The 72,089-nt window shown below is 38.0% G+C and overlaps 2 protein-coding genes across 2 annotated transcripts; both read left to right on the top strand.

The window, feature by feature from the left end:
• The first annotated feature begins 12,432 nt into the window (after positions 1-12,432).
• LOC145107142 (uncharacterized) lies at positions 12,433-13,224 on the top strand. Its single transcript, XM_079044003.1, has one exon. The coding sequence runs from the start codon at positions 12,433-12,435 to the stop codon at positions 13,222-13,224; it is 792 nt and encodes a 263-aa protein (XP_078900129.1).
• A 33,498-nt stretch (positions 13,225-46,722) lies between these two features.
• Positions 46,723-47,532, top strand: LOC145107141 (uncharacterized). Its single transcript, XM_079044002.1, has one exon. The coding sequence runs from the start codon at positions 46,723-46,725 to the stop codon at positions 47,530-47,532; it is 810 nt and encodes a 269-aa protein (XP_078900128.1).
• Positions 47,533-72,089: the final 24,557 nt, after the last annotated feature.

Below are 72,089 nucleotides of genomic sequence, written 5' to 3'. Positions count from 1 at the left end.
AAGTTATATTTTTTAAAAGACCGGGACAGGAAAGTCCTTTAAAAATTCATAATTCCTTCATCCGACGTCCGTTTTCATCTGTCTTTTTACCGTTGCGCTACTATTAACGAGACCTTCAATTTTCGTTTAGGTTGTGTCGGCCAGAAATCGTTCGATCTAATATTCAAACTCCGAGCTGCATACTGCTAAGCCAAAACTTAGAAAAATCATAACTTCCTCATACAAAGTCATATTTGGGCGTTCTCTTTATGCACGCTCTCAGTTTAACGAACACTACGACTTTCGTTTAGATCACTAAGGCTAAAAAGTCCTATATCATAAATTCACTATTTACGTCACGCAGTGTCGTGCCGCTTCTGTCGCGAAACTTCGACATGCCATAAGTTCTTCGTAATAACTCGGATTTCGGCGTTCTTTATATCTCCGGAATCCTTGTCACGACCACTAAAACTTTCTTTATCGATATCGGGCTTATCTAACATTTTATTTTGATGTTTATTTTTATCATTTATTTATTATATTATTATAAACAAGTAATAAGCACACAAAAGCACATAATTCACATAATATTCAAGTAATTAATCTTTATTACTTTAAAACGAGTTACAATGGTTGACCTAGATTATTACATCATCATCAATGCTTATCCCAAAAACACGGGCGTTACATTGTTGGTGTCGTTCAAGGTCATCATGTCCCTTCTCCGTTTCGCCGCTCGATAACCCTACAGTCATTGGTGTCGTCCGTTGGCGCTGCCATTGTCGTGGTGAAGTTCTGCCGCCCATTCGTCGTCACTCTGCCGTCGCCCACCTCCATGAATCAAATGCAGCAGCTCGGTGTGTGTTCTCACTCGTGTGTATGCGTGTTTTGGTGTTGTTGTACGAGTGTGGATGTGCTCCTTGGCCGGAAACCATGGAAAACCACCATGGTTGCCAACCATGGTGGCAGCCGTCACTTTTTTCTGTTCTGGTATCCCTTCTTTCTTCTTAAAGATCCATTTGCATCCCACTGGCTTTTCTCCCTTTGGTAATGGAACAAGATCCCATGTTTCATTCTTCTCTAAAGATTGCTTTTCTTCATTTATGGCCATCAACCAATCATTTGCTTCTTTACTCGCCACATCCTCTTTATATGATTGAGGCTCCTCTGTGTCAATGTCTTCTCCAGTTGCTAAAGCAAAAGCAATGGAGTCAAGTTCACATGAATTCACACATCCTACATATTTATCAGTTTGTCGGATGACCCTCTTTGGTCTTCTCTTTGCTATAGATTTAGACATATCATCCTTCCCGATATCACCACCATTGGATGAAGATCTCATGGGTTGCTATTGGGTTTCATCTTGTCCAGGTTGTTTACTGCCGCCTTGCTCTTTGGCACATATCACAACTCTGTCTAGAGTTTGAGTTGTAAACTCCACCTTCTGGCTAGCACCCTGATATTTGTTCCCTTCTTGACTTGTATCACCTCCTCCCTCGTTACCCATGGCAGATTCATCAAAGGTCACATCTATGTTCATGATAAATTTAGGAATTCTTCCTTCTTCTGTACACCACAGTCGATAACCTTTTACTCTTGTCGCATATCCTAGAAATATGCACTTCATTGCCCTTGGCTCAAGTTTACCATCATTCACATGAGCATATGCGGGGCGTCCAAATATACGTAAACCAGAATAGTCAGAGGGTTTCTCGGACCATACCTCTTGATGAATCTTCAAGTCTATTGCAGTTGATGGTGATCTATTCACCAGATAGAAAGCAGTGTTAACTGCTTCTGCCCATAATTGCTTGGATAAGTTAGCAAATATCCGCATGCACCTTACACATTGCATGAGAGTTTGGTTCATCCATTCTGCCACTCCATTTTGTTGTGGTGTGTGTCGTACAGTGTGATTCCTCACTATACCTTTTTCCTTGCAAAAATTGTCAAATGAAGCATTACAGAACTCCAACCCATTGTCAGTCCTCAGATTCTTGAACTGTTTTCCAGTCCTTTTCTCAACCATGGTCTTCCACTCCTTGAACTTCCCAAACACCTCATCTTTGGTATTCAGAAAGTACAACCAAACCTTCCTTGAATAGTCATCAATGAATGTCACAAAGTATGAGCATCCTCCTTGAGACTTCACTAGTGCAGGACCCCACAGATATGAGTGAACATACTCCATGATTTCCTTTCTAGTGTGTTGACCGGTACCGAACTTCACTTTGCGATGCTTTCCCTTAACGCAAGCTTCACAAAACTTTATATTTCTAGTAGCCTCTCTACCAAGCAGTCCTTGCTTACTTAGAACTGACATGCCCTTCTCACTCATGTGCCCCAACCTACGATGCCACAACTCTGTCTTGTCATCACCTTCATTCAAGTATTGGGAGATAACCACCATTCCCATAACCATACTACCTTCTAGGATATAGATCCCACCACGTTTCATCTTCCCTTTCATTATAACCAGAGAGCCTTTGGTCCCTTTGACCCAATCACCTTCACCAGCGTACCTCATCCCATTCTTAGCCATTGTGCCAAGAGAAATTAGCTTCTTCCGAAGTTCTAGAACGTACCAACAATCTAACTTCTTGACCATGCCATCATGCATCTTGATCTGCACCGTGCCACTACATTTGATACTACTCACCAAATCATCACCCATATTGACTGTGCCATCCCACTCTTTGAAGGAGTCGAACCAGTCACGATTATACGTCATGTGATAAGATGCTCCAGAATCCAACAGAACTTGATGTACATATAGTCGGTACATCACCATCGTCCCCTTCATCAGAACTTTACTGAACCACAACAGAAGTGTTTATGATGCTTGATTCACTCCAGGACTTCCCATTCTTCAGCTGTGGACCATTTCGCTTGAAGTGCCCCTTCTCCTTACAGTTATAACACTTGGCATTCGATGAAACTTTAGACTTCGATTTAGAAAGTGATCTCCCTCTATTTCCCACTTTCCTTTCTCCTATCCTTCCTCTCCTTGCAAACAAACCGGAACTGTACACTTCCTCTCCAACTCAAACTTTTCTTTTCAGTTCCTTGGACATCGGAGAGTCCTTCACATCATTCACATTGATCGTTGTCCTACCATAGAGCATGGTATCAACAAAATTCTCATATGATTTAGGAAGAGAACATAAGAGAATAAGTGCCAGATCTTCATCTTCAATCTTCATGTCAACACCTTGTAGATCCAAGATGATGTGATTGAAGTTATCCAGATGATCTTTCACTTGGGTACTTTCAAACATTTTAAAAGTGTACAACCTTTGCTTCTGATACAACCTGTTCGTCATAGAGTTGTTCTGGTACTTGTCAAAAAGTTTATCCCAGAGCCCAGAAGCAATTGTTTGATCCACGACCTCCCTCAGTACTTCATCTGTCAAGCTCAATAGAATGGTACTATGTGTCTTCGTTAGAATGTCCACCTTCTTCTCATCCGCCATGTCCTTTGGCAGTTTTGCCTCTCCTTCCAGTGCCGATGCACACCTTTGTTGAACCAAATGAGCCTTCATTTTCACCTTCTACAAGGTGAAGTCATTTGAACCATTGAATGTATCCAAATCAAACTTGTGAGTAGACATCTTCAATCACAGGAATACAAACCGCAACTCTGATACCATTTGTTAGGAAGTAAAGCGGATAACTAGCAAAACAATAAGCACAGAAGACACAATATTTTATGTGTTTCGGTCAAGGTGACCTACGTCCACGGAAAGGAGGGGAGTATTCTTTTATTTCGGAGCTCTCAAACATAGGTTACAAGTACAATTACACAGTGATTTGCCTATCACTCTAGAATTCAAGATACAAAATGACCTATCATGCATCCCTATTTATACTTGAGGGATCAGACCTAAAACCCTAATGGGCCAAGCCCATTGGCCCATAGGCCCATGAATGCAGGCAACCAATCATATTGTAACATTCGAGATTTACCAGGCATTATTATTAATTATCTTATTGAATAATGGGTTGCTTTGGTTTGGGCCAGGATAGTTGGGCTTCAAAAATTGGGCTGAAAAGGGCGTTACGCGGGGCGTACCATGCCAGGTACGCTCAACGTACTCAAAGGATTTGAACGCGGAAGCCATGCACGTACGCCCAATGTACCAAAGGGTACGCGCAGCGTATGCAGGCAAATTCTAAAACCCTAAATTTTAGGGTTTGATCCCTATATAAAGGACATTATGCCTTTGATCCAGCCTCCCTATCACCCTTAAGCAGCCACCTCGAAAACCCTAACCCACTCTTGTGTATTTTTGCCATTTGAGAGCTTCTTTGTGTGATTTTGGTGTTCTTAGAAGAAAAGAAGGTTGAGGAAGAGGCAAGGATTCAAGAGGAGCTTGTAGATCCAGGAGATTGGCATCATTTCTGACTCTTTTGAGGTATCAAGTTCCAAACTTGACCATTGCATGCTTAGATTTGATTTTGGGATGTTTTATGTCACTTTTGGACTCCATTGTTGGGGTTGCTTGCATCTTGTTAGTTTCAGACCAAAAGAGCTGTCCTTTTGAGCTCTTAGAGGCATTTTGAGTCATAAAAATCGGACCTTGATGGTTAAGCCACAACCATGCAAGTGTTTGATGGTCTTAAAGCTTGTTAAAGGACTAAAATCATGTTTTGACCCTCAACCATACATGCAAGCACATAAAGTTTGTGACTTTATGGATTAAGAGGTCTTAAAGGACCTGGATCTACATTTTGGACGTGAAGACTTAATGGATTAAGTCACAAACGAAGTCCTAAGGAAGCTGGCCAGTACGCTAAGCGTACACCCTGGTACGCTGCGCGTACTGTGTCAACTTCCCGTTGCGGTCAAGGCCAGCGTACGCTGGGTGTACGTGCCAGGTACGCCACGCGTACACATGCATAGTGGCTATCTTGGGCTTTTTGGGCCTTAGATGGCTGGGCATGGACTATTGGGCCCCGTAGCCCACTATGGAGTATAGTTTTGGGTCTGGGAATTTGGAATTAGAAGTATTGGGCCTTTTGGGCCATATTGGGCCACTCGAGATTATTCATTTTGGGCTAAGGATTTATTGGACTTGTGAAAAGGCCCATTTGAAGAGTTGGGCCCAATTTAGAAAATTAGGCCATTAGTGGGCCTTAGGGAGCCTTTGATGGGCCATGGGTGCACTGGGTATAATAAGTTAGAATTGGGCCTTAGGAATGGTTCAGGTTAGGCCAAGGGGGTAAAATGGTCATTTTACCCTAAGTAGTGTTATAGATTCTGAGTGAGTGTTATTATGATTATGATAGTCGGGAGTCATCGGAGCAGCTGTTAGAGATTACTTCCCGTAAGATTCGACACTCAGCTTTACGAGGTGAGTTACCTTCCAGTAGCGGTGGGTCTACGGCCACAATGTCGGCCCACTAGTAGGAGTTGTCTGATTAGATGATTGTCTTTGTGATAATTATCTAGATTTGCTACTACTTGATATATTTTATGTGTTATCATGATATGATGATATATGATAGTAGCAGTAGGGGGAATAGTCACCGTGACACAGTCGTAAGGACCTGAGGGTAAGTCGGGCACCCCAGAATTGCCTGACAGGGTAGGTCAAGCACCCCAGAACCTCTTGACATGGGTAGGTTGGGCACCCCAGAAATGCCTGGCAGGGTAGGTCGGGCACCCCAGAATTGCCCGACAGTATGTATGTTGTATAGTATGTGGTATGATGGGGGAACTCACTAAGCTTCGTGCTTACATTTTTCACTTTTGTTTCAGGTACCTCTTCAGTGAAGGGGAAGGACCCGACACGGTAGCAGCGCATCGCACACATATGATTTCCGTATTTTGAGATCCATGGGATTGTACTCTGACACTATTACTATTTTGATGATATAATTTGAGACACGTGACTATGTTTTAAAAATGGATATGAATCAATGATGTTTTTCAGTAAATTGTTTTACAAGTCACTTAATTAAAAATGAAATTTTTGGTCTAGAAAATTAGGATGTTACACATATTCCTCCATACAACATCTTCTGGAACATTCTTGAGCATCATAGAGGACTTCATATCATATTTGGCTCATCAAATACCAATATGGTCCAAAATGTACCATGATGGCGCAACAAGTGTATGGATGGCGCAACAGGCTTAAAGTGTGGCACAAGAACATCAAGATTGGAGCAACAACACCACCTTGGCACAACAGGAACATACATTGCACAACAAGGCCTTGCATGGCGTAAGAGCATACTTCATGGCTCAACAGGAGTACCCCATGGCGCAAGAGGGATCATAATGGCGCAAGAAGGAATGCCCTTGGCGCAACATCCTTCTTGGCCCATCCCTTCAACATATGGTGCAACAAGGTTCCCTTGTTGCTCCATATCACTCCCAAGTGCTCCAAACCACTTCTAGATGCTCCAAACCCCCTTCTGTACGATCCGTTCCTTTGACACTTGATTTGTTCCTTGGCACTTGATCCGTTCCTTTATCAGACGATCCATTCCTTTCTCAGATGATCCATTCCTTTGTCACGTGCTCCATGAACCCCAAGTGCTCCATTGAGTTCCAAGTGCTCCAAATGCTCCATGAATATGATCCAAATGCTCGAGTCACATTTAACAATATATATATATATATATATATATATATATATATATATATATATATATATATATATATACACACTCTATTAAATCAAAATCAATTTGCCACATGTCATTTTCTCATTACTTTTAACAGTTGTAATTTTGTGTATGTTTTTTAGATTAATAAAATTCACATGTCAAATTCTGAGCTTTTATATTAGGTTAGAGACCCGTGGGAACCACGAGTTTATAGGATAGACAATGAAAATAGATTGAGAAAATATATTTTTTTTAAATTCAATACTAAACTATATTGAAATATGATTGTCAATGTAAGATTATATATATATATATATATATATATATATATATATATATATATATATATATATATATATATATATATATATATATATCAACAATTTAAAACGCTTACTATATTGATTGATGAGAAGTCTATAAAGTTTGTTGGCATCTAAATTTGTTATTTTACTATCAATGAATATTGTAATTGATATGGACAATTTCCATAAAACAACTGTAGTTTGGAATTTTTTTTCAGATTAATCACTGTTATATAAGCCCGTGGAAATCACGGGTTTATAAGACAAAAATCAAAGTAGATTAATAAAATAAGAAAATTTTAAAAATTCAATACAATATACTATAATGAAGTATGATTGTCAATATAAGATGATATTGTAGTTTAATAAATCAGATTTCAAAGTATTGCAATAAAATAGTACAAAAGTGAAGTATAATGTTGAAAAAAGTTTTTATTTTGTAGGTAAAATGATGTATAAAATATTTAATAAGAAAAACATTCGATACTTAATAATGAAGACTAAGAAAGGATAAACGAATATGGTCATATAGTATATGGTGTAGTTTGCAAAAGAGAATTCGTAAAGTTATACAGTTCACTCATTGCATGGTGTAACTTTGGTTGAGATATATACATATTGATTTTGTTTTCATTATCAACAAACCTAGTTTTGTTTCGATTAAGGTCAAGTTGTGGATTTTGGATGTAGTAACAACCATCCTTATGAAGAAAACTTTCAAAACTTTCAACCCATCTGTTAGTAACCTTTGCCTCGATCTTCCTTCCCTAAATACACAAGAAACCAGTTTATATATTATTATATGTGGTTAGAATGAAATTGTAAGAAATTTATAAACAAAAGGAAATTTGTTAATACCTGTTCATCAATGAAAATCATATCAATTTTGTAAGTCTTAGTTGAAGACCCATAAACAAGTTGTTTCATGAGACAGATCATTGTTACTCTAATGGTAAATTGACGTTTTGAAACATCAAGTTGGTTGATGCAGATAATGTTGCTTTGAGCCATTTTTCTGTATGTATAAAAAAACTAATGATTGTTAAACACATAAGATTATATAATAAAATAATAATTTATTTAATCATAATAGAAAACAAAAATTTATATATAATAATTAATGTATATTGATAATTTTGTGTAGACTTTTATATATATATATATATATATATATATATATATATATATATATATATATATATATATATAGCAGTTGCGAGACCTGTGTATTACACAGATTGATTAAAACAAAAGTTAAATATAACAGTGTAAGTATCAAAACATCAACAAAGTGGTTTAACTCAAGATTAATTATAAAATTATCATGTTTTACAATGAAATATAAACTTTAATAATCATACATAGTAATACCATTATTTTATTTAAAGTATTTATTGTGAAATAATTTAGTTTGCTAATAACTTCGATTATTTTATTATTCTCAAAAATATGTTTAAACAAATTTTATTTGGAAAATAAGAAAACAACACATAAAAATTTAAGATAACTAACAAGAAAAAAAGTATCTTTAGTTTATTTAGCCAACAACCATAAACTTGTGTAACAAATAGGAATACAAGTTAGATGAGCATAATGTTGGTATCATTATCAAAAGTTTTCATAAAATATATTTTGATGATTTTTAAGATATATTTAAATTATTTTTTAATCTTACAAACTACATAATATAGATTTGAATTGAAATTCATTTTATAAATAGGTTTACTTTGTTATTGATGCGATTTTTTTATTAAATTATAATGTTTAGTTGATAATATATAATTTTAATAAACTAATAATTTTAAAATTTTACAACATTACAAAGATTAAAAATTACATTTTATTTGTTAGATGTTTAAATGGATAAACTAATAGCTTAAAAAAATACAATAGTACACAAATTTAAAATTAAAATTACTGTCGTCATCATAAATTTTAATTCTTTTTTGTTTGTCATTCTGAAAAATAAAGCTAATAACTATTTAATAAAGGTTAATGATTAAATAACACGTTTAAATAAAATTAGCAAAATAATAAAATAAATAAGACCCCCTTTTAAATTAAGTCATATTTTACAAAATGAAATCTTACTTAAATCTAAATGACCATCTTGTCCCTTTACTCATTGCAATACAAAATAAAAAATAATAATAAATAAATAAAAATATCCAAGTCGTATTCATCAACTACATTTTTAGATGACAGTTCCATTAACCTCCTATTATTTTTCTTTTATTCATTATTAAAATATAAAAATCATAATATGGATTGTAACATGAATCTTATCTTATTACATCATTGTATTCCAAAAAAATCCAACCAATTATAAAAATATAAGAAAATAATATTACTTGCCACTAAATTCAATCACTATGTACAGAATTGAGGACCTAGAATAAAGAAAGAAGAAATCGTATTAATTGGAATTGACCATATTTAAAACATTTAATACATTACATATTGAAATAGAAGTATTATGTTGGTTTTTAATTTTAAAAATTATAGAAACCCATAATTTGATATATGGATTGTATTAATCTTAAAAACATACATAAAATTAGAAGTGTCAAAAGTAATGAGAAAATGACATATCGCAAATTGATTTTGATCTATTAGAGTATAAATATAATGAAATATCATTTCTCATATTTTCATGTTTTAATTATCCGTAAAAACAAACAAGTCACATTTGGAATTTCTAACACAATTCTCTTGATAATATTCTTTTTTAAACATGTGATACTAAAAGAAATTATTAACACAAGGTTAATCAACATGGCTTTAAAAAGGAATTACTTACAGAAACGAGGGCCACAACTTCAACTCATGTTCACGTTTAGGACTTTAGGTTAATGAATCCAATTTTGAATTTTCACGGTTTCACTTCTCGCCCTCTCGTTCCCACTTCTTGAAACAATATATATATATATATATATATATATATATATATATATATATATATATATATATATATATATATATATATATATATATAGGGCTAGATTATAATGTGGATGAACAATTAATGTGCAGACGTGTGGACAGTGCTATTCTATGAGAATTACTAAGAAAAAAAGTTATTTAGTAATGTGAATACGTTCAACCTCACACAACTATCGTCATTTTCATGCATTCTCACGAATTCTTATTCATTTTTGTTCTCACGCATCGTTTTTCACTCATTTTCATTGTTACAGAATACGACTCAATAAACATCCTGTCAACATTCTGACAGAATGAGAATAATAAAAAAAGTTTATAATAACTTTATAGACGATTTAATTAGTGAGAATGTGTGATAATTACAATAGTTATGTAAGATTGAACGTATTCATATTATCAAACAACATATTTTTTTGTCATTCTCACAGAATAGCATTGTCCACACGTCCGCACAATAGATGTCAATCCACATTTGAACCTATATATATATATATATATATATATATATATATATATATATATATATATATATAGGTTCAAATGTGGATTGACATCTATTGTGCGGACGTGTGGACAATGTTATTCTATGAGAATGACAAAGTAAATATATTGTTTGATAATGTGAATACGTTCAATCTTACATAATTATTGTCATTATCACATATTTTCACTAATTAAATCGTCTATAAGGTTATTGTAGATTTTTTTTTATTCTTATTCTGTCATAATTTTTATTGAGTCGTATTCTGTAAGAATGAAAATGAGTGAAAAACGATGCATGAGAACAATAATGAATAAGAATTAGTGAGAAAACATGAAAATGACGATAGTTGTGTGAGGTTGAACGTATTCACATTACTAAACAACCTATTCTCTTAGTAATTCTCGTAGAATAACATTGTCCACACGTCCGCACAATAGTTGTTCATCCACATTATAACCTAGCCTTATATATATATATATATATATATATATATATATATATATATATATAATTTAAAGTTTTTGATATATACCAATACCAATATGTACCAAACAAATTTGTTGGTACCAAATATACTTGGTATGATACTTGCATTTAAATTCATCTGCCAACTATAGTTGGTACGGTACGGGATTTGAAAAAAAAAAACTTGATATCTTACTAATTTCACCCCTAACATAACCGGTAGAATCCCATAACCTACTGAAGTTCAAGAGTTTGCACACCAGTTCCATAGAGTTTTGATTTATGAATCAAGACACATCGACAATATTCTTGATAATCTTCTGAGACAATAATCCAGAATCAAGGCATCATCAAAAAGTAAATGAGAGTTAGACATACCATCATTATCATTTATCGACCTCTACCCCTCGAATAAGACCAACCAAGACCCCATATTGAAAGGCAATATGCATTCCCTCCATAATCAAAAGAAACAAAAATGGATATAATGGGTCTCCTTCCCTCAAACCATTTTCCAACATAAAATTCTCATTCAAACTCCTATTTATCAAAACTGACGCAATATAAGCATCCTTTAATCCATTTGATCTAATATTGACCAAAACCCATGAATTTCTTTTTTTGAAACAAGTAATTTGAAGACACCATGCCATAAGCTTTTTCAAAATCAAATTTAAAAATTACCATACTCTTTTTCTCTTTTGTATATCAAGTAACCACCTCAACCACCTTCAATTGGTCATCCAAAATTTGACGACCTTTTATATAGTCGACTGTTCGATCCATCACCTTCACAAGTTTCACATATAGTTAACAATATAGCTATGATCTTAAGACCGGTGGGTCTTAAGGATGTGCCAAAAATAGGGTCATCCATTTAGGGGATAAGAGTGATTAAAAGAAGAATTGCAACCGACTCACAATCTCGTCTCTTCGAATTCTATACAAACCGAACTACATATTCTTTAACAAAATCTCACAATTTTTTAATAAATGCGGAAGTAAAACCATCTAGGCTCCTTTCAAGCATATTCGTATTAATCTTTCTTTTGAAGATGACGGATGACATTCAATTTAACATTTAGTTAATTTAAACTTAGATTATATTTGTTGGACCGGTCTCAATGGTGTTGCTCTCCGAATATAACTGTTTTTTGTTATTTTAATTGTTCTAACCGCTTGCTAGTTTTATCTACTAATAATATTCCGCGTTAAAAAAATCTCTTAGTTAGTAGTCAGTTGACATTGCAAATGGTAGCAATTTTTTTTTCTTGTTTTTTTTCTCTGACTATGTGTTAATATGTTTATTATTGAGACTGCATTGGCTGCATATTTTACATAATCAGTAATTGAATACGCCATGTGTGAGCACTTAATACATTGACTGCATATTAGATTATGAGTTAACACACCTACTAATTGCATTTGACGTAAACGATTACGTTCGTAGCGTGTGACAAGCACGTGTTGTTCCACCATCCATAATCAAACTCACGCGCCAAGCAAAGCCGCCCATACCACTCCTCCCTATCAAAGCAAAGCCGCCCATACTACTCCTCCCTATAAATACCTCCTGCTACCAAATTTACCCCAATTTCAACATCAAACCCTTTTTACATCTTCCAAATCACAGACAAAATGCAACTTCAAGAAGAAATCAGCGATTTAATGTCTTCTCCTAGCTTTAACTATTACTACTCAGATAGTTTGACAGCCATGGCAGCCGCGAAAGTCAGCCGCGAGTTCAAGCAGGAACAGGCGGCTCAATTTCATGAACTTAGTTATGTTGATGAAGAGGATTTTGAGTTCTCGATGGAGCTCTCCGACGAAGAACTTAATTCAGGCAAACCGATCGATCTCGAAGATCGTCAATTCGTTTTTCCAATTTTCGACAACGAGAAACTCACCAAGGACTATGCGGTTGAAGAAATCGATAATGCTTCTTCTTTTAGAATTCAGGTACAGAAGTTGTTTGTTGATGATGTTGAAGAATCATCGTCTTCTTCTTCAGTAGAAGCTTACGAATTGGAAGCTCGACATTCTGGAATTTTCTGTATGTGGAGGTCAAAACCTGACGTTGCGTACTCGCCTCTTACAAAAAGTAAAAAGAGCAGCTCTACTGGATCCGGATTGAGAAGGTGGAGAATCTGGAATTTACTCCGGCGGAACCGCAGCGAAGGTAAGGCGTCGGCATTCTTATTGTGGCATAAGAAAGTGGAGACCTCGAAGCAAAAATGGAATGTAAAGTCCGATGAGATTACCAGAGTCGCCGGAAAACTGAAAACTCCGTCGTCTCCGTCGTTTCACGAGCTATTTTACGTGCAGAAAAGAGCAGAACAGAAAGGCGATAAGATGAAGACGTTTCTACCTTACAGGCAAGATCTCCTTGGGTTCTTTGTTAAAATCAACAGAATTGGGGTATCATTCTAAATTATGAATGTCAATCTTGTTTGATCTAAGAATCTACTGCTCATTCTGTAACGTGGTGTTTTCAAATTCAGTTGAGATGTAAATACAAATATTTTTCCACTTCAATATTGGTTCAAAAAATATAATTAAAAGAATCTATACTAATCTTCACAATTAAAGCCTTGGCTACGAAGAAACGTAACCAAACCATGCATGCTAGTTGACATTATCCTACCATATATTTAAGTTTTATTCAGTCCAAATTACAATAAACTAAATAATAATGTTTTGAGTTTATTTGTAATAAGCTATTCAATAAAATGATCTTGTGAAAAAATGTCACTTGGAAACCATTTTTATACGAAATTTAACAAAATGACCAACTAAATTGTGAAATGTACATGGTGCATTCGCGAAATTACTACTATTCTCTAAAGCAAAGCCGTTAAACGTTTTTGATAACCTTATCATTCGTATGCAATTTTTTTTTAATAACAGATACAACACTTACTAAAATATCATTTAGTTAAATTGAGCTTAACTACAATGATGAAAAGTTCACAATATAAATGTACCACAACTACGATGATTAATGAAGTACATATTTTGATAACATACATTGCTAGATCTTTGTGATTCTATATAATTTAACAAGTGTTAATGGCGAGCTTTACCTAAAAACGGTGAAATTATGTGCACAAGACGGTGATCTACATTACTACATATGATGAAGATGATAATTTATAAATTCATTAGTGACATGAACATACAAAACTTTCCAAAATGGTTTATTAAAACTTATTTTTATTGATAAACGAGTTATTGATGCTCACAAACAAAACAAATACTATTATGCACAATATGAATAGCAAAAATGCAATGACTAAAACAACCCGGATTAAATACTTGTAAACATATGTTCTTCCCACTACAAACTACTACTCCATCAACTCTAACTACATATCCCTCAAATTTTATGTTTATTTCTATTTTATAAAAGATGAGTATGTATATTTAAAATGTATTAATTATTAATTATATTATTATGTTACATATTGAATTGATATTGAATAATCTTAAATAGAATAATTAATCTTTGTTTTCAACTTTAAATAAAAGTGGTGTATGTATATTTTTATCTAATAAATGTCCCTTCAATAAAATAACAAGTCATTTGAATCTCTCTATGCTGATAAAAGAATAAGTTTATTTTCCATTTTAAATTTCTCACTCTAATTACATTAAATTAATAACATTAGAATAAAAATTAAAATAAAATTAATACAGATTATAAGATGATATAATTTCACGTATTTATTTAAATCAATGATTATAATTTTATATAACTAAAAAAATATCTCTTAATAAATAATTTATTTAAAATAATTGATTAACAATTTTGAGTTTTTACTATAAAAGTTTAATAAATTTTATAACTATGGTTCTCACGAGTTATAAACTAGTTAGTAATATACAAATAATTTATTTGGTTATAGTTTTGTAATAATAGATTTTATAAATTATATCAAAAAAATATAAATAAATTTATAAAACATAATAAATTGAAAAGTGTTTCTGATAGTCGATATAAGTTTAATAAAAATTATACTATAAAATTAACTGTTTAATGATCTTATAACCATTAATTTTCACCATAAAAAACATACTTTTATAAATTGTGTACAAATAATGATATAATGATCTTGAATATTATGTAACTTACTCATTTGAATTTAAGTTTTAACTATTCATTCACATGTTTTGATCATTATATTATAGAAAAAAAATTATAGTCTCACCTTTTGACCGGAGATACTTGCTTCACACACAACACTACTCTACATGTCATGGCTGTGCTGTCGTAGGCTCCCTTCTAGAAAGTAAATATTCTCTTTCTTAATAAGTGCAATTTAGTAATTTACATGTAAAAATTTACATTTTTTGATCATTTTTTATTTTGAAAAACTAATCATTAAATTAGTATTTGAGTACTTATATTAACATTTTCTCATCAAATCAAAACTTGATTATTTATAATTTAATTTAATTTATGATATTTTGTTTTGAACGGTAAATTTATTTTATTCATAAACTATATTTAATTCCATCTTATATCTGAGATGTGATTTACTTCAAAAAAAAATAACACACATGATACCATTAAACTATAAACTGTTTATACTTTTTTTTGAATGATAGCAAAATATGAAACTCGAAACAAAATAAAAAGTAGCAAGAAGTTGTTTGCTAATTTAACTTATAATTTTAATATTTTATTTAATTATGAATTTATAGCGTATACCATTAAATTATAGAGTAAATTACACGATTCGTTCCTCGTCCAAGTGTCAAATTGCTCGTTTAGTCCCTATTTTCAAAAATTAACTCGAACCGTCTCTTATATCATTAAAAATTGCACGTTTCGTCCCTTAAATCACTTACCAAACATAAAATGCATATTTTGCTCTTATTCTTTTATTTTTTATTTATTTTTAGATTGTTATTATTATTAATTATAATTTTAAACAAATCATTAAATAATTGGGCCCCACCTTCTTATATCATTCTTCTTCTTTTCTTTCATAAACCACCACCCCACCACTCACTTGCATCACCGCTGGTGCTCCACCACCACTACATCACTGCCGGTGCTCCACCACCACCACATCACCGCTGTTCTGCAGCCAATAAAGACACCATCTGGCGTTGTCTCCCTCTTTCTCACCCACTCCCGACAGGAATCCAAAACCTTAGCCAACCAACGACGTCGCCGACCTTCCTTTCCTGCCTCCTTCACCCCAGAACGCCAACGATACCACCTCCGACCTCCTTTACTTATATCATCACTAAACACTGCCTCAGATCTGCAAGTAATCGTCACCTCCAAGCCTTTGTACGCTAGGGTTTCGTCACATTTGCGCCGCCATCTCCGTCGACTAGGGTTTGGATCTCACCAGTAATGGATCTGTTGAAACCACGTGAAATAACCATCCATCTCCACCAGATCTGTTTGGTTACCACCGGATACGTTGGGTTGTACATTAGTGAAGATGGATTTAGGTGAAGAAGATGAAGCCACCTCCGACAACCACCACCTGGAGTCTGGATTTGCGAACAGGTGACGATGGCGAGGTGGCGATGGCGGCTCTATTTCCGTCTCTCTTGCTCTCTATTTATCTGTATTGCATCAGTAAACATAAAAAATGTGTGTTTGTGTTCCTCTGCTCCACCTGGTGGTCGACGGTGGTGGCTTAAGGACTAACCGGGAAGAAGAACGAGGGAAGAAAGAGTAGTCGACGGTGTTTCTGAGATAAAAAGAGGCGGTGGTCCGGTGGTGTTGCGCGGTGGTCCGACGATGTTGCACTGTGGCCCGATGGTGTTGTGCGGTGGTCTGGCGGTAGAAGATGAACTCATGAAGATAAACTGTTGATAAATGGTTGAAGGGTGTGAGTGTAGTTAGTGTAGATGATAAGTGTTTGTAGTGGTGGGCCATTTTTTTGTTTTTCTTTATTTTTTATTTTTCTTTTAAATTTTTAATAACAAACAAATCAAAAATATATCAAAGAGAGCTTGGCTTGGCTAGATCTTAATGGTTTGGATTTGTTATTTTTTGATCCGACCTTGAGTTTGGGTTGTTAGGTCCGTCCAAGAGAGCTTGGCTTGGTTTAGCATCGAGCTCGGCCAAGAGCCTTGCTTGGTTCCACCATCTCCCTCGTTATATTTACCAATAAATTCTTAACTAATTTGTATATTCTTTTATCAAAAACTTATTTCACTAGTAGATATACAATTCAAATAGAAATATTAGAAAGAAGTTTGTAGTTGCTAAAGTAACATGATGCACTTTGTATATTTACGCAGGGCTTCTTTGTCAACAAGCGTTTGAGAGCTTCTAGCTTTCAAATTTTAACAAAAATCTCAATTTAAACAAAAAGCTTCGTTTGACAACTATTTTTGTATTTATCTTTTTTAAACAATTGTCATTTATATAATTTTATACATTTCAAAAGTTTCGAGCTACTGCCACCCTTAAGCCCATATTAGATACAATACTTAAAGCTATTGTCACCCCAATCTCTTTAATTGTCTTACTCTTTTTAAATAACCATATCGGATACTTAAAGCTACTGTCACTCCAATATCTTCAATTGTTCTACTCTTTGTAAATAACCATATCGGATACAATACTTAAAGCTACTATCACCCCGACCTCTTTAATTGTCCTACTCTTTTTAAATAAATCCGTTTTTTTTAATTAAGAAGCTTGAAAAGCCAACTACATGCTACAATATACCTCATAGGAAATATTTAATTCTTATCTCTCACACACACACACACACCCACACACACACACACACACACACACATATATATATATATATATATATATATATATATATATATATATATCAATGTTGTAAAAATCGGTCTAGGCGGTCGATTAATCGAGGATTAATCGTCAGGCGGACTTCAACCGAACAAGATTAAGGCTAATCTTTCAGCGTAATCGGTTTTGGTCAAAGGGGGTCAAAGTCGGAGCTAGACGGTTCTAATCGGTCCTAGGCGGCCTAATCGGCCAAATTTTCAAATTTTCAAACTTTTAAATATTCAACCAAAATTTTCAAAATTTCATAGTATTTCAATGTTCAACTAATATATAAAAAAAAAATTAAAAAAAAAATTAAATTTTAAAGTTTTTCTCCAAAATTTTCAAAATTTCTATGTTTTCAAATATACAAATACCCAAATTTACTTCTTTTCTTAAGATATATTAAAATTTGAATAATTTTTCTTATTAATTGGATGATAAATTGTTGTGCTTGTTAAACTTATTATTAAACTTCTATGCTTATTTATTATATTCTTACGATTAAAGTTAATTTTTTGAATAAATTTCTTAATAATTAATGGTCCCCGATTAATTCCCGCCTAGCCGATTAATCCCTAGATCCCAGTCCACCAACTAGCTAACGTCTAACGTTTTCTGCAACCTTGATTGATATATATATATATATATATATATATATATATATATATATATATATATATATATATATATATATATATATATATTGTAGTGTGTAGTTAATAATATAATGATAGGTTGGTAATTTGGTTTAATAAATCATGAAATAGAAAAATAACCATTCCCATCCCACACATCCTAAACTCCAAAAGCAAAAATACAAAGCTAGTATTAATAATATTTTGATAATTAATTAAAATTAATATAAGAATATGAAAAATATTATAAAATTATAAAGCAAGTAACTAAAATAATATTTCATTAATAAAAATTTATAAGACTAAAATACATAAAAAGTTGTGGGTCTTTGCAATATGCTCCATGAGATTCGATCGAAAGTTGTTGTGGGTCAACACAATTCCCTAAGAGTATCTTCAGTTAGTTCTTGGTTGGTTGGAAAATCATTTTCGTGAACATGACATATCACTACACATTAATCTTTTAAAATCATATTATGTAATATAAATACAAACATATATTATATTTCTGTTTTTGTTTGGATGCATTGTCCGTATATGAAGTCGAACTATAGCCCACCGAGCTTTTAGGATACCAAAAGCTTGTTCAACATCTTTTTCTTGTTGCGTCTTACGTTGCCTTAAACTTTTTCCGTTTGTCATCGTGTTGAAAGATAAATGTTTTCACAAAAAGTAGCTTAATTTTGGTAAATTTCATAACTAATATAATATTCATGTTTGTATTATACTTAGTTAAACTCAAATCAACACTTAGAGTGTGATTCCATCAACAATGTCGTTGAATAATGACGACTGATTGTGTACGTTGATGTCGTTTGGAACTAGCTGTAACATCCCAAAATCGAGGCCAAAATTTTCATTTTTAAAACCATTCTAATAATCCATAAGTTTTAGAAAACACGTTCTCCAAAAGCCGTTATCATGAATAAGAGTATCCCAAAATCGTAAACCACATGAAATCCAGGATGATGTGCACGATCAAACCTTTGCCTTGCCTATGTCCTCTGAAATACCTGAAATCATAACAATCAAACTGTAAGCCAAAGCTTACTGAGTTCCCTTAAAATACCACCACATAACAAAACATATACAAACATGCATGCTGGGTCCACAGTCATTTGACTAGATTACCCTCGGGTCCACAACCATCAGACTAGATTACCCCCGACCCAATCAGTCATCGGACTGGAATGCCTCGACCCAATTAGTCACCTAACTAGGATGTCAATATGTGTCACAACTGGCATTTTAGCTAGAAAATTCTATTCCTGTGTAACATTTCAACTATTGTCAAGATTATATTTTAAGTAAATCTCACTCAATGCTCAGTTAGATTCATCAATTATATTCATCAAAGAGTCTGAAGCCCTAAGATTCATGGTTTAAGTCCATTTTGAACTAGGAGTTCCTTATTGGGCCTAATGGACCAATAAGCACCCAATTCAACTTTATTGGACTTAGAAGCCCTAATTGGATCCTAATTGGACCCAATTCATAAATCTAAAACATTTTGGACCATTTGGGCCTAGAATGATTCATTCTAACCCTAATGGGCCTTATTGGGCCATAACTAATCCAATTAACCTTAGTGAGCCATAAAACCCACTTTCTATGCCATTTGGGCCGTGGACCACCCTAAAGGCCCAATGGGCCGAAAACTTCCCTATGGACTTCATAATTTCGAACCAAGGAAAGAATTGGGCCAAACTAGTTCAACGTCTTTCCTCCTAGCCCAAATATCGGCCCAAGTATAAAACAAAAAAAAAGGAAAAAAAAGAAAAGAAGTATTATGGGGAGGGTTGACTTTGGGAGGTGCCACCTCCATATTACACACCATATATCCATGCATGGACCAACATGCATCCATAATAGTCACTTCACTTCTCTCTCTCTCCCCTCTCTTCTTCTTCTCGGCCGAGAGCCACCAAACACACACACATTACACAAATTCTCTCCATTACTCTCAAAGATCATCCTCTTCCTTCCTTCAAAGAAGTCTCGAAAATTTAGCTTGGATTCAAGGATCTTCATCAAGTGTTGTCAATCTTTGGTAAGTGCTATCAAACACAAACATCTTCTTTCATTTCAACATCTAAAACTCTTTCTTACAAAGCTTTACTCTATGAACACCTTAGAAGCTTCTTAAGTTCGAAATCAACTCAAGGAGGCTTGCTAGGACCAAAAATCTTCTTCATTTCTCTTCAAAAACCGAAACATCAAAGCAAAGGTGAGTTCATACCCCCTTGTTTTCGGTTTTACATGATTTTTGGGGGAGAATACAAGTAAAATGTGTAGATCTATGTGTTATATGCATGTTTTGTGTGAATCCTTAGTTTATTTGGTAAAAATGTGTTAGATCTTAGTGAATCTCAAAATTTTAAGTGTATGTAACAAAGATCTAAGAACTACAACACTATATACAACATATTATCAAGCCAAAAGTGAACATATGTTTAAGATGCAAAAGAACTCAACAAAAATCTTGTTAAAGGTTAAAAATTGTCAAGAAAACAAAATATAAGGGTAAAAAGTAAAAATTCTGTTTTTAAAAGGGCCAAACTGGTCCCACATGTATAAAAAGGTATTTTTATGCTAAACATGTTTTCATAGGGATCAAAAATGCAAATTTAAGCTTATTGGGCCAAACTTTTGGGCCTCACGACCTATGGGCCCAATTTGCGAAAAGTTGAAGTTTTGAGGTTTAAAAATGTTATTTGGCCAAAGTTTGAGTCATAAATGTAAATAAACCAAGTTTAAAGGTGAAAATGTCATTTATTTTCAAATTGGACCAAAAATGTAAAGTTTTCCAAAATTGGGCCGAAAATGTAAATTTTTACAAACAAGGGGCTGAAAATGTATTTTTCTGCAAAACAGGGTTCTAAATGTGAAAACATAATATTTTGGGTTAAAACTATAAGTTTCTAGTCATTTGGGGACAAAATTTCAAACTTTTATAAATTATGGACTAAAGCGTCATTTTTACAAAACTTTGGGCCTTAATTAAAGATTCGAGTATTAATGGCCAAAAACGTCATTTTTACAAAATGAAAGCTTTTTATCATCAATCTATTAAGCCTCGAACTAAAACAAACAATCGAATCAAACGAACGAACGAAATACGTTAAAAACTATTTATTGGGCCCAATATTCACATTTCTTGGCCATTGGGCCCAATGGCCAAGAAATGTGAATATTGGGCCCAATAAATAGTTTTTGTGGCCCAATTGAGTGTGAAATGAGCCCAATGTGTTCCATGATATGTTTGTTGGGTCTTGTGGCCCACTTACATGTTAGTTTGGGCCTAAGTTATGGATTACATGTTTATTGGGCTTTTGTGGCCCATTTACATGCCTATTGGGCCTAAATTACCCTTATGCATGTGATTGGGCCTTTGTGACCCAATTTCATACTAATAGGGCTTGGAATGGAAAATTCATGTGTTAGTAAGTTGTAACGATACCCTTATGAAATCATAAAACTCAGTAAATTTATCCAAGTACCTTTCGAATACAAAACATCTCACAAATACATAAACATTAAACATAATACAAAAGAGGTTAAGAATCTAGTGAGACTTATCGGTTGGCACATCTGAGTGTACAATCGTAGCCTGTAGTTATAATCAGAGTTTCCTGGTAGGAAATCGGGAGTTTGTGTATAGATCTATACGGGGTGACCCCCATGCCTTAGCTGCTCGCTACAGCTAGACTAGGCCAGTCTAGGGCGACAACATCCTTAGTCAAGACCGGCATTTGGAAAAATACCAAGACGGGCGACCTAGTCATTATTATGCATGGTTATAACGGCTCATATAGGGATTCTATACCAAAAGATAACCTTTTGAAGATAAACTCTTTAATGGTGTTAATACAAAACGATTTATTTAACGATACAAGAATTTAGACGTTGTTATAAAACAGAAAATATCGGATTTTCTGGGGAAATTATTCATATACAATTATCATTTATTCAAAATACAATGAACCTAAACTACACTCTTACAAGTTTTATCTATTAAATTCACACATGCATTTATACTCGACCTTCACATCATTTTCAAAAATATATTACAGAAAATATCGGATTTTCTGGGTTTTTATGAAAGATACAAAGACTTTTACTCAAATATACTTATGAACTCACCAACATTATATATGTTGACCGTTTTCAAAATAACTTGTATTCTCAGGTAATCGTTAAGCTGGAAGATAAGCAAGTGTATGGTTTTGTTTATGTAACATCACTTATCTTACTTTGAACAAATAGAACTTATGTATATTAACAATGTACTTGATGTAAACAATGCCAGTTGTATTATGTAATGTTGGTGATGAATGTGTTATGCTTCATGTATATTCATTGTGATGCTTATTCAATTGTTAGTCACACGAGCCCCCGGACGTTTTCGCCGTCTGGTTCGGGGGTGTGACAATATGCAACGGGTCCAATCAGTCATCGGACTGGAATACCATGGCTCAATCAGTCATTGGGCTGGAATGCCCCGGTTTGTTGGCTTAAACACATAGCAGTAAAGCCTCAACCCAAAACCCCACTATTTCTACATATGCAACAAATAAACATAAACATATAACCAACAAGTACATGTAATCATGCATATCTACCAATCTAACATATCACTACCACATAACAACATCATACACGTAAGGATACATAGCACAATCCAGTGGGCCGACATTGGTGCCTTCGACCCACAAGTAAAGTTAGGAGACTCACCTGAAAAGAAGAACCCTAAAACACTGAGATACGCATCCCTTTCTGCACTGCTTGCTCCCACGAATCCACTAATCACCAAAACTAGGTAAAATCTTAATCAACAGTTCAAAAACCCTCATGTTTGACCCAAGGTAAAACTTGGTCAAAAACTCAACGGTCAAAGGAAGTTAAAGTCCAATGCAGGCTGAGTACGCCCATCCTGCTCCATCCCTACGCTCAACGTACATAACTCATGTAACACCGTAAATTTTCAGACAAAATTTTCATTTTCAAAATCACAAAATTCTCAATATCACATTTCAAAAACCCCAATTGTCAAATTGTCAAAAACACAAATTCATAAATTGTTTGATAAAATCCAGAATCCTCAAAACATAAAATCCATCTCATGTGTACAGTCAAGCCGACGCCTTCCCGCTATCCTGAGAAGTACCTGAAACACATATCACATAACACAGTAAGCACAAAGCTTAGTGAGTTCCCCAAAAATACCACACACATCTCATTAGCCTCTCATGGCTATATCTCGATAAAGACCCTCCGGTCAATGTGTCTCAGTGGAGACCCTCTAGTCCCACAACTCGGGTTGGACCCTCCGGTCCTAACTCAATAAAGCTCGGGATAATACACAACATAAATCACAGATACATAATGCAGGATATCACATAACTCAAAATAAGCATACAAGACCCTCCGGTCACACAATGTTATCACTCAGGTAAGAATAGTGAGAAAACTCACCTCGTAAGTAAGCAAGTAAGCCTCGTACCCCTCGAACAGTCTAATCTCCGCCTACATGCCATAATCATCTCTAATTAACACTTATAACCACAACTCTGAATAAATTAAGCTAACCCCTCACTCTAACTCTTGCAATGGGTAAAAGAGCATTCTACCCTTCCATGGTCTCCATAATCCATGTCTTGACCAACCCTAAAGTCAACAGAAGTCAACACTCAAGTCAACAACCCATGTTGACCCAACTCGTCGAGTGCATCTATGCGACTCATCGAGTTCCCTCGTTTACTCAGAACTGTCGTGAAATCCAACTTAACTCGTCGAGTTGTCTCGTCAACTCGTCGAGTTACAATGCGTCCAGACTCATCGGGGAAAACCCTAACAGACTCGTCGAGTCGGCTCACCAACTCGTCGAGTCCCTTCAGTTCATTTTCTTATTCATACGATTTCAGGCAGAAATAAGGTCTCATACTCTGGATCTAGCCTTCTAAGACTGAATCATGCAGCTTTACGTTCATGCATGGCATTTAGGGCCTAAAATGCCAAAACAAGCTCCATATAGGTTTTCATGCATGGAAACTTGCCCAAAGCTTGATAAAGCTTGGATCTTTGGGCTCATGGGACCTCATTTTGTCCAGATCTGGAGTCTCAACCCCATGGCAAGCTCCAGCAACTCAAGAACCACAAGATAAGGGGGGAAAAGCCCTAAAACTCCCTAGAAAGAGATCTATCAAAGACATGATCAAGGTGGTAGCTTTTTACCTCCAAATTGAAGCTAGCACAGAAAAACACTTGATCCACAAGCCTCTTCTCGTTCCAAGGCTTGATGCTCTTCACTCCTCTTCCAAATATGCACTAAAACACCCAAAGTTAGCTCCTCTCTGTCATACAAATGGATACACACGATTAGGGTTTCTCACAGAGGGTTAGGATGATAAGGGAGGCGGAAATGAGGGCTTAAGGTCCTTTAAGTAGGACACAAACCCTGAAAATTAGGGTTTTCTCACCCAGCTCCTACTCGTCGAGTCGGGGTCCTCCGACTCGTCGAGTAGACTCTAAAATCCCGTGTCCATTACACTCTCTACTCGGCGAGTTGGTGCTCCCAAATCATCGAGTTGCCCTGCCAACATGAATGAAATTAATTAAATAATATACCTGGGACTCGGGATGTTACAATTCTTCCCCACTAGAATCATACTTCGCCCTCGCAGTCATTGATGTGTGTTTATTTCACTAGTTTTAGTCCTACTTTTTAAATATAATTTACACACACAAAAGGCAGTGTACCTGTCAATTGGTGGTATAATTAAGCAAGCAGGGTATCGAACACAGGGAACGGTAAATAAACTAACTACTAGAATTATCTAAAAAACAAATAATAAAAGAAAAGAGGTTTTATCTAGTTTTGGAAGACTAGAAACTTAAGCACTTATCTAACACTTAAACAAAGCAATTAACAACTATAAAAAAAATCAAGTAAATTCAATAATAAAGGAGACTTCTGTTCAGGTTCGACTTACTTATTCCTATGGTTGATTTGATGGCACGTGCAATTGATTAATTTGTCATTGGCTACCGATTAATGTGATTAGGTTCATATTCACTATTACTAATCCCTAGAAAACAAATCAATTCAAACAGTGGCCAATTGGTTAAACTAATGAGTTTCCTAGTTTATTGATTCGGGTTAAGTAAGACTTGTAGTAAGCTAATTAAATTGCTAATTCAATTAACTTCTTGTATGGTCGTTCGTCACACAAGCTCACACATTGACTTACCTATTTTCTAATTAACCCCTAGTTTCATGTTCACTATTCATATGCATATAATATTGTTTTCACATAAATTATATGAGACAAGCAATTAAGAGATGTTCATGCAACTTAATAGACTTGATAATTAACAGAAAATAGTTATTGTCAACACATAAGGGTCTTTAACAAGCTCAACAAAACAAAATTTACCAAATTAAATAATCCAAGCCATAAAATTCAAACCATAGTAATAAGTTTGTCTACCCTAAACAGAAGCTAAGAGTTTTTAGCTCATAATCATGGCAGAAAATATCTCACAAACTAAACCTAATGATTTAAACATGATGTAAACACTAGATTAAGAAAAGAAAATAAGGTTGTGCCTTTCGATCTCCTCAAAATTGAATGCTAAGGTTGATCCTCGAGTTCCAGAGCTCCAGCAACACTTTCAATCGCAATTCAGTCTCCAAGGGTTCCAGAGAGAGGTCCTTGTCTCGTGAGTTTATGCCCTTTATATAGTTTCTGAAAACAGGGACGACTCGTCGAGTCCATGGCTGACCCGCCGAGTCCCTCACTTAAAATCCGTGCGCGGTAAGGTACTTGATGGTTCGCGAATGTTCGTATCTACTCGTCGAGTAAGTGTCCGACTCGCCTAGTTCTTCAGGTTTTTGACTCTTTTTATTCTTTCTTCATTTCCCGAGCTTCCTTTTGCTATTCTCGCTTCCTTTTGCTTCCGAGCACATCTTTTAGGCTAAAAATACAATTAAAACATAATTAAGTACCTTTTGTTCGATAATTGCAATAAAATAGCCAAAAAGTATTAAAATTCTACACAAAATATATATCTAAATATGCAATCTCAAACTGAGGACAAGATTTTAAAATGATTTTTTCAAATGGTTTTAAAAATATAAAGGAGGATGCAAGTGTACGATCAGCCGGAGCTCGCGAATAGACCCCAAAATACCTTACGAATTATTTGATTTATGTGATATGTTAGAACAACATGCTAGTACTAGGCTCGGGATCTACAGGAATTGCATGATAGAATTACCTAATTATATGATGCCTGATAGCCTAGGGTTATTCATTATATGATATTGACATCATTACAGTAGTTGCTTAGTGTATGCATCACGGCTGTACATAATTAAGATCTTATAGCCTGAGAATGTTTGGTTTGGCCTTATTTCCTATTCTTGTCTGATGAAGGGCTTAGGGTAGGATCACGTATTCGAAAGTCTATAGGGTCCAGCATTACGTATGGCTAGCATACACTAGTGTTGCAGAGTTGGTGGAAGTTTTATGGGTGGGTGAGTTATTTGGGGGTCAGTCCACCAGTTATGAGATATTTAGCCTTCCTCTGGGAGTGAGGATTGAGCGCATGCCATGCTTACGTATAGTGTTAGGGCGTTGTGATGATACTTGAGACAAATATGGGTAGGTGTGGAAGGTAGTATGGGCCTGTACTACTGAAAGCACATACCCATACGCATAGCAAGGAAGTCACAACCCCTAGGGTTTTGTTGGGAGTTGGTTCCCAGATTATTATATGGAGTATCTGATATCTTCCTGATATATTTTCAGCATGGTGGTTATTGTTGGAACCTGAAAGTGAACCTCTAGCAATCCTTAGTACATATTCCGAAGTGTGTTGGTTCCGAAGGAAAATGTGATCCGGAACCTGTCCGGAGCTGGAGAAAAGAAGAGTGAAGTATTTTGAAGAGGAACACATTCCGGAGCTAATCCTGAAGTCCGGAATGTATGCTAATCCGGATCAACCTGTATCTCCGGAACAATACTTGTCCGGAATGAAGTCTTTCTGTCTTTAGTGCATTTATTACTTTTGTATTGTATGTGATGTAACGTTTCATAAGACTTAGTCTAAAGTTGATTTAGGACAATCAGAATGTCAGACTTGTGTCTTTTGTCCGGTCCTATGTAAACATCTGGGTTAATTCGTTGTAACATTCTCTCCTATAAATAGGAGCTTTCAATACAAGTCAACTACAAATCTTTCACTTACTTTTGGCATTTACTCTTATCACATTAAAAACATTCTTCTTGTTCTTCATTTATTAACTTTACCTTGATCATTATCTACTTGTTCTGAATTAATGTCTTGATCATTTGTTGAACTAATTATCTAAGACTTGACTGGTCTTTCCAGTCTAGACTTGAATATTCATTATCAAGCAGACATTGATCTCAAGCATTCACTCAAGGTTTGAGTTTTCAAACCTTGTACCTGCGCATAGATCTTGTTCTCACAATTGGTATCAGAGCTCGAGTGGTTGTCCTTTGAATCTATAAGATCAGATTATAGTTGGTTTGAATTTATCTTGGTATTTCAACCATTTATGTGTTAAGGATAAAAGTTCTTCTATATACCACTTAAGCTTGAAGATATCTTGACTTCAATGGCTGCTTTAAATCCTCAGCAAATGATTTCAGTGCAAATCGCAAATAGCATGGGTGGCCCTACACGTGCCCCATTGCTAGTTGTGGAAGAATATGATCATTGGAAAGTTAGAATGGAAAGGTTTTTACTAGCCAAAGAGAAAGGTGAACAAATCTGGAGATCCGTCAAAGAAGGCCCTCATGTTCCCGTAAGAACAGTTGTACGAGATGCAGCTACTCAGTTCATGCGAGAGGATGAAGCTCGTCCAGCCCCTCGCATGCTGATCAAGTTGCCTTCTCAGAAATGGTGTTTGGTGTTCCTCCATCACTCTTTGAGCACATCAAGCTATGCAAATCAGCCAAAGAAATTTGGGACACTCTTCAGGATCTGATTGAAGGTTCCGAAAATATGAAGAACAAGCGCCTCACCTCGGTTGTCAATGACTTTGACACCTTCACCACTACTCCAGGTGAATCTGTAGCCTCAGCCTCCAACCGATATCGAATCGTTGTCAATAACATGACTGCTCATGGGATTGTTCAAACTCCTCTCGAGTACAATCTCAAGTTCATTAACAGCCTTGGTAAAGGATGGGGAAATGTAAAATCCTGTCTTCAAAGCAATGGTTCTTTAAAAAAAATTGAAACCCTATCAACTTTTTGATGAGCTTCAAGGACATGAATCAAACGTTGCTCAAACCATAAGGGAACTTTCCGGAGGACCACTTGCTCTCGTCTGTTCTTTTGAATCAACCATTCCGAACTCACCTGCTCCGGAACCTTACAAACCCACTGTTCCATTAACTCAGTCATCCTTAACTACCTTACCCACACACATCTATCCTGACGATGATTCTGAAACCTTGGATTCTGAACTCCGTTTCCAACAAGAATTTGCCTTACTCTCAATGAAATACAAACGACCTTTCAATCCCTCTTACAAGCCATACCAAAACAGATTCAGTGCTCCTCACCAAACCCATCCTCAACCATATTCCGCTCCAGAACCAAAACAAACCTCCGAAAATCTTCCTGCATACAAGCCTAACCTCACTAAACCAAACTCCGCTCCGGAATCTTCTCAAAATTCCAAATCAGACAAACCAAAGATCTTGTGTCATAAATGTGGTCATGCAAACCACTTTGCCAAAGATTGTCTAGCAGATGCTCCACAAAAACCAAAAGTCAAAGACTCAGCATATTATGTCCGAAGAGCACAAGAAATGGCTGAAAGTGAGAAGGCATTTGTTACTACGGTTTCAAGAGATGTCGAAGGATATTGGTCATCCGGAGATGATGATGATTTGGTGACTGGAAGAAACATGTGTTTGATGGCAAGACAAACAGTTGAATGTGATGAAGGTTATTGGTCTTCTGGGTCTGAAGATGAAGATGATGTTGCTGAACCTCACTACTGCTACATGGCCACTAACGATCCACCAGGTCGAAGCATCGTTCAGCAGGTAAAATCCATGATCTCTGATAATAATTTTGATTTGACTTTATGTGAACCTTATCTGACCCAGATCCAAACAGATATGAACACCATCTATAAAGCCTATGAGTCTGCCATAGAAGCCAGTGAGAAGAAGGACTGTGAACTAAGCCGTCTTAGATTACGTTTTGAGGATAAGAAATTGAAAATCGAGTCTCTAGAGCATGAACTTGTAATGTCAAAAGATGAATGTATCATTTTGAAAGATAAATGTGAAATCACCTATTCTGAACGAAATATTTTGATTTCAGATAAAAAATGTCTCAATGCTAAAATAGATGCTTTGCATAACTCTGTAGACATGCTTGAAGCTGACATTCGGATGACTCATAATTTTCTTCATCCATGGTCCAAAGCTCCTGGTCTCGGAAGCGAGTTTCCGAAACCAATTGTTAGTCCCCTGAAGGAATTGCAAAAATTGACATTCATGGGAGAAGTTCCGGACATCAAACATTCGGACACCCCTGTTTCTCCCTTGTCACCCCTTCTGGAGGCTAAAAGATCTTTTGAGTCCCTAATTCCTGAGTTCCAACCAATAGTTGTCAAGTGTCCTAATTCCACGCCTCTTCCGTCTCTGATAAACCTGGACCTGAATCGGACCACGGAATATCATTATAGTCTTCCAAATTGTGTAGACTATGTTCCTAAAAGTAATCACGTAAACAACTGTGTGATTGAGGAAATTATTCCGGAAGCAACTGAAATCAATGCCTCGGAATTTGTATGGGCATCTTTAGATGATAAAGTTGAAGTCTCAAGCCATGTGTCCTCTGATTCATGTAAATCGGACTCCTTAGTTCTTTCAAAGACCAACTTGGTTCCCATTACTCTGAGTTTACAAATCCATCCAAAGGACAAACTTCTAGATCCTCTCCTCATCCTAAGAGAAAACCAATGTTGAATAGGAAAGATGTTGTAGATCCCAAGGTAGAAGCTAGAAATGCTTACAAAAAGGAAGTTAAGACTAGACAAAATTCCAGGTTCCTTGCTAACTCTAAAACAAATTCATCCCGAAATTCTCGTGTCTCCACTCATAGTCAAAATTCTTTCGCTCCTACTAGAATCCTAAAAAGACCTTTCGAACCTCTTGTTCGCCCGGAACCTAAGGAAGTCCTTAACTCCAAATCACCTCAAGCTCATGTTAATGTCAATGTCAAAACCATCCGAAACACTTCACCGGCACCTCGAAATGTTACATCTGTCTTTATTGCAAAATCTGATGGCACAATTTTTAAACCGAGAATTTCAAGAAACAATGTGTCATCAAACAAATCCACAAGTACAAAAACCACTGTTTCAAAATCTTCAAACAAAAATTTTGTGTGGAAAATCAAAACATCTGTTAACAAAACAACAATCCCGGAGGCAACAAAAATTGTCAATCCTTCGGATACCAAAGGTCCGAAGAAGTCAGCTCCGAACTCACAAGTAGTTGAATATGACTACTAGATAGATGAAAAGACATTAGCTTTCTGTCTATTTCCAAAGAATTCCAGTAATATCACACAGAAACACAAAGTTGTTCCCAAGTCACAATCAAAGTCCAAAGCCCCTGCCTACGTCCCAAAGTCTAACTCGGAGCCTAAAAACTCCATTGCTCACTAATTTTGCAGGCACTTTGTGCTTCGGAGCAAGAAACAATATGGTATATTGATAGTGCTTGCTCCATGCACATGACAGGGCAGAAGGATTTTCTGCGAGATTTAAAGCTTTCTCCAAATGCTGGTTACGTGACATATGGCAATAACTCCAATTCTCAAATTCGTGGTAATGGAACTCTCACCAATGGAAACTTCTCTATTTCACATGTTGCTTATGTAGCTGATTTGAAACATAATTTGATAAGTGTTGCTCAGCTCACCGACTCAAGTCGACGTGTGGAATTTTTCAAAAAGTATAGCTATGTGATGACTGAAGACCGAAAAGAATGTTTGATAAAGTCACTTCGCAACAAGAACATGTACCCGCTTGACATCAACATGATTGTTGGCAAACCGCAACTCTGCCTTCTCTCCAAAGCTGTTCCTGACGTCAGTTGGTTATGGCACCAAAGGCTCGCTCATCTAAACTTTCGGTACATGAATGATCTTGTATCAGGCGAAATGGTAAGAGGTTTACCTCTTCTCAAGTTCGAAAATGATCATTTATGTGCTGCGTGTGAGTGTGGTAAGCAATCAAAGAAGGGTCATCCCGTTATCATAGAAAAGTCCATCTCGGAACCATTGGAACTTCTACACATTGATCTTTGTGGACCATCCACTGTAGAAAGTCTTCATCATAAGAAATACATTCTTGTGATTGTTGATGACTTTACAAGGTTCACCTGGGTTTTCTTCCTAAGGCTGAAATCGGAAACAACCTCTGAGCTCATCAATTTTATCAAAGGAATAGAAGTTCTTATCAAACTCCCAGTCAGGAGAATCCGAAGTGATAATGGTTCGGAATTTGTTAATTCCACCATTGAGAAATTTCTCACAGAAAAAGGAATCGATCACAACTTCTCAGCTCCCTACACTCCACAACAAAACGGTGTGGTTGAAAGACGCAATAGAACACTTGTTGAAGCCGCTCGATCAATGCTGAACTATGCAAACTTACCACTCTATCTTTGGGCTGAAGCTGTGTCCACTGCCTGCTTCACTCAAAATCGAAGTATCATTAATCGCCGTCTCAACATGACACCATACGAAGCAATGAATGGTTGAAAGCCAACAATCTCATTCTTGCATGTCTTCGGATGTAGATGCTTCATCAAAAACAACCGTGAGCAGCTTACAAAGTTTCAACCTAAAGCTGATGAAGCCATCTTTCTTGGGTACTCTTCAAAATCAAAGGCTTACATAGTTCTTAACTGAAGAACTCGTGTTCTGGAAGAAAGTTTTGATATTACCTTTGATGAGAATTTTGTTCGGAATTCTGGCCCCACTCACATCACAACTCACATCATGGAGTCTGATGCTCCTCCGCCAGGATGTCCGAACCCTCAAACCATTCTTGAGGTTGACTTTGAAACCCTCTTTGGTCCTTCCGAAACCGCTATTGATTCGGAATCTCGATCAAGACCATCTCTAATTCTAATTCCTCCTTCGGAAGCCCCAGTTTCTCACAACCTCTTCGGTCCTCTTACGAGCCTCCCTCCATTTGATTCCGAACCGTTTCAACCTTCTCAGGTTGAGGGGGAGAATAATGCAAATCCCTCTCTTGAATCAAATGTGGATGACTTCCAAGATGCAGCTGCCGATTTCGATGACTCTAATCCTCTCAACATTGATGAAAACGAAAATTTATTTGAGTTTCCTTCTGATGATGATGTCAACCTCTCCGGTTCAGAAGTTCAGGGGGAGCATCATCCCAATATTCAAATGATTCAGGGGGAGCAAATCAATTCCACTGTTGATGTAGGATCTTCGGCTGCACAAGAACTCCCTCGATTGCATGTTTGGACGAAGGATCATCCTCCGAACCAAGTGATAGGCAATCCGAATGTTGGTGTACAAAATTGCTCAGCTACCAACATCCAAAATGAATGTCATTTTTTAGCATTCATATCCATGGTAGAACCCAAATCTATCAAGGAAGCATTAGAGCATGCTGATTGGATTACAGTCATGCAAGAAGAACTAGCAGAATTTGACCGAAATGAAGTCTGGACTCTCGTACCTCCTCCTCAACATCACCCCGTTGTCGGTACAAGATGGGTATTTCGCAACAAGCTAGACGATGCAGGAGTTATCATCCGAAATAAGGCAAGATTGGTAGCTAAAGGTTTTACTCAAATTGAAGGTCTTGACTATGACGAGACATTTGCTCCTGTTGCACGACTTGAAGCTATCAGAATCTTTCTTGCTTATGCTGCTCACAAAGGCTTCAAAGTTTACCAAATGGATGTTAAGAGTGCCTTTCTTAATGGTGAACTTGACACTGAAGTATACCTTCAACAGCCCCCCGGATTTATTAATCTTTCCTTTCCAAACTACTGTTATAAACTCCGAAAGGATGTCTACGGACTCAAGCAAGCTCCGCGGGCTTGGTACGAGACTCTCACCGATTTTCTCAAACGCTCAGGTTTTCAAAGAGGAATACTTGATCCCACTCTATTCCAAAGATCAAATTTAAAACATCTCATACTGGTACAAATTTATGTGGACGACATCATTTTTGGATCTACGGATTCATCTATGGTTGCTGATTTTGCCAAACTTATGGTCAGTCGATTCCAAATGAGCATGAATCGAGAATTAAGCTTCTTTCTTGGCCTTCAAGTCAAACAGACTAACAAATGTATTTTCATTCACCAAGAGAAGTATATTTCTGGGCTTCTCAAGAAATACTCAATGGACACATGTGCCTCAGCCAAGGTACCTATAGGTTTCGGACACAAAATCTTTGCCGACCCTTCGGGTGTTTCCGTTGATGAAAAGAAGTATCGTGGAATGATTGGATCCTTACTCTATCTCACTGCAAGTCACCCGAACATTATGTTCTCAACATGTTTATGTGCCAGATTTCAAGTCAATCCTAAGATGTCTCATCTTTTGGCTGTGAAACAAATATTCCGATACCTCAAAGGTACAAAGAGCCTCGAAATCTGGTATCCAGCTAATGAAAGTTTCCTCCTGCAAGCTTACTCTGATTCAAACTATGGTGGTCTTTAACTCGATAAAAAAAGTACATCAGGAGGATGTCAATTCCTAGGTGGTCGATTAGTCAGCTGGTCATCCAAGAAACAGAACTGCATTGCTCTCTCTACAGCTGAAGCCGAATACATTGCTGCTGCCAGCTGTACCTCTCAAGTTCTTTGGATGAAATCTCAACTATTGGATTATGGTTACCAATTTCAACGCATTCCTATCTATCGTGACTCTCAAAGTGCCATTGCAATCTCTCACAATCCAATTCAGCACTCTATGACGAAGCACATTGACATCCGGTACCATTTTATTAAAGATCATGTTTTAAATGGCAACATTGAACTTATTTTTGTTCCATCTGACGATGAAATTGCTGATGTCTTTACTAAGGCATTAGACGAACCAAATTTAATGGTTTTTTGAACAAAATGGGTATGATGATTCCTGATCCTCATTTCTTTCATGAGACATGTTCTCTTTGATAGAAGTATTCAGAAATTTTTTTTTTGCTCCGAACTCAATTATTTTTACTTCAGAATTTTCTTTTTCTTCTAAATACATAGGATCATTTTACCTGTCTTTATTACTGATTATCCCTTGAGTTTTTTAAGCTGTACAGTTCATTCTCTTCATCACGACTATCAAGATCAACCATCATCCAAATCTTTATTTCGGAACTCACTTCATAAAGGAATTCCGGAAATCCATTCCGAAAAGGGGATTTTCAAATTGCTCCGGAATTTCAAAACATGCTCCAGAATTTCAAAACATGCTCTGGAATTTCAAATTTGCTCCGAAATTTCAAAATGCTCCGGAATTTCAGATTTGCACCGGAATTTTCAAAATTTGCTCCGGAATTTTCAAAAGTGCTCCGTAATTTTCAAATTTGCTCCGAAATTTTCAAACATGCTCCGGAAATTCAAATTTGCTCCGAAAATTTTAAAAGTGCTCCGGATTTTCAAATTTGCTCCGGAATTCTCAAAATTTGCTCCGGAACCTCTTTTTTGTCAATCATATATGTTCCGGAACACAACTTTTACCCTCAGATCATGCATTGTCCGGAACAACTCTTCCGGAATACCAAAAGGTAATAAGGCGAAACGGTTTTCTCAACGGTTACTTTTCAGGGAGATCCTTATCCAATCTTCCTCGATTTGCGTGACACGATTGCACGCCCTCTAAACTAGAAATCAAATTGACGGTTACATTCTCCTTTTTAGCCCAATTTGCCTTGCCCTTTCACCTGACATGTCTAATCTCACTCCCAAACATTAAATGCGACCCGATGGATCTCAGACCCTCATCATTACCTTTTTCGACCCGACCCATCTTTCCCTACCTATAAATACTCTTTCACATTCCCTTTTACCTCTTTACGCTCTCTTAACTCTCAAACCTCCAAACATCCCTCACTGTTCTTCGTGTTCATCAAGCTTCCTTCTTTGTTCATCAATAGAGTCTTCAAAGAACCCAACCCAATCTACACCTCCTCCCAAGAAATCAATTGCCAGGAAGAAATCATCTAAAGGATCAAAGGGATCATCCTCATCTGCCGATCAAGAACCCTTTCTTAGGGACATAACTCAACTGTTCTCCTTAAACCCTCTTGACTACGATGAGTCAACCAGGATAATGATTGAGTTCCTAGCAAATCATCCTCTCTCCATTCCACTTACCAAAACCCCTGATCCTCCACTCCCACTCTCTCATTTTCATCGTGCATTCACTAGCATCAAACTCGAAGATGGTGTTCTGTTAACCACCATTATTGGTGATCGCACCATTCCTGTCTACAAATCGACATTCCTCAAGGCGATTGGAATCACACCAAATCCTACTGGTTTCGAAGTTGTTGAACCAACGGCAGAAGAGTTTTAGACATTTCTAAACTTCATTGGGTACACGCAAGACTTTAGAGCAAAGGATTTCAAGAAAACAATTGTTTCTGGGCTCTGGACCGTTCTTATGCATCTCATCATCCGAGGGTTATCTGGCAAACATGGCGGTACTGATACTTTGAGCAAAGATTGGCTGAATGTAGTCTTCAGCATCTACTCCGGACGCAACAATGCCGTAGATCTTCCGGAAGTCCTGTGGCAAGACTTCTGCAAATTCGCCATCAAAAGGAAGCCGAACAAGATTTCGAGCCCTAGATTTTGGGCTCTGACGATTGAACAAATCTTCAAGGAACTCAACGTACCCATTCCGGTTAGCATAATTCCTCCGGAGGTATGTGTCTCTTTTAAAACTGTTAAGGCATATAGAATTCCGGACCAATAATCTTTTGGTCCGGTCAGACGTCTTCCGGACAATATGTTGGCCATCATTCCTTCCGACTCTTCCTATTTAAAACAACATATTGAGACTTCGGTTGTGTTCGAACCAACACAACCTGCCCGGTCTCTGTTGAGCCTACTCCGGAAGAGGCCATTCATACTAAGTCCGGACCCAAAGTTAAGCAACCAACCAAACGATAGGCTTCACCTACCAAGCCTAAGGCCAAAAAGAAATCCAAAGTCAGTGCCCCCTCTCAACAGGAGGGCACCCATGACATTCCGGCTGATTCTGGCCATCCGAACACCCCTCCTGCCCACTCATCTGAGGTACCCCTCAATGTTTCATCATCACAAGCACACACTCACGGGGAGACTCCACATATCCCACCCTCACCCTCCCAAAAGGGTGATGTCGGTGTTGAACAAAGTTCCTTGCAGCCCCCTGGAACACACCCACGTGTCAAATTTGATATTCCCATTATCTCTTCCACACGCACACACTCCGGAACCATTGTTCCGGAACCCAAGCATCCGGAAGGAGGAGCAGTCTCTCCAACTTTCGATGCCACAACTGGTCTGATACTCGGAAGGCGTACAGGACGACCAGGCACTAATGATCCTTTGTGGGAAGATTATGTGAACAGGGCCGCATCTCGACGTCCGGACCTTTCTCGAACTCAAGTGGAGTCTACTCTCATCTCCATGAGGAACAGGGCCATCCAAAGCAATTTGCCCTATGTCCCTCCCACTGACGCTGACACCATCAATGAACTCACTATGGAGCTACCCCCAATCACCACTCATCAAAGCGTGTTCCACACTGATCCGGAAGAAGAAATCTCTGAAGAAGTTATGTTGTAAGAAGAGGCAACAACCATTCTAGATGCACATCTCATGACCTCCATTCACTACCAATCCAAAACATCCGTATCCAAGTCTGCCTTTGACTTCGGATCCACTTCCACTACCACTCCGGACGATGGTTCCAACTCAAACCTTCAAGAAGATGATGATGCAACCAAACCAGGTCCCTCCTCAAATCCTAACGCACACCAACTTCCTCCGAATCACTCTGATTCTGATACAGAATCCTCAGCTGGTGATCACATTGACCCTTTCGCCCTTCTGGAGATCCGCAACAATGTCTCTGACACTATGGATAAGGTGTCATCTGTAGAGGCATCCGTAACAGAGCTAAACTCCAAATTGGATCAAAAAGTCTCCAGACTTGATTCGAAACTTGATGCCATTCTCCAGTCCCTCTCCCAACAATCCGGACCATCAGTGGCAGAAAGGGAAGCCCAACTTGATCAGCTGATTTCCATTCGGCTGAAGCACATTGTTGAGCAACTCGACTCCAAGTATGACGCTCTTGTTGAAAATTATCTCAACACCATCTCCTCAATGCTCAAGGTTCATGACTATCTTGTGTCTGCCACCAACGACCTAATCAAGCAGACTCATGTTCGTCATGAGAAACAAATTCAACGACTGGAGAAGGAGATCCGGAAGAAGGATGAGATGAATCTCATTTTTCAACAAGTCCTCATCAAACTCCTGCGCTCAACTTAGAACATTGTTGATGTTCCGAACAAGAAGTTTGATGATATGATTTCCATCCTCAGCAGCACCTTCAAGCATCTCTCCGAACAAGCTCCCACTGCCGAAGCCTATGATACTCTTACTCTTCAACTCTCCACAGGTCTTCAGAAGGTTTTCTCCAAACTTGATGATATCAAGGAAGACTTGACGCTTGCACTGGTCTCAAGAGTCACCGATGCAAGAGGGGGAGAAGGCCCAAGTAGAAGATGGGAACCAGCCTCGAAATTCACACTTAGGGATGAGGACCTCGATTCTGAAGATGAAGATGTTCAATTTGTCTCCGGAATCCTGGGAATCACTGAAGGAAACGAAGATGATGAAGATAATGAAGCCTATATTCCGGATGAAGCTCCCAAAGGAGTTCTTGGTCTTCAAGCTCCAAAGCTGACCACTCCGAAGGAGTTAACTGAGGAACAAAAGAGGATCTGGACCGCAGTCTCCTGGCCATCCTCTCTTCTGGACGCTTTTGAAATGGCCGTTAAAATGGCTAAGGCAAAATCATTCCTTACAGCTCAAGCCTTCCGAGCCACTCCCTCTGTGCTGTCTCCCACTCCCATTCCGGAACCAAAAATAGCCCCAATCGACCAAGGCTCTCCTCTCCGGACCCCAGATGAACTTCCGGAACAACCACTTCCAACTCCCACTCCGGAATTCATCATTGATGAGAACATTAAGATGGTTATTGATGCACTTCAGAGAGACAAAGGGAATAAACCGATGACTTCCGAACATCAAGCCCTCCTCTCAAACAAAAATATGGATGGTCTGAGGAGGAAATTCATAAGGCACTAGAGGACAGCATCCAGATTCAAGCTTTAAAAGACAATCCCGATCCGATGCGTGACATCTCTCCTCTTTGCCGTGAAGACATCCTTCAAGCAAAGGAAATCATCCCAACTCTCTACTATGACCTTCCCTCAAATGACACTGATCAACTGGATCTTCCTCTCTCTCCTTTCAGCAAATTCTACACGAAGTTTGCTCCGCTCCACCCAAACGATAATCCGGAAGTGATCATCCGGACAGAGCGTGAAAGGCTCAAAACCTTCTACGCCAAGAATGCTCAACCCTTCAAGGAAGTATGGACAAGAAATAGGATCACCAAAGTTCATGGCTTTGGAAGAAAAATTTTAGTAAAATTTGAGCTGAACTGTCCTCTATTCCGTTTCCATCTCCTCCGGAACAAGCCAACTCCCCGGACCGTTACTGATGCAGATTTTCCTTCAATGAATCTGAACGACATCCTTACCCTAGCTGCTTACTTTAGAGAAAATCAAAAGGATGACATCAGTATGGGTGCCTACCACGCAACTCTCAGCTTTCTCAAAGATTATGTTGCTGAGTTCTGCCGCTGTGATTACGAACTTGCTCACCTCTACAGAACCGAACAATTCGTTGCAAAGATCGACTTTATTCTTCCGGAAGCTGAAATTCTTGCAGATGGTCCGATTGAAGAACCGGTTTTAGGGTTTGTCTACACCACCAGAAGAACAAACAAGAAGGACTTCTTCCGAGTCCTTGACAAACACCTAGTACCTACCAAAGCTCTGAAGAAGTTCATATCCCGGGCGTCCAAGTCTGATGCTCCGGAACAGGTTAAGGCAAAGTTTGTAAGTCAACTGACTTGGTACATTGCGGTGCGTGAATGGTTGTTCCGAGCCTACACCTTCATCAAGGAAGAAATGAACTAAGCTTGCTGGATTGCTAAGTTCACTTAGGGGGAGATTGTTGGAACCTGAAAGTGAACCTCTAGCAATCCTAAGTACATATTCCGAAGTGTGTTGGTTCCGAAGGAAAATGTGATCCGGAACCTGTCCGGAGCTGGAGAAAAGAAGAGCGAAGTATTTGGAAGAGGAACACATTCCGGAGCTAATCCTGAAGTCCGGAATGTATGCTGATCCGGATCAACCTTCATCTCCGGAACAATACTTGTCCGAAATGAAGTCTTTCTGTCTTTAGTGCATTTATTACTTTTGTCTTGTATGTGATGTAACGTTTCATAGGACTTAGTCTAAAGTTGATTTAGGACAATCAGAATGTCAGACTTGTGTCTTTTGTCCGGTCCTATGTAAACATCTGGGTTAATTCGTTGTAACATTCTCTCCTATAAATAGGAGCTTTCAATACAAGTCAACTACAGATCTTTCACTTACTTTTGGCATTTACTCTTATCACATTAAAAACATTCTTCTTGTTCTTCATTTATTAACTTTACCTTGATCATTATCTACTTGTTCTCAATTAATGTCTTGATCATTTGTTGAACTAATTATCTAAGACTTGACTGGTCTTTCCAGTCTAGACTTGAATATTCATTATCAAGCAGACATTGATCTCAAGCATTCACTCAAGGTTTGAGTTTTCAAACCTTGTCCTTGCGTATAGATCTTGTTCTCACAGTTATTCGACGATTTGTGAATGGATCCGGGTCAGGATCAGGAGGTGGCGGAGAGGAGGCACCGGCAGTGCCCGAGACTATCGGCCATATGGGGCCAGATGAGATGGACGCCAGGATCCAGGAGATCCTACATGATCAGGTTACTGCGATGTTCCAGGCTCAGTTACCGGAGATGTTTGGGTCTATCAAGACCGTCGTGGTGGAGTATTTCGATGAGCGTTATGCAGCCCTCACTTAAGCGACTGCCGCAACAGCTACAACAACTGTAATGACGGCAGGGGAGGATCCAGTCGGGCTTTTTAGTATCAGGACTTCGACAACATGAAGCCCCCTACTTTTGATGGGAATCATGACCCCATCAAAGCCATGAGGTGGCTTTCTGACGTGGAGGGGTGTTTCTTCACGTGTTCATGTCGTACTGACCAGTAGGTCAGATGTGCTCGAAGCCTGCTGAGGTCCACGACAAAGGACTGGTGGAGGTTGATGACTGGATCGTATTCTGATGATCAGAGAGCTGCGGTTACTTGGGAGCAGTTCAGGGATATGTTCCGCGCTCGCTACATTCCACGGGTCGAGCGAGAGCGGCTAGCTCAGGAGTTTCTGGATTTTATATAGGATGGTGAGACGGTGATGAAGATCACCCACATGTTCACGGAGAGGGAGATGTTCTGCCCGAAGTTTGCTTCTAAGAAGGCTCAGATGACACGTTATCTGAGCATGCTCAAGACTGACATTCGACAGTTTGTGGCGACCCAACATTGTGATACGCTTAGGGATCTACAGGAGGCCGCTAGGCGGCGTGAGTTGGAGATTAAGCTGCAGTTGAGGGAGCAGAGGCAGGCCCCGACACAGTCACAACCGGTGCGAAATCGGTTTAAGACCGCTGATTCTAGGTCGGGTGGACAACAGGGTCGCACTTGTGGCAAGTACGGGAAGGGTCACTCGGGGGTTTGCAAATCGGGTAGCGCATGTCGCAAATGCGACAAAGAGGGGCAGTTTGCGCGGGATTGTCGCCAGCCAGCCCCGGTTCAGGATATGAGGATATGCTACCACTATCATCAGGTTGGTCACGTGAAGACCAACTGTCCACAGCTCGCTGCCAGGCCGGCGCAGGCTCCAGCGCTGGCTATATTGAGGATTACTGATGGGAGTCAGGGTCGAGCAGCGCCCCCGAGGGCTCAGGGACGCGCCTTCCAGCTTACAGCAGAGGAGGCCAGGGCAACACCAGACGTGGTTGCTGGTATGTTTCTATCCTTTATCTTACTGATCATCTCTGTTTTATGCTTATATGTTGTACCTATGCTTATGTACGTTTTTAGTGAACTCCTTACTTGCTTTGGTATTATTCGACTCGGGGGAGAGTCAGTCAATTGTTTCTTAGTCTTTCAGTAGTGAGTTCGGGTTGCCAGTAGGAGAGCTAGAGTGTCTGTTGCGAGTCTCTATCGCCAACGAACACGGGATTTCTGCTTCTTCGGTCTATCGAGGTTGCGTATTGGAGATTTTCAGAGTATCTTTCCCGATAGACCTGATTCTGATTCCCATGGGGGATGTATGTGCGATTGTGGGTATGGACTAACTTAGTCGCTTCGGTGCCATGATCGAGTGCGAGGGTCAGCGGGTGGTGGTTCGAACCCCAAGTGGGGGAGAACTGATTGTCTATGGTGAGGGCACCAGATTGGGATCAAGGTTTTGTTCAGCTGCCAGGGCTCGACAGTACATTCAACATGGGTGTGCAGGTTATCTAGCGTATGTGGTGGATATGCGGGTCAAGGATCAGGTTTCAGTATCAGAGGTTCCAGTGGTCAGGGAGTTTGTTTGACGTGCTTCCGGAGGAGTTACCGGGAGTGCCTCCGGAGAGGCAGGTTGAGTTTAGGATCGACCTAGTTCCAGGTGCGGCCCCTATCTCCAAGGCACCGTACCGGTTGGCACCACCGGAGATGTAGGAGCTGTCATCACAACTACAGGACCTGTTGGGCAAGCAGTTCATTCGTCCGAGCAGTTCTCCGTGGTGAGCGTCGATTCTCTTCGTCAGGAAGAAGGATGGTTCACACCGGATGTGCATTGACTACCGGGAGTTGAACAAGTTGATGGTGAAGAACCGTTATCCACTCCCCAGAATAGATGATCTTTTCGATCAGTTGCAGGGAGCATCTTGGTTCTCCAAGATAGACCTGAGGTCTGGGTACCATCAGGTCAGGGTTAGGGAGGATGACGTGGAGAAGACTGCGTTCCGGACTCATTATGGACATTACGAGTTCGTGGTGATGCCATTTGGGCTCTCCAATGGTCTTGTCGCGTTCATGGATCTCATTCCAAAACTAATCAAGAATAAAACCTCTTGTTTGTCACTAGCACACGACTTGAGGTTTATAACCTATCGTGTTGACATATTATTATTTCTGTGCCCATTCCAGTTAAAAGTTAACTATGCATGTGAGTTCTATGAGTTCTCAATTGTTTGCATGACAACTTGGAAGTCATGGTAGGCCCTTGTGCTACCAAGTGGCAAGAAGTTAAGATTGAACAAGTTCAGTCCATATGAGTTTGGATTTGTCACTAACCTTGTCTTATGGTTGTGGTTATGACAAATTCATATGGATAGGAAAACATACACCATAAAATATAAGTTTCATAAGGTTTCTCTTCGATTCATGAAAATGATGGTGAGGAAACGATTTCACTAAGTAGATTTTAAGAAGATAGCAGTTGTGATATTTGCATTCTCAAATTCAATTATGATTACGACATCTCTCTTCATGATTTGAATTGTGAGAAAAGGCAAAGGGTCTAAACATTTGAGACTTATTGCTATAAGTTCTAAAATTGTTTAGACATACATATGAGCTATCTAAGGAAAGCTGTATAAGTTTGAGACGCCAAGATAAAGTCTTATCAAAGCATCTCATATTAGAAACTTTGTGCACTGGTCTCGACCCAAAATTTTTACCTTAGTTAGAGGCATTTCTGGATTTTGATCAAAGCTAATGGAATGTATTAGAATCAAATTAGAAACTTTGTGCACTGGTCTCGACCCAAAATATTTTCCCATAATTTTTCTACGATTTTTAAAAGACAGGGGCAAAATATGCATTTTCATCAATTTCCCAGCTTTGTCTTATTGGGTTAATTTGGCATCTTAACCCAAAAGGTCATCAACCATAGACTCTAAATGCTGGAAATTAAGTTCTTAACAATATCCATATCGCATTGAGTCAAAAAGATGATCACCACTTCAAACCCAACTCAAAGTATGGTGTCAAAAAGAGAAATACAAAGTGTGATGTTATAAAGAGAAACACAACTAGGGTTTTGCATTATCAACATCACCTCACATCCATAAGGCTACAAACCACAACTACGATAGGGAGGTAGCATTTTAGTGGTCATACAATGGTAGTGAACCACCGGTTCATGGCGGCGGCTCGGTGGTGATGATGGTTCTAGGGTGGGAACGAACAAAAGAAAGAGGAAGAAACAAGGAGGTTAAGAACTTACTTTAAACCAAGATCGACCCACCAAAAGTCTCTCTCCTCTTTACTCGAGCACCCCCCTTCAACCCCTTTCTCATTCCCGGCCTTCCTTCTCTCGGTTCTACTACCACCGCACGCAATAAACATGCACGCCCACAATACACAATACACGATCTCCTTTGGGGTTTTGGGCTTAAAAAAACTTATATTGTATTGTATAAAGATGAGTAGGGACCAAGAGACCAGCCCATATAATTCCCGTCAATTACATGACTCAAATTTTTTATTTTTCAGCTTGCATCCTTAACTTTCTATAATGACAATTTCCATCCCTCAAAACAAATATCTTTGCATCATAGGATTTCAAGTTTGAAAATTTCAGCCCCTCTTATGGAAATGATTATAAATCCCTCAAGTACTCATTTCTTAATTATTATTATTATTAATCTTATTTATTTAATTTTATTTAAACATATAATCCTTTATCGAATAATTAAATGAAAACAAGGTGTTACATTGACACCATTTAACATGGATGATAATTAATTTCTCTTTTGACAAAACTATAAAATTTGTCCTTGTGGTTTGCAAAAAACTGTGTATATGATCCAAAAAGTTTTCAACTTACAACGAAGGTCCAAAATCAGGAATTTTCTATGGTTTTGTTCCCAAAATTAAGAAAGTCATGTGGTTTTGGTCCCTGGAAAACCTGAAAGGATGATTTTACCCATTTAATTTATTTTTTCCATTTTTTATATTTATTTTAACATTGTTTTAATTTAAAAATAAGAAATAAAAAAAAAAAGAAATTAGCCAACCCCCATTCTCTCTCTCTCTCTCTCTCTCTCTCTCTCTCTCTCTCTCTCTCTCTCTCTCTCTCTCTCTCTCTCTCTCTCCAAGCTAATAAAAGGAACACAACCGTTATCAATGGCTTATGTGTTGTTTGTTTTTTTTTAAAAACATTTTCAAACCACTTTCTGCTGCGCGGTGCAGCACATACGCAACACTTTCCCTCTCGTATCAGTTTGTTTTTTGGAAAGCTTCAGACTACAAAACCTCTGCGCGTGTGCTGCGTGGCGCAGCACTTGACTTGCCTATTCAAACCTGCTTTCATTTTTTCCAAGTGTTTTTTTTTAGAATTTTGGTATAACTTATTTTTTTTTTAAACTTTTTTTTTAGAACTTTGATTTTTTTTTTTTAACTTTTATTTACGGATTTGATACAATTTCTTTTTATAGTTGCCACAAATTTTTTTAACTTGATTTTTTTTTAAAAAAAAACTTTGATTTTTTTAACTTTTTTTACCGTTTCTGTTAATAATATTTTCAGTTTCAGTTGCATCTTTTTTAACGTGTGTAATTTTTTACGAACTTTGTAGTCATCGTTTGCAATACTTTCTTAATTTTTTTTTTATTATTTTCTTTTTTTATTTTTTTTAAAATTAGTTATTTTCTAGAATAAAACTGTTAGCTTCTTTTATATTTTTGTAAGTTTTTTTTAAAAAGTTTTATATTTTTTGTTTTTTACATGTTCTTTTTAGTATTCTTTCAATGTTTTAAGACTAGAATTATTAAAATTTCGGTGTTGAGAACTATTTTCAGTTTATAAAATTAGTTTATTTAGATTTCAGTTTATTGCAGATGTTAAAAAACAAACATGCTTCTTATTATAAGCTGCAGCCGTTTGTTCCACCTCTTCTGCTACAGAGGATTGCAGAGGTGGTCCACAGACTTCATAAATTTTCGCTTCGAAAAAACAAACAACACCTTACTACCCTCCACCTCTTCTCTCAGTGTGAACCATGAATCGTCTTCTGATCAGCATGAATCGATATCTCAAAAAATCCATCTATATAAACGACCCATCAAATCGATTTCTCAAAAAATCCATCTGTATGAATCGATTTTCAATCCATCTGTATGAACGAACGTGGTAGTGTTTTGGCTCGATCAAATCGTCAATGGTGTTACAACAATGGCGACCGTGTTATGGCTCTCTGATGAACAGATCTGGTGGCCTTCTTCCTCTGATGAACATTGTCGTGGTGATGTAACAAATAAATCAACGTTGTGAGTGCCTTGGATTTTACTAGAACACCTTACACTCATTCTACAGCCGCTAGAAACAGGTTGGACCTCACAGGAGTTCATCGTCATGTTATCCTTTTACAAGTTCAGGCTGACGGAAAGATTGAGTTGGACGAAGCTACTTCCCCTATGCGCCTCAACTTATGCACACAATGTGTTCGATGAATTGTCTGACCAAGAAATCAAACCCAATGCAGTCACATACACATACAATCGATTCTTGCAGTAGGCGTGGAATGGGAGAAAATAGAAAGAAGAAAAAAATTGAGGATTTGGAGTCATCATCGTATCAGTCACCATGTGGGTTTGATTATATATTTTAGGTTTTTGGATGAGATGGGTGGAGAAGATAAAGAAGAAGACGGTGATTGTTTAATTTGTACTCTTTGTGTGTGTATGAGAGAGAGAGAGAGAGAGAAAACGGTGAAGTAGGTTGATAATTTTTTTTTTTTTTTTTTATGTTAAAATAATGATAAAATAACTATAAAAATGCAACAAATAAATAAAAGAGCATAAATATAACTGTATTTTAAGTTATTTTGGACTAAAACCATAAGAAATTATTATTTTTGGATCTTCCATGCAAATCGGAAACTTTTTGACCTTATCAACAGTTTTTACGAAACCATAATGACCAATTTTGTAGTTTTGTCTTCTTTTTATAAAAAATGCTAAATTCTTCTAGATAAACCTATGTACAACGGTCACGGCACATGGTACAATTAATGGTTTGAGCGTGACGTTACTGATAACGTCTCCAAGCAGTCTCCAAGTGCATGAGTATGTCATTCTATAGAAAAGGAATAATCTCCCGCCAAAGACGGCAGTCACCACCACCACCTATAAATACCTCCTACCAGAAAGCCCCTAGTTTCTAATCAAACCCTTTCTCCATTCTTTCAAAGATCCAAAGGAATAAAAATGCAACTAATGGCGAAAATGGATAATATAGGGTTTTCTCCTAACTTTAGTTGCTATTCTAACGATAGTTTGACGTCCATGGCGGCAGCCAAAGTGAGCTGTGAGGCTATAGAAGAAGAACATGCTGCTGAATTTCAGGAATTTAGCGATTGCGATGAAGACGGTTTCGAGTTCTCCTTCGATTTCTCCGGCGAAGAATATTCACCAAACGAGCTTTCTCTAGCCGGTCGGATACCTTTTCCAATCTTCAACAGAGATCTCACGACAATGGATGAGGTGGTCCAGGTGGATCGTGAAATAAAGGAAGTAGTTCATGATGATCCTTCTGTAATCATTTCGGTAGAAAATCTGTTTCTCGATCACAGCGATGATACTCCGTCTTCTTCATCGTCGGGAGCGGAGGAACTGGAAGATAGGAATTCTCGAACATTCTGTGTGTCATGGCGGAAGGCAGACGGCGGATTGCCAGCTCTTGGTGACTGTAAGAAGAGCAAATCTACCGGATCTGGATCGAAAGGGTGGAGAATTAAGGATATTTTCGGCTGGAGCAACAGCGCAGGGAAGGATATGATATTATTCTTGTGTCCTAAGAAAATCGACGCCCCAAAACAGAAACGGAGAATTAACTCCGGCGAAGTTCGGAAAGTCCCCGGAAAATCGAAAACGACATCGTCTCAATCAGTTCATGAACTATTTTACGTTCAAAAAAAAGCAGAACAGAAAGGGGAAAAAATGAAATCGTATCTACCGTATAAGAAAGATCTCCTAGGGTTCTTCGTCAATGTCAATGGAATTGGGAATAAAAAATTACCATTTTAAATTCTGAAAATCTAATTTGTTTGATCTGAAATATCGATCTATTAATCAACATTGTAAGCAATATTATTAACACTCTATTGACGTTTACATATCTTCCATTAAGATCTTCATGTGTTTTTGCACTACTTTGTATGACATGATTGTATTCTAGCCGGAATGTTTTGCATGTTTTTGGGGACTTCCCTCCATTTTTTTAATCCGTAATGGAAAATTAGCAGAAAAAACTGAGGATGAAGTGGTTGAGGACTTTGAAGCATATATATATATATATATGCTTCAAAGTCCTCAACCACTTCATCCTCAGTTTATATATATATATATATATATATATATATATATATATATATATATATATATAATTTATTTATATTTTAAAGGTTCAATACATATCGATTGAAGGCAAACGGACAACAAGCTGCGCCGCTAGCCCTTTTTGGATGGCAAAAACAATTCTTTTGAAAACTACATTTGTGGATATAGGAGATATGACATTAGAATGCATAACCCGTTGGACTCTATTGATGAGCTTCACCGCCTCTGGTGCGAGAAAACCAAATGTATCGAATGCAAAAGGTACAAACACATGTTGATTTTCTATACATGCATTCTCGTGCTTTACCACTTTGCACGCAGCGGCTTTCAAAGCGGCATGCCCAACTGTGAAACCCCCGCTCCCCAAACCAACGAGAGGAGAGACCCCAGTAAGATTCACGCACGCATGCTTCCCTCGTATCCATCCAAAGACCAAAATTGGTACCTGTATTATTGTTGGGCTGTATTATTGTTGGGCTTCAAAGTTATGAATAGTAAATTTGGATGTTTTTTTTGGCAACTTTGCTCCTCATTCTTTAGTCATTTTGATACTTTTGGTCCTTCCAATCAATATTTTTACACTTTTTAGGAACCTTTTAATATTTAAATTTTGGCCACAAAACTTTAACGGTTTGACAACTTTGATCAATTTTCTAAAAGGTTGCTAATTCCTACCCCTTTAATTCTTTAGCCATTTTGACACTTCTGGTCCTTGCAGTCAAAACTTTTACATTTTTTCATAAGAACATGAAAAAAACGGTCCGGGGCAAAGCCAAAACTTTTCATCCTTGCACTTTCTACGTCTGTCATATTTATCGATTCGGAAACAATATTGAAAGCTTCTGGCCCCCGCGTAGCGGGGTTAACCTTTCTAGTTGTGATTAAAATACTCATTAATTTTTTTATTACAACGAGTTGTATTTTTTATTATTATAATATTATACTTTTGTGTTACTTTTTGTTAGAGACTTGCGACTTGTGAGAGTTTATATGGACATAAAATAAAATAAAATGTTTTTATAGAGGAATCTTCATAATTTTTTCAAAAAATATTATGTAAAAGAATAGTAACCCATAAGATGTGTAGAAATTAATCGATCTAATTGTAACCGACAGATCCAATTACGAACCGATCAATTGGATTGGATGTCCAATTACAATTAAATTGATTCGGATACGAGATTTCAAAATCCAATTGTAATGGAACAGTTACTGGATCATCCTAAAAATCCAATGGATAACCGAACCGATCCGATCCAATTTGATATTCAATTTTAATCCAATAAATATCCAATATTATTATTATCTAAATCCTATTAATGTTATTAATTATTCAATAAAAATATAACATCCGGATCCCGAAATATGAATTTTATTTATATATGAAAATTTAGATTGCTACGACATGGCCAATTGATTTATATTCGCATATTTTAATTGGGTGCCACACCATGACATTAAGTGGCCACGACATGACGACCATTTTGGGTCAAATCCTAATCTCCGGAATTTAAGCCCTATTTAAAGGAAGTTAAGGCTAGGATTTCCTCCACTCTCATCCTCCATCACCCTCAAACGTCATTTGCAAACCCTAATTCTTTTGGAAGCTTTTGTGCTCATTTTTGCAAGTTTTGGTGGTTTTGAAGGAAGAAGAAGAAGACTTAGTGCATTAATTCAACAAGCAAACCTCGCATTCACTTGTGTGCATCTTCTAGACCCTTTGTAAGTCTTCAAGTTTCCATCTTTTATTGTATTTACTCATAGATCTAGGGTTTATGGCATATTATGGTCCCTTTGAGGTGGTTTGAGTGGGTTGAAGAAATAAAGTTTGCAACTTTATGGTTTCTCTATGTCATAAGAGCATTATATCTCACAGATCTAGGAAATGGTGGTGATTTGGAGACTTTGCTTGAAGTTTAGGTTTTATTGCATCTTTGATGTAAGTATGGGAAAGGACATGCATGGGGTATGTATGTCCATAAAGTTTACATTTTTAGGGTTCAGGAGGATCCTTAAAGTGCTTCTGGAAGTTTTGGATTGAAGATTTCATGGATTAAGTGCTTAATGGTCTAGTCCCATGCACTAAGTTGCCTTTTTTGGACCTTAAAATTTAGATCTAGACTTAAAGGGATGTCTTAAGGGATAAAGTTGGAAACTTAATTCATTAAGACTTTGGAAAGGATCAGATATGAGCTTTGGAGCTCTTGAAATTGAAAGAAAATGGATTAAGCTCGTATGAGACTGTTCAGACCAGTCCCCACGGCGTGGCGACTGGGGAATCATCGACTGTCTTGCCATTTTGTGCCCACGACATGGAGGATTGTTGTTGATAATTTTGACCTTAGCTTTGTCCGTTGACGTTGAGGGTTGACTTTTGACTCGTTGACTTTTAGTCAAATTTCTAGTTTTATAAAGATGGCCTAAGTATTTATCGTGTGTGGTGATATAGGTGGCGTTTAGCACCTGTCTCCTATTCTACGAGCCGTTGACTTTTGACTTCATTAGCAAGGTGAGTCTTCTCACTATACTTGTGGGTTCAAGGCACCAATGTCGACCCACTGGATTGTGTTATATATGATGCTAGCTGTCTTGGTGACTCTTGCATGTATGTTTGGGTTGAAATACATCCCAGGGCTGGGTCCGCTATTGTATACATGGGTTGAAATATACCCCAGGGTTGGGTCCACTGATGTGTATTGGGTTGAAATATACGTACCCTAGGGCTGGGCCCATTGATGTGTATTGGGTTGAAACATACCCTATGATTGGGCCCAATGGTTAGTATGGTATGTGGTATTTTGGGCCCACTGATTTGTGCTTACGGTTTTGTGGTTTAACATTTTTAGGTACTTCTAGTTTGAAAGGGAAGGGCCCAACGTGATCGCACAACATCCCCTTGATTTTATTTAGCAGTGACATTTGATTTTACTCTGATGATTGAGAACATTTTATACTATGGTTGATTTGACACAATTTGTTGTATTTTTGAGTTTTTGAAAATGAAAAATTTTACAATTGTTTTTGGGATGTTACAAAAAATCAAGTTGAAGACTTGAAGTAATGTTGCTTTGTTAGTCTTATTTACCGTAATTATGTGCGGTTTTATTTTTAGTTATCATAGTTATATTTGGTTATTTGATTGAAATAGATTAGAATTGGTTAGATAATGAATAACCAATGGATTAAACCAATCAAAATATCAAATGAAAAAAACTGATCCAATCCAACATCCAATTGGATTGGTTCGGTTCGGTTTTTATACTAAATTGGATTTTATCGGTTGACAAAATCCAATATTCAATGGATGATTGGATTGGTTCGTTTCGATCGGAATCCACTGGATTTGAACCAATGAATGCTACTAAGTCCATATCATTTTAGTAGATCACGTTAACCCATTTTACGGAAGTCAGTCGCGGAACACTAATAATATTTTGATGGTGTCTCGGTATGAACTCTGACCCATTTGTGGAATTTAACATCTTAACCATTAGTTGGGTTTCATCGTTGGAATTAAAATTATCTCCAAACTCATAAACAAATTCGTCAACAAAATATGTCAAAATTTGTAAACAAAATTATAAACAATATGTCAAAACTCATAAACAACATGTCCCAACTCGTAGACATAATTGTTTATGAGTTTTGAGATATTGTGTTTGAGATTAAACTAATAAATCATGTCTGATGAATGATGAAAAAAATGAGAGATTTAGAACAAACAAGTAAGGAAAATAGAAAATAATAATTAATAACAGAAAACAAGGGTTTATAAATTTCAATTCAAGTCTGAAGCACGAACTAAAAGGGAGTTAGAAACTTGCAAAGATGAAAGTCAACCGCAAACAAACATATATTATATCTAATACATATATCTATTATTGAAATTAACATTGATCTTCTCGTTGCAACATCTTTCGTAGAGCATGCATTTTGATCAATAAAGTTGATAAAAACGATTTGCATAATAAGGCGAATCATCAATTTATAGATAATTGTTTAGTATTACGAAAGATGTATTAGATAATATTATTATTAACCATATATTTATAGTTTGTTTTCATAATATGAAAAATCTCTAGAATAATCATAAGACGTCGACTAGTATTTTAAATTACATGTGATCTTTAGTATAGTTGATAACCTGACTCGCTAACCAAACTTCACCAATATTCAACAAGATTTAAGATAGTACTGTAACATCCCAAAAATTCAGATAAAATTTTCATTTTTAAATTCATTCCAATCATACGATAATCATAACAAAACAGTCGAGAGTATATCATAATAAAATATTATAAAAGTACAAAATCCCAAAATCACATGATACGGAAAACATAGGTAGGTGCAGTGCGATCAGACGGGTCGTTCCCTTTCGAGCTGGAAGTACTTGAAACATAAATTAAAAACTGTAAGCACAAAGCTTAGTGGGTTCCCCCAAAATACCCATACCACAGTCAAACATATTTTGGTGCTTGCAATCCCTTTCGGTCTATTTCAACCGGATACAGTCAAGCATATATGGGTGTTTGCAATCCCCTTCGGTCTATTTCAACTGGATACAATCAAGCATATATGGGTGCTTGCAATCCCCTTCAGTCTATTTCAACCGGATACAATAAAGCATATTTGGGTGCTTACAATCCCCTTCGGTCTATTTTAACCTGTATCGGGTCTATTTCACCCCTACCACTACCACATAATATCATAACAAAAGAATCGCAGGGTCATCAAGAAAATACAGGCATAACTGACAGTTGTCATAAAGACAATCACCACACTACATCATAAACTAGTGGGCCGACATTGGTGCTTCGACCCACATATACAGTGAATGAAACTCACCTCAGACTAAAGGTATCAAATCACACTCGAGCTGCTGACTCGCAAAATCCTCTCACTCTAAATCACAACTAAAATAAACCCTAATTAGAAATTAGGTCAATAGCCCACCACGAGGGTCCAAACCCTAAATCCTATCTTTAAAGGAAAAAGATACTTAATCCTTGCCTAATTGGGCCTAACCTACCAAGGCCCACATACAATGAGTCCCAAGGCCTAAAAGATATGCCATGTCAAAATGATTCCAAGTCTAAAAGCCCACCATATAAAAACTTACGGCCCAACAAGGACCCAAAGTCTCTAATTCCCAAAGTAGCCCGAAATTAGCTTAAGTCTTCCCTCCAGTGAGTACGCTTAGCGTACCCTCGGAGTGCGCCGACGTACTCAAAACCCTCGCAGCATCGGGACCTTCGGCACGTACGCGCAACGTACATAGGCGTACGCCCCAGTTGACCAACTTCCATTTTTGAGGTCTTAAAAGGTTAAGACATAACGTCCAAATTCATATCTAGGCTCCTTAAAACATAGTAAGCCATAAAGTTGCCAACTCTATGCTTTTGCATGTCTTAATGGGACCCAAAACCCGATTTTATCCATCTAAATCCATAATATGAACATCAACTTAAGCATGATTCATCAAAACCCATAAAGATGATATTTTTATGGTTCCTAATAACTTCATAATAGATAAAGTTTCCAACTTTATCCATTAGAATGGTCCAACCAACCAAGATCTAGTCTTCAAGTCTCAAAGGGACCAAAAGTGCATCTTTTCCAACTTAATCGATTAAGCCCAAGTCTCAAGCTTTTAGGTCTGAATTAATATGATGTTTAGATGGATATAGTTTCCAAATTTATCCATAACAAGGTCACAAACTTTCAAGATCTAAACTTTATGCACTAAAGTGCCCAAAAGCTCATAACACCCAAGAGGAGCTAGATCTATCAAATGCATCATCAAGATTCAAACTTTATACCTCTAGAAGAAAGATCAAGGTGAACAAAGTCTGGATCTACAAGCTCCAATGTAACCAACACTACTCAAATGAGCCCCTTCTTCTCCAAGATGCACCACGACCACTCCAAAGCACTTAAAAACACCTTTTTTTTTGCTCACAAGGCTCAAAATAAGGTTAGGGTTTCAAGGGAGGGTGTTGGAGAGGTGGAGGCTAAGAATGGAATGGGTTTGAAGAAGTTAAGGAGCATAAATAGGGCTCAAACCACAAAAATAGGGTTTGGGCACTGATTAAGTACGCCCAACGTACTCCAGGTTCGCCCAACGTACTCCATGAATGCCTAGTATGCATAGCGTACTCCAGGTACACTGTAACACCCCAATGTTCAGATACTTCTAACTCTTTCATGTCATGATAATTGGTCTAGTGGTTGTAATCTTGGGGTTTAGACACGACGTGTTGGAGGCACCAACAAGACGTGTCTAGACATTAAATGTAACGCCCGATTCATGGTACACATTTAATTATAATTTATTCATTTTTGAAGAGCTACTCGACAAGTTGTGTGACAACCCGAACCCTTTTCCATTTCTGTTATCCAAATTCCATTAACAAAATTTTGGATTTTTATTGAGTCTCGTCGAATTCCTTGGATTTGGAAAGTCATTTTGTTATATAATTGAGCTTCATATATGAGTCGGGACCAAAACTATACAAAATTTCGAGTTTTCCGTCAATCAAAACAACATTCACGGCCGGACTTGGGTTCACGGCCGTACACCCGTGTATGGTCGTACACTCGTTTACGGCCAATGTCGGGTGGACCCCACCACCAACCACAAAAACCCCTATAAATACGAGACTGTAACGCCCGTAGATCCGGGCTAGTCAATTTAGAGACGATAAGCATCAAAAATGACTTTTTGATGGAAGATTATTTAGAAGGATTAACCTTAACTAAGTTCTAGTATATGTTACAAGGATTTTGTACATATAAAGAACGCCGAAATCCGAGTTATAACGAAGAAGTTATGATCTGTCGAAGTTTCGCGACAGAACCGGCACGACACAGCGCGACGTAAATAGTGAATTTATGTTAGAGCGATGTTTGGACTTAGCAATCTAAATGAAAGTCATAGAATACGTTAAACCGAGAGCGTGCATAAAAAGAACGCCCAAATCTGACTTCGTATGAGGAAGTTATGATTTTTCGAAGTTTCGGCTTAGTAGTGGACAGCCCGAAGTTCGAATATGAGATCGAGCGATATTTAGCCGAAACAATCTAAATGAGAATTGAAGATCTCATCGATAGTAGTGCATCGACGGAAAGACAGACGAAAACGGACGTCAGACGAAGGAGTTATGAGTTTATAACGGAGTTTTCCTGTCCCGGCCTACTAAAAATAATATAAAAATAATATAATAAAAATAAAGTCAAAATTATCCGACGGAGTCTAAATGAAAGTTGTAGATCTTTTTTTACCTACGCCTCGATATAAAGAACGTCGAAAACAGAGTTCGTATGCGAAAGTTATGAATTTCTGAAGTTCGGGGCGCGAAACCCCAAAACCGTCAGAGACCACGACGTGGAAACAATGCCCACGATGTGGCATGGCTTCTGACGCCTTCTGGAGCCTGACAGAGCAAGTAGACGATGACGCATGCAATGACGACCAAGCCCACGACGTGGAAGAAGTGCCCACGACGTGGAAAATGAGAAATTTGCCCTATAAATAGAAATCAAGGGTCAGCCGATTTTGGTTGCTCCTTCTCATCTCTCTCACTCCCGATACTCTCTCTAAGCCCTCTTTTAACCCCCCGAAGCCCCGGTATCATCCCGAGACCCGAAGCAAGTCCCGAAGCCCGAAGATCCCGAGAAGAAAAGAGTTTCCGAGCGGAAGCTCTGCCTGCGAGAAGCCCGGTGTGTGAAGATCTTCTAGTTTCACCGAAGAGCTACTACTCTTAGAGCCGTAGTGCTGCCCGATCATCTTCTGATCAAGTGAGTATATAGTCCCTTTCACAAACACGATTTTAATACAAGTATTGTTTGAATGTATTAAGTATATGTTTTGTGTGAGTGTGTAGTTACTTTCTTCTACCGCATAGATATGAAGTATTTGCTATGAAATACGTGCTATGTGTTTATACGTTGTTTGTTTACTTGAGATGGTTGTTCAATGAATGTTTTATACATGTTTTTTTAAAATGATTTAAACTATATATGTGATTTATATCTACAAATATGTTGGGTAGAACATGGGTAGATGAAATAGTTGGTGTATGAGGAAAGATTAGTTTGGGGATGAGACGAAAGATGATATAGATCATGAGATGAGGGTGACAGGTGATAAATGAGTGAAACCTTTACCCAAACGATGGCCCCCGTCATTCAGCAGAGTAGGGATGACAACCACGGACTATTCTAGACAGTCCTGTGGAACACTAGCAAGCTCGCAACTTGTAGGTGTTGTGAACGATGTGTTCACCGGTGTACTCTAAAAACCCATTGATATGTATTGCTAGAGGATGTCTAGGAACCAATACTGTCAATAAACGAGATAAACCCCGGCGACTATGGAGTTAGCGCCTACTGTTGTATAAACCTTGGTGACTATGGAGTTAGCGCCTATTAGATAAACCCTGGTGACTATGGAGTTAGAGCCTATTGTATAAACCTTGGTGACTATGGAGTTAGAGCCTATTGTATAAACCTTGGTGACTATGGAGTTAGCGCCTACTGTTAAGTAAACCTTGGTGACTATGGAGTTAGTGCCTATTGTATAAACCTTGGTGACTATGGAGTTAGCGCCTACTGTTAAGTGAACCTTGGTGACTATGGAGTTAGCGCCTGATAGCTATGGATTTAGTACCTGAGAGATAAATGTTGGTAATTATGGACTTAGTACTTGATAGATAAACTTTGGCAGCAATGGACTTCGTGCCAATTCCTTAGGTAAATCCTTAGGAATGAATGAATGAAGGATAGTTGATTATTAGGATAAAACCTTAAGAAATAAAGAAGATAATGGGGATGGGTAATTGGGTTGATTGTTTGATGATTAAATATAATAAATATATTATTGTGGGTTGAAAACCCTATATGCTCACCAGGCTCCCAAGCCTGACCCACTCAGTTTTCTTTGTATCACAGGTATCGATGCGAAGACCCATTTCACTGAGAGATTATAAAAGATGTAAATCACTAGTGTAAATGAATGTATGATATGTTTATGCTTATGTGTCTGTATCGGAACATGACATCCCGAGGTTTTATTATTAAATAAAAATACATTCTCTTTGAGAAATGTTTTGATAAGTTATTATCATATCTTATTTTGGGAACAAATTCCGCAACCGTTTTCTTTAAACGATTACTCTGATTTATAAAACAAAGCATAAACAAATCGGTCTTTTCTGGCCGTGAAATTGGGGATGTCACAGTTGGTATCAGAGCATTAGTTTAAGCGAACTAGGAATTTGTAGGAAATTTCTAGACTTAAACTTAGAATGCTAAGTAATGATTGTGAGGAGTGTGTCTAAAATATGTTAGGTAGTACACCTAAATTGACGCAAGCACTAGTTTATTTTAGGAAAATTGCCTAAAATGCTTTTATGTGCTAAATGTTATATGTTTGCCATATATGATATTATTTGTTCGGATCTATGGTCTGTTTCCGACCAGATCTAGAAACCTTATGTGTTTAGGATTCTAAGCTTACGAATACGGTATTAGAACTAGCATGTAAACGTTTCGGAGTGATAAGGAGATTTATACGTCTATCATAAATAAAGCTTTCTTATCTTAAATTCTCGCCCGGTACACCGAACGTCTGCTTGGGTGTACAAAACGTTATGGTGAAGACTCGTAGAGAATTGAGTAAATGGAGGAAATGAAAGGCTTATGATAGTGAATGACACCTATCGGAAGATATCGAAAGAGTGGTATCTTGCCTTTAGAATATGTCTGCTAAAATAACGGAACGATTAGGGGAGTACGGTACGTCTGAAGTACACCTTCGATTGGCAGGATGGTGGAACGATTGACGTAATTCTTGAAGTTGTCCCATCTTCTGGAATTTCCATCACCAACCGAGTTGAAGTAGAATTGATGATTGAAGATACGCATGGAAGAAGTCCTAGCAGAGTCTAGGAAAATTTTATGATTAATTGGACACATTCGTATGTGTTAAATTGTTTTGTGATTTTAGGACTTGGGGACTGCGAGACAATACTTGGGACGAGTATGAGTAGGTGTGAATAGTAGTAGAGATCTATACTACTGGAAGCACATGACTCACGCTTGGATCAGGGAAAGTCACAAGGTTACCAAGAAGATAGTAATTGGTCTCGTTTTATTCAAGTATGTCGTTACCATCGTTTCGGTAATGACTAATGAGGTAATTGATATTTTGACCCTAGTGGTAATATCAAATTGAGTCCGACTACGATGAGTTTGTTACGTGGTTCATGGAACCAAGTTCGATGTAACATCTGACTAAAGTCAGAAGATTGAAATCAATGCGGTCATTGGTAACGCGCTCGTTGTTAACGAAGTTAGTAGCTAGAAATGCTACATGCAAAAATGTGATTATATCACATTAGAATATGAAGGAAGGTATATTCCATTATGGAATTTGACTCTAAGAGACTTGAGTCTAGGCGTTGCATCATACGATGAGAGGTCATTAGAACATGACCCATCGATCTGTTACAATAGATAAAGGAAAGTACTTATCCTAAGAAGAAGAAGGAGTCCTCAAAAAGGATTTATTTTGTAACTCGTAGGTTACGATTGAAAGTCCAACATAGTACGAAGGCCAGGTGCAAGATTGAGCATCGCCTGCGGTCAAGAAGTCCAAGAGTTAGATACTCATTCGAAGAAACATAGAAGTTACGATTATTACCTAGGATGAAAAGATAACGTATGGAATCATTATACAAGTCCTATCTTCGTTGATGATTCCGGGACGTAATCATCCTAAGGGGGAGATAATTGTAACGCCCGTAGATCCGGGCTAGTCAATTTAGAGACGATAAGCATCAAAAATGACTTTTTGATGGAAGATTATTTAGAAGGATTAATCTTAACTAAGTTCTAGTATATGTTACAAGGATTTTGTACATATAAAGAACGCCGAAATCCGAGTTATAAAGAAGAAGTTATGATCTGTCGAAGTTTCGCGACAGAACCGACACGACACAGCGCGACGTAAATAGTGAATTTACGTTAGAGCGATGTTTGGCCTTAGCAATCTAAATGAAAGTCATAGAATACGTTAAACCGAGAGCGTGCATAAAAAGAACGCCCAAATCTGACTTCGTATGAGGAAGTTATGATTTTTCGAAGTTTCGGCTTAGCAGTGTACAACCCGAAGTTCGAATATGAGATCGAGCGATATTTAGCCGAAACAATCTAAATGAGAATTGAAGATCTCATCGATAGTAGTGCATCGACGGAAAGACAGACGAAAACAGACGTCAGACGAAGGAGTTATGAGTTTATAACGGAGTTTTCCTGTCCCGGCCTACTAAAAATAATATAAAAATAATATAATAAAAATAAAGTCAAAATTAGCCGACGGAGTCTAAATGAAAGTTTTAGATCTTGTTTTTACCTACGTGTCGATATAAAGAACGTCGAAAACGGAGTTCGTATGCGAAAGTTATGAATTTATGAAGTTCGGGGCACGAAACCCCAAAACTGTGAGAGACCACGACGTGGAAACAGTGCCCACAACGTGGCATGGCTTCTGACGCCTTCTGGAGCCTGACAGAGCAAGTGGACGATGACGCATGCAATGACGACCAAGCCCACGACGTGGAAGAAGTGCCCACGACGTGGAAAATGAGAAATTTGCCCTATAAATAGAAATCAAGGGTCAGCCGATTTTGGTTGCTCATTCTCATCTCTCTCACTCCCGATACTCTCTCTAAGCCCTCTTTTAACCCCCCGAAGCCCCGGTATCATCCCGAGACCCGAAGCAAGTCCCGAAGCCCAAAGATCCTGAGAAGAAAAGAGTTTCCGAGCGGAAGCTCTGCCTGCGAGAAGCCCGGTGTGTGAAGATCTTCTAGTTTCACCGAAGAGCTACTACTCTTAGAGCCGTAGTGCTGCCCGATCATCTTCTGATCAAGTGAGTATATAGTCCCTTTCACAAACACGATTTTAATACAAGTATTGTTTGAATGTATTAAGTATATGTTTTGTGTGAGTGTGTAGTTACTTTCTTCTACCGCATAGATATGAAGTATTTGCTATGAAATACGTGCTATGTGTTTATACGTTGTTTGTTTACTTGAGATGGTTGTTCAATGAATGTTTTATACATGTTTTTTTTAAATGATTTAAACTATATATGTGATTTATATCTACAAATATGTTGGGTAGAACATGGGTAGATGAAATAGTTGGTGTGTGAGGAAAGATTAGTTTGGGGATGAGACGAAAGATGATATAGATCATGAGATGATGGTGACAGGTGATAAATGAGTGAAACCTTTACCCAAACGATGGCCCCCGTCATTCAGCAGAGTAGGGATGACAACCACGGACTATTCTAGACAGTCCTGTGGAACACTAGCAAGCTCGCAACTTGTAGGTGTTGTGAACGATGTGTTCACCGGTGTACTCTAAAAACCCATTGATATGTATTGCTAGAGGATGTCTCGGAACCAATACTGTCAATAAACGAGATAAACCTCGGCGACTATGGAGTTAGCGCCTACTGTTGTATAAACCTTGGTGACTATGGAGTTAGCGCCTATTAGATAAACCCTGGTGACTATGGAGTTAGCGCCTATTGTATAAACCTTGGTGACTATGGTGTTAGCGCCTACTGTTAAGTAAACCTTGGTGACTATGGAGTTAGCGCCTATTGTATTAACCTTGGTGACTATGGAGTTAGCGCCTACTGTTAAGTGAACCTTGGTGACTATGGAGTTAGCGCCTGATAGCTATGGATTTAGTACCTGAGAGATAAATGTTGGTAACTATGGACTTAGTACCTAATAGATAAACTTTGGCAGCAATGGACTTCGTGCCAATTCCTTAGGTAAATCCTTAGGAATGAATGAATGAAGGATAGTTGATTATTAGGATAAAACCTTAAGAAATAAAGAAGATAATGGGGATGGGTAATTGGGTTGATTGTTTGATGATTAAATATAATAAATATATTATTATGGGTTGAAAACCATATATGCTCACCAGGCTCCCAAGCCTGACCCACTCAGTTTTCTTTGTATCACAGGTATCGATGCGAAGACCCATTTCACTGAGAGATTATAAGAGATGTAAATCACTAGTGTAAATGAATGTATGATATGTTTATGCTTATGTGTCTGTATCGGAACATGACATCCCGAGGTTTTATTATTAAATAAAAATACATTCTCTTTGAGAAATGTTTTGATAAGTTATTATCATGTCTTATTTTGGGAACAAATTCCGCAACTATTTTCTTTAAACGATTACTCTGATTTATAAAACAAAGCATAAACAAATCGGTCTTTTCTGGCCGTGAAATTGGGGATGTCACAGAGACCCTACCCCTCATTTACACTTTTCTGGCCGAACACCCTCTACTTCTCTCTCTAGAATCTCGACCGTACACTCTTAAAGCACCTTTATTCTTCCGTAAAACATCGAAAAACACCATTGGGGGTTCATTTTGGAGCATCTAGGACACGTATTCATCGATTCCAGCACTCTTGTTCTTGAGTGTACTGTCGTATACCTTCAAGCTTCGTTGACCATACACTCATTCACGGTTGTACACCTTCAAAGACCGTACACCCTTCAAGGCAGTCTACGGCCGTACACGGTTCACGGCCGTACACTCCTTTTCATGGCCGTACACACTCCTTAAGTGGTACATTAGGCTGAAAACCCGCTTTCCTTGATTCACTCAAGTCCCGGTAACATTCCTTAACCGAAAGCAAGTGTTTTCCAACACTTTATTTAATGAAATCACTAATTTAGATACATATATGTATTTAATTGTTATTAGGATTCCATTAAGTGCCACGTACAACAACTCGAGGGTCTTCGTTTCCAGTTCATTGATTCGACGCTTGCACACAATTAACGGTGAGTTCATACCCCTATATTTTCCAAAGTTTTCAATGTTTTCAGGGGGAGGATACAAGTAAAAGCACAAGTAATCTTGTGTTTAAAAATATAATTTGGTTTATTATATTTTCCTATCATTAGTATACATTGAACATAGAACTTGCATACATGGTAAACATCGTCACTACTAGACTTGAAATCAGTTTTCCAAAACATGTTAAAATACAAACATTACAAACACAGTTTTCAGAACAGAGGAAACAAACTTATAAATTATGAAATAAAAGATATTATTTTATAAGGATTCATAACAAAAAGGGTTTTCATAGTATTATTCGTGAATTCGTTGAGAGAGCCAACAGTGTGAGACGCCTTGTAACTAGAGTCTCCTGAAAGGGAGAGCGTGAGTTTGTGTATAGATCTATACGGGAGTGACAATCCCGCACCCTGACTATTAGCTACAGTCAACCTAGGGTGACAAACGTCATTTTTCACGACGTACGTCCGAGTACGTCGTAATGTTGATCGTCCATAGTATGGTTATAAGAATCCATAGGTGAAACAACGACTCGTTCACATAATAATACACCTAACAAACAGTCACTAAGGTTAGTAATTATGTGATAACTTAGTATATACACTAGGGTAATATGAAATTAACATCCAACTTTCAGTGGGATGTGTGATCTCCGCCTCATTTCCTGTTCCTTGTTTGGTTGTGGGCTTAGGGCGGAATCACCCAATCGACTGTCTGTTCGATCCAGATTTCTATAACTCGTATGTACTAAGTGATCATAGGAGAGTATTCACACTACGGTATTCACACTACGGTCTTCACACTACGGTATTCACACTACGGTATTCACACTATGGTATTCACACTACGGTATTCATACAAAGGGTTTCATACAAGGGTATTCATACAAAGGTATTCATATTGGTTTTCAAACAGAACAATTCTTAACAACATAAGTATGGTAGATGCTTATACTATTTGGTTTGGAACAGATAATTCAATAACTTACACTTAGGGAAAATATAGGATTTTCCAGGGTAAACATTAGTACTCTACAAACAAACGGTCATTCATTTCACTAATGAACATTTACTAATAATTATGTAATTCCTTAGTTTATGCATCCAGGCTATGCGTGAAGAATATCCGACAAACCATGGAATGTGTGGTTTCCGCCTCATTTCCTGTTCCTTGTTTGGTTGTGGACTTAGGGCAGATCCACACAATCAATCGTCTGTTCGATATTGGTTTATACATAGCTAGTATGATCTAAGTAGTTATAAGTAGAATTGGTTAGTCATGCATTCAATAAGAAAATAATGGATTTTCTTGAGGAACACTTTCAACAGATATCAAAGGACCAATACAGTTAACTTTGTAAGTATCTAGTGAATACTTCAGGATTATGTACATAAGGATCCGATAACCAGTGGAATGTGTGGCCTCCGCCTCAGTTCCTATTCCTTGTTTGGTTGTGGGCTTGGGGCAGAACCACACAATCGATTGTTTGTTCGATCTGGATTGTATATGATTTGTATACACTAAGTACTCGCAGGAGGAACTAGTAAGAATCATTTTTACTTAACATTCATTACATTAGAAAATATAAGGTTTTCTTAAGAAACATAACGTACTTTTCGAAAGGACAAAGAACAGTTTTCTAAAACAAAAAGCTTATGAATTCACCAGCTTTATGCTGATACTCTTTCAAAACCTACTTGTATTCTCAGGACATTAGTAGACAGGTACACGCACCGGGTTCAAGAAGATGGAGCATAGTAGTTCGAGTCTTTACTTGTTATTTACTTTTGGAGTCAATCGTGTATGATTCAAATATAATGTAAACACTATACTATTAATACAATGGTTGTTGTTGCTTTGATTACTATTATTCAATTGTTGTGATACTATACATGATGTCCTCCGCCCCCGAACGTTTCCGCAGTTCCGGTTTGGGGGTGTGACAAGTTGGGAGCCCCAGACTTGTCGAGTAGAAACGAGATTGGACGTGGGATTTAAGTCGCCTACTCGACGAGTTGAGAAGCCTCGACTCGACGAGTAGGGTTGTCATGATGAAACCCTAATTTCGGGCTTTTGCACCATATTTAAGCATCTTAGTCCCCACCTTATGGCCTTATTTCCAACCTCCAAGTCCCAAACCCTAATCTACGAAACCCTAGAGCCTTTTGTGAGTTTATGAGCCATTTTGAGTGATCTTTGTGTATTTGAAGCTTGTGAAGAAGAGAAGAAGCTTGGAGATTTAGAAGGAAGCTAGTAGATCCAGAAACAACTTCTCATCCTCTTCATTTTCTGGTAAGCAAGTCTCAACCTTGCTTAGTAGCTTGTTAGATCTCTGCTTTGTCACTTTATGGGGTTTTTGGTTCAAGAAACTTGGTCCTTGGAAAATGGACGTCCCAAGTGACCAATCTTTTAGATCTGGGGTCTAGAAGGGGTTTCATCGCATAAAGGTGCAAACTTTATGACCATGGAAGCCGCATGCAAACTTTAAGGTGTTACTTTAGCTTTTTAAGCCCCAAAAAGCCATGCATGGAAGGAAAGTTAGGAGCTTTACGTGTCCAAATGATGTCTAAGGCCTAGATCTATGTTAGTATGATTTGGTTTGGAGTATTATGGCTTTTGTACCAAGATCTATGTCCTAGAGAACTAGGGTTTGAGCTAAACCCATAAAGGAGGGCTATTAATGGGTAAATTTGGAAACTTTACCCCTAAAAGGACATATTCAGTGTATAGGAGAAACAAGAAGCTTGGATCTGAAGATTAGGGGCTTAATCACTTAAGATGGCCAAAACAGATTGAGGAACTCGGCGAGTCCAAATAAGGACTCGACGAGTTAAGTCATTATGTCCCGATTCAGTTTAAGGTAGAACTCGACGAGTCTGTGAAGGGACTCGACGAGTTGACTCATTTTATCGTGACTATGAGTAGTCAGGGAACTCGGCGAGTCAGGGGGGTGACTCGGCGAGTTGGATCGCGATTTCAGGATGTTTGAGTTATAGAACTCAGCGAGTTGATAGCTCAACTTGGCGAGTTGAGTCAACCAGAATGTTGACTTTGACCAGGGGTAAAATGGTCATTTTACCCTTATTATCAGTTTTTGACTAAATGATTATTGTGATAATGATAGTCGGGGAGTTGTTGGAGCAGCCATCAGAGATTCGTCACACGAAATTTCAGCAGCCAGCCTAAGAGGTGAATTTTCCTCCAGTAGGAACCGGTCGAAGGCACCAAGGCTGGCCCGTTTATGTATGTTAGTATGTTCCGGATTAAGATTCGATGTCGGTCTGGGCCCGATGTAGGTTTATATGTTTTTCCGGATTTCGATCCGATCTCGGGACGGTACCCGAAGAATGTTAGTATGCTTGATGTCTTTGTGATTCTTGCATGTGTATGTATTTGTATGTTTCCGGACGACGGTTCGATGCCGGGGCGGTTCCCGAGGAATGACAATATGTTTCTGGATCTCGGTCAGATGTCGGGCGGAGCTCGAGGAATGCTTATATGTCTATAGTTAAGTGGTTATACTTATGTTATGTGTATATGCTGATATGTATGCCGAGCTTTGCTCGATGTCGGGAGGGGCCCGATGCCATATGTGATTTGATGTCGGCTGGGGCCCGATACCGGACAAGCCGATGTCGGGCAGTGCCCGATATAGCCCGGCGGAGCCCAAAGTATGTTATATGTGATTATGTGATTATGTGTATGGTATGTGGTAGTTGGGGAGAATCACTAAGCTCCGTGCTTACAGTTTTCAGTTTGGTTTCAAGTACTTTCGCTAGTAAGGGGAAGAGCTCGAGATGATTGCAGTGCACACACTATTCGTTTAGCCTGGGATGTTTTGACTCTGATGTTTTGACACGTAATTTTGATACAATACTTTTGATACGATGTTTTAGGATACATGACTTATGATTTTTATTATGATGTTTGATGAATTATGGTTTTCTTTAATGACTTAAAACGAAATTTTTAGACCGTATTTTTGGGATGTTTCATAAAAAGACACGTGTTTTGGCTGAGAAACATAGCGTGTTGACCGCTGTGTGTGAAACCCTAATATTCTCGGGTTTATCCCCCTATTTAAGGAATATGGGGCTAGGGTTTGTCCACTGTTAGGTGCATTTTATGCACCATTGAAGCATGTTTAATTCACTCTTTTGCATTTCAATTTAGTAATAATCCATGCATTTTACTTGTTTTGGGACAAAACTTGGCACACTTTATTTCAACACTTTTTATGCCATTTCAGGTGGTTCTGGAGGTTGGAGATGAATCGGGATGGTGAAAAAGGGTCGGAAACAAAGATACGAATTTTTCGGAGCAAAATTGAAGAAAACAAGAATTTGTCACAGAAGAGTTGACACGGGTTGTGTCAAATGATTTATCAACGTACATTGGCTGCAGATTAGAAAACTTTCCAACTTTTTGAGTGACACGGGGCCGTGTCATTCCTTCACAATTTGACACGGGGCCGTGTCTGTCGCATAACTTCCTGGGGCAGTTTTCTTTTATGATCGAATTTCGGGATTTTTAGTGAGACTACAGACTCTCATTCACTCCAGGCGACCAAGGACGACTCTTAGAAGAAGTTTTTAGTTTGTAGCTTGAAGAAGATCATTTGGAAACATTTTAATTTCATCTTTGTAAGCACTTTAGCCCTTTAATTTCCTTTCTAGACTTGTTAATCTTGTTCTAGTCATGTGTGGCTAGAACCCTAGTTTCTCCAACTTTATGTTTTGACTTCTTGAGTTGTGATTTCAATCATATGACTTGATGTTTGCTTTTAATTTCTATCTAGTTATTTGATTTTTCTTTAATCAAATGTTTGTATCTAATTGTGATTCTTATTGGCCGTTTGAATTAGGGTTAGGTCATTCAAGTTATCTAATTGCAAAATCCGTAATTGTTTTGTGAATTGGACAAAGTAACAAACAATAAACTGGTTTCCATTGAATGAATTTAGTGTAAATCTTATGCACACACTCTTACACTCCCGAGCTTGTGAGGAGTATTGGGTGTTGTTGGCAACATTCACATAAAGTTAATGCAACCTTTTAATCTAATTCTAAGAGCTTGTTTAGATTAGGTTAGTAAGGTTAGGGTTAATCTAAGAGCTTGTTTTGGTTAACTAATGTGGTGAATAAGAAGTCTTAGAGCTTATTAACACTTTCAAGTACCAACTTAGATAGAATTGAGCAAATATCTAATCATCTTTGAATCACATTGCCAAGTTGTCACACATAGAGTTGGAGTCCTTACAAATTCTAAATTTAATTCACTCATTTAGTTGATTACTGGTGTTTTTAAATGTTTGTTTTAATCATTGCATTCAAAACCCCCTCTTTACCGTTAGTGACCATAGTACCTTGCGCAAAGAGGTATAGACTGATTGTCCCGTGTCTCTGTAGATCGACCCTGCTTGCCTTGTACTACCCTTTAGTGCAATATAGTAGTGTTCTTTTGGAGTATATCGTAAAGAGGTATAGACTGATTGTCCTGTGTCTCGGGGACACAGTGTTACTAATTGTTTATGCCTAGATATTTCCGTACAGGTACACCATTGCCAATTGACTCGGAGATAGAGAAGACTGCAATGAGGTTAAGGAAGCAAGCCAAGCTTTGTAAGAGGCGACCGGATTTCGGGACTTCTTCATCATCTACCCCTCCAGTCATCATCATTTGGGAGGATATACTCCTCTCAAGCGTGTCCTCATCCAAAACAGATACTCTCTCACTCTCATCACAACCATCCTCACCCATAAATACTACTCCACCCTCTTCACCTACTCATAACATCCCAAACTCTACGCCCACAGAAACTTTAACCACTACTCATACCATGGGAGTTAACCATGGAGGGAATCCACCTCCAAATCCACCACCCGAGGAAACCCTTCGCCAATGGGCGAGGCAAGAGGTTACTCAACAACCTCTTTGCATCACCTACCCAGATGCCAAAAACCTTGAATTAAAGTCCGGACTCATCCACTTACTCCCAAACTTTATAGGCCTGGAAAATGAAGATCCCCACAAGTTTCTAACTGAGTTCCATGTTGTGTGTGGGAGCATGAAACCACACAATGTCACGGAGGATCAAATCAAGCTTAGGGCATTCCCCTTTACGGTGCAAGATGCAGCATAAGACTGGCTCTATGACCTCCCACCGGGGACGGTTACTACTTGGGTAGATCTTGCACGATTGTTTTTGGACAAATATTTTCCGGAGATGAAAGCTTCATCCCTATGGAGGGAAATCATTGGAATCAAGCAGCATAAAAGAGAAGCCTTTCACACATATTGGGAGAGGTTCAAGAAACTTTGTGCCTGTTGTGCAAAGCATGGAATCACTGAATACCAACTCCTCCAATATTTCATTGAAGGCATGAATCCAATGGAAAGAAGGCTTCTTAATGCCTCAAGTGGCGGGTCATTTCCCGACAAGACTCCAACTGAAATATGCAACCTAATCAAGAACATGGCTGAAGACTCTAAGCATTCGAGTCATGATGAAGAATGGTACACGGATGCACCCCGAGGTATAAAGGAAGTCCAAACTCCTCAAATTGAAGCTCAATTGTACGAGCTTACAAAAGTGATAATGATGCTAGCTAAAGACAAAGGTGTGCAGCCCACACCCCGCCCTTACAGTATTTGCACTCAAGTGGGACACCCAACCGATTTGTGCCCACAACTTCAAGAAGAAGATTATGAAGAAGCAAAAGTCATGGGAGGCTATTACGGATCAAATCAAAGAAGATACGATTAGCCACGAGGTGACCAAAGATGGAACAACAATCAAGCTTGGGGAGGAAATCAACAGAGAAGTTATCAACCAAGTCAACCACATCAATACCAACAAAGACCACCTTTTCCACCACTGAAATTTCAGCCAAGGCAGCCACAACACCCTCCTCAACAAGCGGGTTCATCAACTATGTCCTTAGAGGACATAGTGAAGAGTTTGGCAACTAGTACACAAGCTTTCCAATAAGAAACAAAAGCAAGCATAAAGAACTTAGAGCAACAAGTTTCACAGCTTGCTACTTCCGTAAGCAAACTAGAATCTCAAGGAAAGTTGTCCGCCCAAACAGAAATGAACCCAAGGCACAACGTGTGTGCCATCACATTGAGAGGAGGAAAGAGTTACAATGGTCCAAAACTGTCGGTTGATCGAGAGGAAGAAGAAATAGTGGTCGCAGAGGCAACCAAATAAGAGAAGAAGGAAAATAAAACAACCGAAAAGAAGCCCTTTGGCACTGAATCTAAAGCCACATCTGCTCCATTTCCCGAAATATTAAAGAGCACGAAGAAAGAACGGGAGGAGAGTGAGATCATGTAAATGTTCAAAAAAGTTCAAATCAACATTCCACTCCTCGACGCCATCAAGCAGGTACCTAGATATGCAAAGTTCCTTAAGGATCTTTGTGTATCTAAAAAGAAAATAAAAGGAAACCAAACTATAACAGTCGGGGAAAATGTATTCGCGGTTTTGCAAAAGAGGATGCCCCCGAAGTGCAAGGATCCCGATGTCTTTACTGTGCCTTGCAAATTGGGAAATCTTTATGTACCTCGAGCCATGCTTGATCTAGGTGCATCCATAAATGTCCTACCATATTCTATTTTTAAATCAATTGGTGTAGGAATGATGTGTGTAAAACCAACTCGTTTTATTCCTACTCTAAAAATATAATTTAAACACACAAAGGCAGTGAACCTGACTTTTAGTGGTATAGTTGAATAAGTAGGGTGTTGAACTCGAGGAACGAAAATTAACCTAATAGCTAATTTTAACCAACAAGTAATAAAATTAAAAGGGTTTTCTCTAGTTTTACAAGACTAGAAACTTATACACACTAACTAACACGCAATTAACTAATCAACTAAAACCAAGTAAAAATTCACCAAATTTAATAAAAGGTTTCTGCTTAGGTTCAACTCATTCACTCCTATGGTTAATTTTATGGCAAGGCAATAGATTAATTGTTATTGGTTACCGACTAAAGTGGTTAGATTCGCATTCGCTATTACCAATCCTTAGAAAATCAATTAATTTAAGCAGTGATCAAGTGTTTAATGTAACACTCATAAAAATTGCACCAATTTTAAACATTTTAATTCATTCAAAAGCCATTAAGTTATTACAACTTGTTTTCAAAAGAGTTTAAACATCAGAGTATCCCCAGAACCAGATCACAAAATCATGAAGTATGAGGAGCGGTACGATCACGCCTTCGCCTTACCACGATCTCCTGAAATACCTGAAACCAAAACACTACAACTGTAAGCCCGAAAGCTTAGTGAGTTACCCCCAAAATACCAATCACATATATCCATACTCATGTCATATCACAATACAGAACAACCATGCATATCGAGTCTACAGCGTGACTGGTCCGCCCGCACCGGGCCTTCAGTCTACCTGGTCCACTCTCCGAGTCTAACCATGTATATCGAGTCTACAGTGTGATTGGTCCGCCCGCACCGTGCCTTCAATCTACCTGGTCCACTGTCTGAGTCTACAGTATGACTGGTCCGCCCGCACCGGGCCTTCAGCCGGCCTGGTCCACTCTCCGAGCCTCGGCACATTTGGACCGCCCTCTTGGGGCCTTCAGCCTATCCGGACCGCTCTCTGGGCCTTCGGTCTATCCGGTCCGCCCTGGGTATGTTGGCCTATAGCACAAAGCAGGACCCGCCTCTACGTATTGCTTCACGAACATTCGTGGAAACTCGTCGAGTAGACGATTGGACTCGCCGAGTAGCTTCAGGTTTGTACTTCTTTCTTCATTCTGCAGCTTCTAATTGCATCTACTTTCTCCTTTTTGCTCCCGAGCATGACTTCTGGACTGAAAATACAATTTAAACATTATTAAGTACCTTTTGTCCATAATATGCAAACAATTAGCTAATAATTGATAAAAATCTATACTAAATATATGGCTAAATATGCACATATCAAGGAACATTGAGCAAAATCGGTGTGATCATCCAACTTGCTGACCGGTCAATAGTACACCCAAAAGGTGTACTAGAGGACGTGTTAGTGCAAGTCAATGAATTTGTTTTCCCAGGTAATTTTTATGTTCTAGATATGGGAGATGATGACTCTCCAAGTTCAAGTTCCATACTTTTGGGTAGACCTTTTCTTAAAACTTCTAAAACAAAAATTCATGTCTATAACGGAACTTTAACTATGGAATTTGATGGTGAAGTTATCAACTTCAATATTCATGAAGCAAAAAGGTTCCTTCCGATGTTCTATCTCTCAATCTTGTGAATATGATCCAACCCTCAACTAAAAACGGTTTAAACTTGTCTAACAATGAATTTCTAGAGTTAGTTTTGTCACGAAAACTAGACAGGGATAAAGCCAAAGAACTTGCAAAGGAGTTCGATATAAATAATGAGGTGCTGGAGATTTTGGAGTTTATTGATGAAAAGAAGCATATGAGGATTGATGAAATGAAATCCAAGCCACCTACAACCAAAGCCAAACTCCTTCCATCGGTGGAGCAAGCACAATATTTGGGATCAAAAACTCCACCGAACCCTTTAAAGAATATACATATCAAGAAGGAGAGCACCCAACCAATCATCAACTCAAATAAACTATCAAAGAAGGAATAGAAGGAGTTGATAACCCTGCTAAATAAATACAAAAAAGGACTGAGTGGACAATCTCCGATATTAAGGGTTTAAGTCCTTTTTGGTTTGTGCGCAAAAAGAAAACCAAAGGAAGGTTGAATGTTCCATTGAAGGAGGTGGCGGGAAGGTTGATGTGTTGGAAAGGCCCACATACTTAGAATGAAGCACATTCAGGGGCTAAGTCGAGCCAACGACTTAAAACAAGGACGGCTAACCGGGAGGCAACCCGAGTGTATTTTTGTCATTTTTTCGTTTTTCTCCTTTCATTGTTTGTAATTGTTCCAAATGACTTTTCAGCTTTCATATAATTATCAATGAGTTTCCAAAAAAGAAAAAATGAATTTTGATTACCGAAAGGTGCCGAAACCAAAAATCGCAAAAATTTACAGAACGTTTGACACGTCCCGTGTCGTTTTTGACCATAATTGACACGGGGTCGTGTCGTTTTGCCTTCATTTGACAAGGGGCCGTGTCGGACGCACTGTAAGGTTAAATAAAAAAAATCGGGTTTTGCTCATTCTTTCACCACACCCACTGGTTTCACTCGTTTTTCTCTCTATTTTTCTTCCCCAAAACCGATTTCACTCTTAAACCACCTTAGATTCCTCAATTCCAAGTGAAATCTTCTCCCGAGGTATGAAATTTCTTTCCCTACACTTCATCTTCTTCATCTTGAAGCTCTTTGTTGGACCTTTCATGG

This window comes from Lactuca virosa, chromosome 4, assembly GCF_052849685.1.
Source record: "Lactuca virosa cultivar CGN04683 chromosome 4, Lactuca_virosa_CGN04683_v6, whole genome shotgun sequence".
In the NCBI taxonomy this organism is placed as follows: Eukaryota; Viridiplantae; Streptophyta; class Magnoliopsida; order Asterales; family Asteraceae; genus Lactuca; species Lactuca virosa.
The sequence above is the reverse complement of the archived record's forward strand: the minus strand, read 5'-3'. Positions and strand labels throughout refer to the sequence as shown.

Excerpts from the sequence above, each read along its gene's own strand:
- LOC145107142 (XM_079044003.1), top strand. The coding sequence starts at position 12,433 with ATGCAACTTCAAGAAGAAATCAGCGATTTAATGTCTTCTCCTAGCTTT.
- LOC145107141 (XM_079044002.1), top strand. The coding sequence starts at position 46,723 with ATGGCGAAAATGGATAATATAGGGTTTTCTCCTAACTTTAGTTGCTAT.